The sequence below is a fragment of the Papio anubis genome, chromosome 10 (assembly GCF_008728515.1).
Source record: "Papio anubis isolate 15944 chromosome 10, Panubis1.0, whole genome shotgun sequence".
Taxonomy (NCBI): Eukaryota; Metazoa; Chordata; class Mammalia; order Primates; family Cercopithecidae; genus Papio; species Papio anubis.
The window spans coordinates 90,838,998-90,911,086 of NC_044985.1; the positions used below are offsets into that span (position 1 = coordinate 90,838,998).

The window sequence follows — 72,089 nt, forward strand, 5'->3', positions numbered from 1 at the left end:
TTTCAGCAATCTTTGGTAATTTTCAATATGAAGGTCTTGTGTGTCTTCCTTTAGTGTAATTTCCAGTTATTTAGTTTTTAAATGCTATTGTAAATAGTACTTTAAAATAATTTCATTTTACAATTGCTTAGTGATAGTATATAGAAATACAGTAGATTTGCACATTGAACATGTATCATCCTACCTTGCAAATTCACTTGTCAGTTCTAGTAATTTTTGGTAAATTATAATGAATGTTTTAAATGCACAACCATGCATGCAATCCTGTAGTTTGCATATAGTGACGGTTTTACATTTTCCTCTCCAAACTTTTTGTTTCTTTCTCTTTTCTTATTTCACTAGACTAGATTGCAGTACAATATTTAATAGAAGTCATAAGAGTGTACATTTTTCCAGATCATAGAGGAAATGTATCCATCATTTTGTGATATATAATATTAGCTATTGGTTTTCCATGTATGACCTTTATCACATTGAAAAAGTGTCCTTCTATTTCTCATTTACTGAGAATTTTTATCATGAATAGACATGGAATTTTGTCAAGTACTTTTTGTGCATTTATTCAGATATTCATATTTTTAAATTATTCTGTTATGGCCAATTGCCAGTTGATTTTTAAAATAATAAACTAACTATATTCTGGGAATAAAATGAACTTGGTCATACTTTTTATGTATTTCTGTATTCAACTTGCTAATTTTTAAAAAGTTTGTTTAGTATAACCATTATGGAGTACAGTTTGGATGTTCCTCAAGAAACTAAAAATAGAACTACCATGTGATCCAGCAATCCCCCTGTGGGACATATGCCCAAAAGAAAAGAACTCAGTATATCCAAGAGATATTTGTGCTCCCGTGTTTGTTGCAGCACTGTTCATAATAGCTAAGATTTGGAAACAACCTAAATGTCCATTAGCAGATACGTGAATAAAGAAAATGTGGTATGTATACACAATGGAGTACTATTCAGCCATAAAAAAGAATGAGATTCTGCCCTTTGCTACAACATGGATGGAACTGGAGATCATTATGTTAAGCAAAATAAGCCAGGCACAGAAAGATAAACATTGCATGTTCTCACTTATTTGAACTCATGGACATAGCAAGTAGAAGGATGGTTACCAGAGGCTGGGAAGGATAGCTGGGGGTGAGGAGGAGGTGGGGATGGTTCATGAGTACAAAAAATAGTTAGAAAGAATGAATAGAATAAGACCTACTGTGTGATAGCACAACAGGGTGACTATAGTCAATAATACCTTATTTGTACATTTAAAAATAACTAAGAGAGTATAATTCAATTGTTTGTAACACACAGGATAAATGCTTGAGGGAATGGAGACCCCATTCTCCATGATGTGATTTTTATGCACTGCACGCCTGTACCAAAACATCTCATGTACCCTACAAATGTATACACTTACTATGTACCCTCAAAAATTAAAAATAAAAAAATTGTTTATTTGAATCTACGTTCATATGGGATATTGGTCTGTGCCAAGATCACGCCATTGCACTCCAGCCTGGGCAACAAGATTGAAACTCCATCTCAGAAAAAAAAAAAGAAAGAAAAGAAAAATCTTTTTGTTAAGTATTGTTATTGGGGTTATGCTAGCATCATAAAAAATGGACAATTTTTACTCCTATTTTCTGAAAGAATTTTCTTCTGTTTTTGATTAAATAAACCCCCAAAACTTGAAATTTCTTTGTAGGAATGTTTTGATTGCAAATTCAATTTACTAGATATTGAGTTATTTAATCTTATGTCTTTTGTGTCAGTTTTCATAAATTGTTTTTCTTCAAGGAGCCTGTTGAATTCACCAATTGGTATTGGTAGACAATTCTCCATGGGTCTGTTGTATTTCTGCGTGTCTTGAGCAGAAACACCAACAACTTTTGTTTCAAACTATCTTTTCAGGATGTTTCTATGGAGAGTACTCTAGAAAGACACAAATAGTTTCTCTCTCTAGAGTAGAAGGCAGGTTTGTTTGCTGTCCAGTAAAACAAAGATAATGTCTCCTTCTGGGGCAAAGTTCAGGCAGGTTTGCTCACAGCTTCTTATCTAAGCCTTGAGATTGCTCAGCTCTGACACAAACCAGCTGTGTGCACAACACTCATCTGAACTGCTTGTGTCACCCTATGGAATGGAGGATTAAAGAGGAACTGACTCAAGCATGAAGCTCATGTGGCTTGCTGTGCCATAAGTAATAAAGGCCTTAGTCTGTGACCCAGGAGTCTCATATCTTCTGCCAACATACATAAGCCTGGCAGGCTAACTTGTAAGCTTGCAAATAGAGTGAAATCATCATAGTTCTTGACAATTTAAGATCCTTCACAGTCCCTGACAATTGGCATAGGTTGATTATCATATGCTTTATTCTCTTTTGAATGTCTACAGCTCTGTAGTGAAGTTGCTGCTTTCATTTACATTATCGTTGATTAGGTGTTTTTTCTCTCTCTTTCTCTCTGTGTGCATGTGAGACCTTTGATCACTCTTGCTAGAGGTTTATCAATTTTATTAGCTTTTAATTTTTTAATTATTATTATTTTTGAGACAAGAGTCTCACTCCGTTGCCCAGGCTGGAGTACAGCGGTACGATCTTGGCTCATTGCAACCTCCGCCTCCTGGGTTCAAGTGATTTTCCTGCCTCAGTCTCCCCAGTAGCTGGGATTATAGGCGTGTGCCACCATACCTGGCTAATTTTTGTATTTTCAGTGGAAATGGTATTTCACCATGTTGGCCAGGCTGGTCTTGAACTCCTGACCTCAAATGATCCTCCCGTCTTGGCCTCCCAAAGTGCTGAGATTACAGACATGAGTCACCATGCCCGGTCATCAATTTTACTTTTTTTTAATGACACCTTTGACTTAACTTTCTCTATTTTTGTCTGTTTTTTATTTCATTAATTTCTGCTCTAATATTTCCTTTCTTGTATTTATCTTGGGTTTGATTTTCTCTTCTTGTTCTAGCTTAATTGGCAAACTTAGATTATTAATTTGATTATGCATTCTTATTTTCTAATATAGGCATTTAAAGTAATAAATTGCCCTCTAAAATTGCTTTAATGCATCTCCAAATTTTGATATGTTGGATTTTCAATATCATTTGGTTGAGAATACTTTCTAATTGCCTTTTGACTTCTTCTTTTACCAGGGGTTATTTAGACATAGCTAACTTTCCAAATATTTGAAGATTTTTGAGATGTCTTATGATGAACAATTGCTAATTTAATATTATTTTGTACAGAGGACATATGCTGTACATCTACCCTAGTGAATGCTCCTTGTGCATTTGAAAAGAATGTATCTTTTTGGATATAAGTGTTGGGTATTTTTCTAAAATATCACACAGTAATGGGGCTAGTAGCAGTTTTCACACCTTCTATATTCTGATTGATTTGGTCTGTTTGTTTTATCTATTACCGAAAGATGGGTGTTAAAATTTACAACTTTGTGGATTTTTCTATTTCTTCCTTTTATTCTCTTAGCTTTTGCTCCATGTATTTGAAACTCTGTTATCAGGCCCATGCACATTCAGAGAATTGTGAGGTCTGCTTGAAGATTTAAACGTTTTATCATTAAGTAAGGTCCCTGTTTATTTCTGGTAACATTATCGATCTTGAAATCTACTTTATCTGATATTATTGTAGCCACACAGCCCTTCTTATGCTTAGTATTTGCATGTTTTATCTTATAGTAATTTTAACTTTTCACCTGTCTTTTTATTTAAAGTAGATTTCTTGCAAACAGCATAGAGTTGGATCTTAAATTTTTAATCGCACCTAGTAATTTTGACTTTTAAGGGAGTATTTAGTTAATTTAAAATTAATATAATTAATGGTATGGTGGTATCTAAGTCTTCCATGTTGCTGTTTTTCTGATTCTCCCATTTACTCTTTGGATGTTTTTTGCTCCTTCTTTGATGACTTTTGTTGGGTGATTGAGTATGATTTTTTACTTAAATTTTTCTCCTCCTCTCCTAAATTGACTTTTTGGTTGTACTTTTTTGAATGTTTGCTTTAGATATTACAATATGGATCTTTAACATAGTCTACTTTCAATAATATTTAATTACATTACATACAGTATACAGAACCCTACAATGATATAAAGAGGCTTTTCAGCCCCCAACTTACCCTTTGTCTTCTGGTGGTTATAAATTTTACTTCTACGTTTGCTATAAGGCCCAAAACACATTGCTACCTTTTGCTTTAGACAATCTCTCTCTCTCTCTCTCTCTCTCTATATATATATATATACACACACCATTTCAGCTGCTCCTCATTCTTCCCTGCAAACCTTCAGAGGTGAATTTTTCTCACTTATCCTGCTGTGTCCTCAGTCTTCTAGGTGTTAACCGAATGAACTTAGTGAAGGACTGTGGGAAAGAGTTCCTAAATTGGTGTAAACTTGCTCTGTGATTGGAGACCCTTGGATTTCAAATTTACTATGTCAGTCTACATGTGACCATTAAAGTTTGATTTTTCATGGTTTTCCCATACCCCTGTCTACATTGAATTTTCCTTCTCTCACCACTCTGCCAAGAATGAATACAACCATGCATCTCTTTTCTCCTTGAAAGGGCTTATCACTTAATTCATTTAGGTTTCTTTGTATCCTCAGCTCTCTGACAGATTTAAAAAAACAAAAAAATCCACAGTTATGATTTCATAACTTCTTTGGAGTGTCCTTGTTGCTAAGATGAAAGCAACAGTAACTTGTGACTTTCCACACCTTTTAAAAAAGTGGCAGTACCCCATTGTCTCGCTCAATTTATTTGTGGAACTCAGTCCCTCAATGAAAGTTAATATAAGCCCCATGGCTTTTCTAATCATTTTCGGTTTAATAAAAAGGTCTTATTGTCAGCTGTTCAAATGTTCGCTTCAATACCATCAAAAATACTTTAAGTTTCATTTAACTTTCTCTCTTTTCTCAGGTCCGGCCTATTGCAGGTTGAACACCAGCAGTGAGGGAAGAGGGCAACACTGGCTCCCCTCTCGCCCCTCCGGTGCTTTTCTCTGTCCTCCTGTCTTTCTAATCTGCTTCCAGATCCCTCTAGGGAGGAACGCTGGGAAAGAGAAGAAGCAAGGAAACAGGAAATACCTAACTGACCAACACCTATTCTGACTGTGGTAGATTTTATTTTTTTAACCCACCTTCTCTTTGAGATCCTTCATGGGTTCTTAAAGACCTAGATCTCTCTCCCTCGACTGCTAGGGAATCTCTCACCTGACATTCCCTTCATGAAGATACATCCATCTCTCTGACAACTAGCCTTTTATGCTTCTTCAGCCCTTATGCATCTGCTGGTGACTTAAGCTTCAGTTCTGCTGAGACTTTTTTCTCCCAAGTATTTCTCTTAAACAAAACCGAAGACATTTCACACTGCCCTTGCTTGGGGTCGTTATCTGGTCCCAAGGAAATACTTAGACATCCTTTGTCCCAATCAACTCTGAGAGCACAGGCTCCCCTGCAGCTGTCTCTTTACCCTCTAAGCAACTAGCCAGATATCCCTTACCCTTTAGCTTTTCTAGGTATATTTAATACATTATCCCTTACTTCCAGGGACCACATATGAAACTCCCTGGGCAATCATCTTGAAGCCTTTTCCTTTGTCATGAAATGCGGGTTAAGAATGTCCAGTGCTCCATCATAGGGAGATAGGATTCACAACCTATAGAATCTACTCTCCATAATGCTTCCTAACCTCCAACTCCCACACCATCTCTAGACTCTATAAGTGAGAAACTTGAGTCACAAAATTGGTTTTTCATCTTTAGAAATTATATGATGTTCCACCTTACTTTGAAATGTAACATCTTGGTGTCTTGATGGAAATTGCATTAAAAAAAAAATCCATGAACCATGTAGGTCCATCTCAAAAAAAGAATTCAGCTCTATTTGCAACCACAAAAAATTAAAACAACCTAAAGTTCAGCAATATGGGACTAGTTAAATAACTTATGGTACAACTATGCAAGAGAATGTTCTGCAGCTTCCCCCACCCCAAAAGGACGAGGATGCTCTTCATCTGTTGATATAAAATGATCCCTATAGTGTTAAGGGAAAAAAGGAAGAGTGTGGTGTGTACATACAGGATGGTATTACTATTTTTAAAAAAGGCTTTTGCTTGTGTTTAATAAGACATCTCTGATAGGATACACAGGAAACTGGTTGCGTCTGAGGAGGGACATTTGGTAGCCAGGAATAGCTTTTTGTACTTTGTGAATTTTAAACCAAGTGAATATACAACTATATTTTAAAAGAAGATAATATTAAATTTAAAAATGAGTGTACAGCAAGGAAATAAAGATTATAGCTGACTTTCAAGCAAGGGGCTTGGCTGTGAAGGGCAAATGTGAGGAGACGAGCTAGTATGAGTAGCACGACTGAGAAATGATGTTTCATTTTTTGTAGTAGGGTCATGGCTATTGCATGATTTGCGTAAGACTATTATACTGATTTGTGACATCCATCTTCCTTCCAGGTAATCAGTTGACACCCATTCCAAGGCCTGTTCTTTTTTTTTTTGAGATGGTGTCTTGCTCTGTCACCCAAGCTGGAGTGTAGTGGTGTGATCTTGGCTCACTGCAACCTCCATCTCTCGGGTTCAAGTGATTCTCCTGCTTCAGCCTCCCAAGTAGCTTGGATTACCGGTGCAAACCACCACATGCCTGGCTAATTTTTGTATTTTTATTAGAGATGGGGTTTCACCATGTTGGCCAGGCTGGTCTCGAACTCCTGACCTCAAATGATCTGTCTGCCTCGGCCTCCTAAAGTGCTGGGATTCATAGGATGCTGAGGATCTTCCTGGGAAACCTTGAGCTGTATCCGTGATGGTGGTTCGGACACAGATAGACGTGTCTAGCAGGTGGGGTTTAGTTTGAGGCGGGTAAGCAGAGACTAGATTATTAGACAGGACTGCCCCTGGGAGAGAGGAACACGGAGTTGTGTTTGGGGTGTATAGAAAATAACTGCACAGAACCCCCTGTGGCAAGGTATCAGGCCTGTTGAGGGCATGCTTGTTATTTGTCTTCCTAATGAAAATTAAGGCAAAGTGATAGGAATCATTCCCTTCCCGTCTCTCTGCAAATCCCAGTTGTCCAGGCACCACGGGGGTGCAGATCAGTGGATGCTAGCACCATTACATTGAGAACATTGGTGGCCACAGCCATCAGCAGACTCTGAATGCTCCTTGAAACCCTACCTCAGCTGAGGATGAGGCCAGCACTTAGGCATATTGCTGACTTAGCTGGAATCTTCAGAGGCTGCTGAGCTGGAGACAGCAGTGCCAGTAGCTCTCCAGTGGTGTGTAATGGAACCTTAACATGGTCAAGCTAAGGGTGGGCTGGGAGAGACAGGTCACTAGCAAAGCAACACAGCAACAAATGAACACAGCTTTTTTACGAACACGTGTTAGACCTCCCTTCCTTTGGGAATCCTAGGCATACCTGGAGGCAGGAGTGGGTGGAGGTTAGAATTATCTGCAAGATGCTAGAGAACATTTATAAACTGGTCATTTTTTTTTTTTTACCCAGTTACAATTTAGATTTAATCTGGAAGCTGATGAAATCTGAAAATATTTGGGTAGTTCTATTTATTTATAGTTTACCTTTTGTATAAGAGAGGTTTATATATGTTTATTAGCTGGGGGTTGAGTAGTTAGGAGGAAGAACTTGAATATAAGGAAATATAAGCAAGGAAGAAAATAAACCAATTTGTCAGGGTCCTGATCTCAAGATGAATTGGGGGTGATGGTAGAGAGATAGGGTCAAAAGCAGGGCACCTTCTCTTCTAAGTCAGGAGGGGAGGAGTTGAAGTAAAGGTAGATTTTTAAATATGCGCTGGACTTCCTCAGTACAGTCAGAGGCTGTGTCATCTCCTGAGAGATGAGTAAGTTAAGAATGGATGGGGCTTTTGAGAGCAGTGAAGGCTTGACCATCCACTGGGGGAATTGAGGTGGAGCTGACTAGACAACAGTGAAAGGATTGCTGAATGGTGCCAAGGATCCCAGTGAAGTTGAAGGTGATGAATTAGAAGTGGCAAAGATTTCTCTGTCCCGCAAAATCTCTAATTTAGAAGCCCTCCTTTGGGCTTCCAGGGCACTCTGCTCTTCCATCCTGATAATGCTCATCATACTATGCGGGAATTGTTGAACTCCACCCCACCACCCCAGCCCATCAGACTTTACGCTCTGAGAAGGAAGAGAACCTCCCTCTTTTTTTCTGTGTATTGCTCTGAGTCTAGCAATTTCTTCTACTGTTTCCAGTGCATGGTGGATGCTCAATAAATACTGGCTGAAAAAGCATTAGCATTGTGGTCATTGTGAGATTCTTTCATTGCTCTCAGAAGCCTGGGTAGAGAAGCAAAGGAGGCAGATGGTGTAAATGATCCAAGGTGGTTAGAAGGTTTGCAGGGTGGATGTGGCACAGGGTGAAGGTGTCAAGGGTGCTGGCGAGAGTCTTGCTGACACAGTGCACCATGAGGGCCGGGCTGGGTAGGGTTTGAGAGGTGGCACACATCCAGATGAAGGAAAGGTTTGGGGTGAGGCCATGGGAGTGGAGTGCTTATGAGAAAAATTAGGGTTGAAGCAGGGCTGGGATATGACCTTGGCAGTCCAAATGTCTCCTGGTCTCTAAGCTCTACTTCTCAGTGAATTCCTCAAGATCCAGTGGGAACCTCCCATCATCAAGGGTAAGGAGGGGAAAAGCATTTAAACAACAAACAGATTCTAGTTGAAAATAGATTTGTGGCCGGGTGCGGTGGCTCATGCCTGTAATCCCAGCACTTTGGGAGGCCGAGGAGGGCGGATCACAAGGTCAGGAGATCGAGACTACGGTGAAACCCGTCTCTACTAAAAATACAAAAATTAGCTGGGTGGGTGGCTGAGCCTGTAGTCCCAGCTCAGGGAAGGCTGAGGCAGGAGAATGCCAGAACCGAGCCGGACCTGCAGTGAGCGAAGATGTCAGCGCCCTGCACTCCAGCCTGGGCGACAGCGTGAGACTCCGTCTCAAAAAAAAAAAAAAAAAAAAGAAAATAGATTTGTGAGTGAGAGAAGAAAACAGATATTAGAACTTTACTTCTAAACCACAATATTGACATTACATTTGTACAGATAATTTTTCTTCAACATAGTTAAAATGATATTTGCATAATCATGTGGTTAAACTTTGCAACTGTCATAGCTTTTGGTCACTATTATTATCCTGGTTTTCAAAGCAGAGACCATACCCAAGTCATCTTTGTGGGCCCTGAACTGAGCACATGGGGGTACTGCCCAGCTGGCTGGCACAAACCTGGAAACAGTCTCCAAGTCTTGAATTCTTTATTTTACTGGTAACTAAAACCTATTTCTACTGCCATGTCAGTCAGTTAAATTTACATGTCTCTTTTACAGTCTTTTTTTGAGCTACCAAAGACTTCTGCTTTCCATTTTGCAGATATTCTATTTAGATAATACCAGGCAGGGAAACAAGAGAAGATTTGCACAGATTTGAAAACTCCCTAAGTTTTCAAATAAGTGGGGAACACTCACAGGTTCAGGAAGACTGCATTAAGAACTATATTTTTTTCTGGGATAATTGAACTTCACATCACTCTAACAAATAGGTACTGAACATGTACTCTGTGAAAGACACTGAACAAATGGAAAATATATACTGTTCCTGCTGTCAAGAACTTTGCAGTCAGGTAGAGAAGGAATAGAATGACATAAGTGACTACAAAAGAAAGCAGAACTGTAGGGGAGACAGAAGGACAACTGCCTTGGGTAAGAAGAAAATCTTCAGGAGGTCAAGCATCGAGTCTTTTGTGAAAGTTCATAACCACAATCACCTCATGCCCACAAGATGCTCTGTGGATATTCTCTTGGACAAAAACTGTCATCACCAAGGATACCTTTAGAGACCCCGCTCTTAAATGCAAGGCCAGTAGGAGCCAAGGGCAAGTCCAAAGAGAGGTACCAGATGGGCAAGAACTAGTCTTTCTCTTAGAAACTGTGGTTTTAGATGTTTTTGTTGTTTTCAGTTTTTACAAATAAAAATAATAATAATAATATACACATGAAATCAGTACTCAAAATGTCATGGTTTAAACAATAAGCATTTATTTGGCACATAAATCCATGGGTTGGACTCCGTGATCCTTCTGATCTGTGCTGGCTTCTTCAGGCCTCTGGGATCAGTTAGGTGTTTCTGCCTCCAAAAGGTGGCCAGTTATTGGCTAGTGCAATAGGGACACTTGCTCTCATCATCTGAAACTCTAGTTCATGCTTGTTCCTATGTGGCATAAGCACAGCCCGAGGGCAAACCCTAATGCACATGTGCTTTTTCACGTCTCTGCTTGTGTCGCATTGGATACTATTCCATGAGCCAAACAAGTCACAGCGCCAATCTCAGACTCGGTGCAAGAGAGCACTGCTACAGTATGTGGAATCAGGGAAGGGGCAGACTTGTACCCATTTTTGTAATCTGACACTCCTTGCTGATTGATAAAGGAGACAGATAGTAGTTACACAACAAATAGAAGGTCATCACAGTGGGTCATCACACATTCATAGTAGGTCATAGTAGGAAACTTCTTATTATTACTAGTGATTAAAGAAATATACATTATCGCTTCTCGGCCTTTTGGTTAAGATCAAGTGAAGAAATATACATTAATATGGGCTTCTAGTCCTCATTTTGTAGAAGAGAAAACTGGAGGCTCAAAGCCTGGCTAAAATGATGGGTAGATGACTATGACTACCCAGCCTGCAGACTAAGCAAGATCCCCAGCTCCAAGTTCAGCAGTCAAAGGCAAGTCTTGGTTCATCCTCTGGCTTTGCCATGTCTTAGTAGTATAACTTTGTATAACATTTCTATGACTCAATTTCACTTCTGTAAAATGAGAGCAATAGACTGGGCACAGTGGCTCACACCTGTAATCCCAGCACTTTGGGAGGCCGAGGCAGCGGATCACAAGGTCAGGAGATCAAGACCATCCTGTCTAACACGGTGGAACCTCGTCTCTACTAAAAAAAAAAAAAAAAAAATTAACTGGGCATGGTGGCCGGCGCCTGTAGTCCCTGAGGTGGAGCTTACAGTGAGCTGAGATTGCGCCACTGCACTCCAGCCTAGGTGACAGAGAGAGACTCCGTCTCAAAAAAAAAAAAAAAAAAAAAAGAAGAAGAAGAGAGCAATAATACCTGCCTCACAGATTATGAGGACTAAGTGAGATCATATGAAAACATTCTTTGAAGGTACTGGTACCTGTTCAGTTCATATCTCCTCTTTTTCTTTCTGATGCAATGTTGTGAAACCAGCTACAAAATAAAGCAAAATCAGAAAAGCCCAGACGAAACAAACTAGCAAATAAATAGATAAAACTATAGGGACCAAGAAGAAACTGCAGTTTTTGTGTTTAACTGGTGACTGTTCATTCTGTTGTTAATTTACCCAGCAATTACTGAGTGCCTCTTCTGGGCTTGACACTGTGCTAGGCATTGGGAATGCAGTGGTAAACAGAAAGAGGCAGATTCCTACCCTCATGAAGCTTAGAATCTAATGTCAAAAACAGACAATAACCAAATGATCACATTAATTAGTGTTGTACAATGCCTTTGGTTAGTTTTAGTAGAAGAGCATATAATTGGAATATGTGATCCAATTAAGGGTAGGAGGGGGCCAGGAAGGGTCTCCTTGATAAATGGATAAGTGAGTTGAAGTATGAAGGGGACAGTGATTATTTCGTCTAGACCACGGTGGTGTTTTAAGAATGGGCCAAGCCATGTCGTCTCTGTGGGGAATGACAAGATTATATTAACCCTTAAGGCAATGGGAAGTCATAGAAGGATATGAGCAAAGTTGAGATTTGGAAAGCTTTCCCTGGGATCAGGGTTAAAAACAGATTACAGCAGGGAAGAAGTGGATGCGGCTAAATTACCAGACTATTGGAAGATTATTGGAATTACAATTCACTGATTATTTACATTTAAAAAAAAAATAAAGTAATGGTAGACCTGTCAATTCTACTTTGCGAAGCATACATCCTAAGGAAATATACCCCAAATACTTGTACATTGATCAGAAGTGGTCAGTGACTAACATTAGACCACTAATAGTACATCTTAGAATGAAATTACTGACTAAATGGGTTTTAGACAGCTAAGTTATTGCTAAAATCCATGTGTGTTGGTCGTTAGGAACCAACAGGGTCATATTTATTTTATCATTACCAATTTTAAAACCCCATGTACCTAGCCAAGTTGTCCCCACCCTAGTGTCACATTGCAGGGAGAAATATTAAGTGGGCTGTGATGTTTCGATATGAAGAGATCCTGCACAGCTACAAAGTACAGCAGGAAAATGTAGATGATGTGAAGATGTTAAATGTTAAACAAGCTGAATACAAATTATTAGCAGCATACTGATTATTAGGAAAAACTCATGAGTAAAGTTCAAAAGAGAAACTGAAATGTTTCCTCCGGCTTGCTTACTTTAAAAAGACTTAAGAGTAACACTTGAGTTTAACAGCAGTGTTGGGAGTGGTGTCTACTTATTCATCACTGAAGGGGCTCAATCGCATTGCTTCCCAAAGAAAGTTGAGAGACTTTGCTGCCCACACTGTGTAAGTGTAGCTTGATCCACTAGTCACAGATTCTTAGAAATAAGTAAACACACAGATCTTCAATTGAGACTCTCAACTTCTGCGTCTTCATAATAATAACTGTACATTCCAAGTTTTTGGTACTTTATAGCACCTTTTTTTCTACAATTGTAAAGTGCCTGTGGGAAGTGATTATATTTTAAATATCTCAGCTTAATAAAAAATGCAAGAAGTTAAAGGTAGATCTGAGAAACATTCAGATATCTGCAAAGCACATTTTTAAATATTAGTGAAATTGGTGACTAAAAATGAAATTTCAAGTTGCTGCTGAATCTCCAAGAATAAACCTAGACTGCATTGACATGTAATTGTTTTTCTATTTCAGAGTGACAACTATAGCTTCCATAAGAAAGTTTTGGAGCCTCCTAAAAATGACAGATAAATGAACTAACCTAATCTGCAAAATTAAACTATAGGAAAGAGTATGAACCTTGAAAAGATGGGTATGGTTCAAATTCCTTCCCTCAGTTGGGAAAATCCCATTACCCTTTGAAATTGCAGCTTCCTTGTAGGAAAAACAGGGATAAAAGTAACTATCTTTCAGTGTTGATAGGAAATATAAATGAGGTATTATATATGCAAGAAGCTGAAGAACGCTCAATTAGAATATTAGAGCCCCTTCCTTATCTTTCAGACTTGGATGAGTTTCTTGGTGCATTTTCTTCCTCTTTCCCAGTTTGACGATTAAAGCAACACCTTTCCAAGTAACATTGGAAATTTGACCTCCTCATCAGAAAAATGTGTATAGACACCTCTGGAGTCGAGCTATCCCATTTAAAGCTTGGATTTTGGCTTCACTGTGGCTGCAGGTATTTGAGGATGCAATTAGCTGAACTAATCTCACTCAAACTCCTAAGTGGGACTTCTTACTTGGTTTTCATCTAGCCGTTCTATCTATCCCAACAAGAATCTGTTGCTAGACCTCAAAAACACTGAGTGCTGTCAGGAAAAAATGTGCAAGGCACCACAAAGATTATGGGGCATCTACTACAGAAAACCTAGATATTGTCTAGAGCATTGTTTGTGGTTATCTCTGTCTTTCATTGTCTTTGACTTATTTTTCAACTCTCCACATTGTAGAAAATGACTGATAATTCAAATGATTCTTTTCCCTAAAAATGCAAGTGAACAATGTTTGGTGGAATGCAATAGACTAATTTTGTAGGTATTTGTAAATTTATTTTAACATTTTGTATTACCTATGTATATATGTGATTCTCTGAATTCTCTTTTGAACTGATTGTAACATCTTACTGGATCTCATTAATTAATGCATTAAATAAAGTCTTTGACCCATGTTCATTTTATGTGAGAGTCTTTATTTTATATTAAAAATGATCCTTTGAGAGTGGCTAATCCTGACAAGGGGGATTCTCCCAGCACAGTGCACCAGCTCTTCAGCTGATCCTGACAAAAGGGATTCTCCCAGGACAGTGCACCAGCTCTGCTAAGGGACAGACTGCCTCCTCAAGCAAGTCCCTGATGCTGTGCCTCCTGACTGGGTGAGACCTCCCAACAAGGGTCAACAGACACCTCATACAGGAGAGCTCCAGCTGGTATCAGGCCAGTGCCCCTCTGGGGCAAAGCTTCCAGAGGAAGGAGCAGGCTGCAATCTTTGCTGTTCTGCAGCCTCCAATGGTCATACCCAGGTGAACAGGGTCTGGAGTGGACCTCCAGCAAACTGCAGCAGACCTTCAGAAGAGGGGCCTGACTCTTAGAAGAAAAGCTGACAAACAGAAAGCAACAACATCAACAGAAAAGACCACCCCCCACAAAAATCCCATCCAAATGTCATCAGCCTCAAAGATCAAAGGTAGATAAATCCATGAAGATGAGCAAAACTAACGCAAAAACACTGAAAATTCCAAAAGCCAGAAAGCCTCTTCTCCTACAGATGATCACAACACTTCTCCAGCAAGGACACAGAATAGGGCTGAAGCTGAGATGGCTGAGCTGATAGAAGTAGGCTTCAGAAAGTGGGTAATAAAGAATTTCGCTGAGCTAAAGGATTATGTTCTAACCCAATGCAAAGAACTAAGAACCATGATAAAAGATTACAGGAGCTGTTAACTGGAATAACCAGTTTAGAGAATGACATGACATGAGGGAGCTGAAAAACACAGAATGAGAACTTTGTGATGCAAAGACAACTATCAATAGCTGAATTGGCCAAGCAGAAGAGAGAATATCAGAGCTTGAAGACTATCTTCCTAAAATAAGGCAAGCAGACAAGATTAGAGAAAAAAAAAGAAATGGAATGAACAAAACCTCTGGGAACTATGGGACTATGTGAAAAGACCAAACCTACAATTAATTGGAGTAGTTGAAAGAGATGGGGAGAATGGAATCAAGTTGGAAAACACACTGCAGGATATCATCCAGGAGAACCTCCCCAATCTAGCAAGACAGGCCAATACTCAAATTCAGGAAATCCAGAGAACCCCAATAAGATACTCCATGAAAAGATCTACCCCAAGACACATAATCATCAGATTCTCCAAGGTCAAAATGAAGGAAAAAATGTTAAGGGCAGCCAGAGAGAAAGGCCAGGTCACCTACAAAGGGAAGCCCATCAGACTAACAGCTGACCTCTCAGCAGAAACCCTTCAAGCCAGAAGACATTGGGGGCCAATATTCAATATTCTTTTTTTTTTTTTTTTTGGAACTGAGTCTTGCTCTGTTGCCCAGGCTGGAGTGCAGTGGCACGATCTCAGCTCACTGCAAGCTCCGCCTCCCGGGTTCACACCATTCTGCTGCCTCAGCCTCCTGAGTAGCTGGGAGTACAGGTGCCCGCCACCATGCCTGGCTAATTTTTTTTTGTATTTTTAGTAGAGACGGGGTTTCACCGTGTTAGCCAGGATGGTCTCGATCTCCTGTCCTTGTGATCCGCCCGCCTTAGCCTCCCAAAGCGCTGGGATGACAGGAGTGAGCCACTGTGCCTGGCCTCAATATTCTTGAAAAAAAGAAATTCCAATCCAGAATTTCATATCTGGCCAAACTAAGTTTCATAAGCAAAGCAGAAATAAAATCTTTTCCAGACAAGCAAATGCTGAGGGATTTTGTCACCACCAGGCCTGCCTTGCAAGAGCTCCTGAAGGAAGCACTAAACATGGATAAGAAACCCACTACAAAAACACATTGAACTACACAGACCAATGACACTATGAAGCAACTATATTAACAAGTCTGCAAAATTAACCAGTCAGCATCATGATGACAGGATCAAATTCACACACAACAATATTAACCTTAAATGTAAATGGCCTAAATGCCCCAATTAAAAGACACAGAATGGCAAGCTGGATATAAAGACAAGACTCATCATGGTGCTGTATTCAAGAGGCACATCTCATGTGCAAAGACGCACATGGACTCAAAATAAAGGGATGGAGGAAAATTTGCCAAGCAAATGGAAAGCAGAAAAAAGCTGGGGTTGCAATCCTAGTTTCTGACACAATACACTTTAAACCAACAAAAGTCAGAAATCTAAGACAAAGAAGGGCATTACATAATGCTAAAGGGTTCAATTCATCAAGAAGAGCTAACTATCCTAAATATATATGTACCCAATACAGGAGTACCCAGATTCATAAAACAAGTTCTTAGAGACTGACAAGAGGCTTAGACCCCCACAAAATAATAGTGGAAGACTTTAATACCCCACTGTCAGTATTACACAGATCATCAAGACAGAAAATTAACAAAGATATTCAGGATTTGAACTCAGTTCTAGACCAAGTGGACCTGACAGATATCTACAGAACTCTTCACCCCAAAACATAATGTACATTTTTTTTCAGCACCACATGGCACTTATTCTAAAATTGATCACATAGTTGGAAGTAAAGTACTCCTCAGCAAATGCAAAAGAACTGAAATAATAACAGTCTCTCAGACCACAGTGCAATCAAATTAGAACTCAAGATTAAAAAGCCCACCCAAAACCACACAACTACATGGAAATTGAACAGCCTGCTCCTGAATGACTCCTGGGTAAATAATAAAATTAAGGCAGAAATTAAGAAGTTCTTTGAAACCAATAAGAACAAAGAGACAATGTATCAGAATCTCTGGGATGCAGCTAAAGCAGTGTTAAAAGGGAAATTTATAGCACTAAATGCCCACATCAAAAATATAGAAAGATCTTAAATCAACACACTAAGATCACAGCTAAAAGAACTAGAGAACGAAGAAGAAACAAACCCCAGAGCTAGCAGAAGACAAGAAATAACTAAGCTTAGAGCAGAACTGAAGGAGATAGAGACACACACAAAAAAAACCTTCAAAAAAATCAACGAGTCCAGGAGTTGGTTTTTGAAAAAAATCAGTAAAATGGACAGACCACTAGTAAGACTAATAATGAAGAAAAGAGAGAAGACTCAAATAAACACAATCAAAAATGATAAGGGGGATACCACCACTGATCCCACATAAATACAAACAACCATCAGATAATACTATAAACACATCTATGTGAACAAACTAGAAAATCTAGAAGAAATGGATGAATTCCTGGACACATACACCCTCCCAGGACTGAATCCCTATATAAACCAACAACAAATTCTGAAATTTAGGCAGTAATAAATAGCCTACCAACCAAAAAAAAAAAAGAGTCCAGGTCCAAATAGATTTACAGTTGAATTCTACCAGAGGTACAAAAAGGAACTAGTACCATTTCTTCTGAAACTATTCCAAACAATTGAAAAGGAAGGACTCCTCCCTAACTCTTTTTACGAGGCCAGAATCATCCTGATACCAAAACCTGCCAGAGATACAACAACAACAACAAAAAACTTCAGGCCAATATCTCTGATGAATATCAATGCAAAAATCCTCAATAAAATACTGGCAAAGCAAATCTAGCAGCACATCAAAACACTTACCAACCACGATCAAGTTGGCTTCATCCCTGGGATGCAAGGCTGGTTCAACATACACAAATCAATAAACATAATTCATCACATAAACAGAACTAAAGACAAAAACCACATGATTATCTCAATACACGGAGAAAAGGTCTTTGATAAAATTTAACATCCCTTCATGTTAAAAACTCTCAGTAAACTAGATATTGAAGGAACGTATCTCAAAATAATAAGAGCCATTTATGACAAACCCACAGACAATATCATACTGAATTGACAAAACCTGAAAGCATTCCCCTTAAAAACTGCCATAAGACAAGGATTCCCTCTCTCACCACTCTTATTCAACATTGTGTTGGAAGTTCTGACCAGAGCAACTAGGCAAGAGAAAGAAATAAAGGGTATTCAAATAGGAAGAAAGGAAGTCAAAGTGTCTCTTTTGCAGATGGTGTGATCCTGTATCTAGAAAACCCCATCATTTCAGCCCAAAAGCTTCTTAAGCTGGTAATCAACTTTAGCAAAGTCTCAGGATACAAAATTAATGTGCAGAAATCACAAGTATTCCTATACACCAACAACAGACAAGCAGAAACCCAAATCATGAATGAACTCCTATTCACAATTGCCACAAAAAGAATAAAATATCTAGGAATACAGCTAACAAGGGAAGTGAAGGACCTCTTCAAGAAGAACTATAAAGTACTGCTCAAGGAAATCAAAGAGGGCACAAGCAGATGGAAAAACATTCCATGCTCCTGGATAGGAAGAATTAATATCATGAAAATGGCCATAGTGCCCAAAGTAATTTATAGTTTCAGTGCTATTGTCATTAAACTATCACTGACATTCTTCACAGGATCAGAAAAAAGCTGGCTGGGCGCGGTGGTTCACGTCTGTAATCCCAGCACTTTGGGAGGTCAAGATGGGTAGATCACGAGGTCAGGAGATGAAGACCATCCTGGCTAACATGGTGAAAACTTGTCTCTACTAAAAGTACAAAAAGTTAGCCGGGTGTGGTGGTGGGCGCCTGTAGTCCCAGCTACTCGGGAGGCTGAGGCAGGAGAATGGTGTGAACCCGGGAGGCAGAGCTTGCAGTGAGCTGAGATTGCGCCACTGCACTCCAGCCTGGGTGACAGAGCAAGACTCCATCTCAAAAAAGAAAAAAAAAGAAAAACACTATTTTAAAATTTATATGGAACCAAAACAGAGCTCACATAACCAAGGCAATCCTAAGCAAAAAAAAAAAAAAAAAAAAAAAAAAAAAAAAAAAACAAAACAAAACAAAAAAAAAAACAAAGCTGGAGGCATCACACTACCCAACTTCAAATTATACTACAAGGCCACAGTAACCAAAAGAGCATGATACTTGTACAAAAACCGGCACATAGACAAATGGAACAGATAGAGAACTCAGAAACAAAACTGCACATATACAACCATCTGATGTTTAACAAAAACAAGCAATGGGAATAGGATTCTCTACTTAATAAATGGTGCTGGGAGAGTTGGCTAGCCATATGCAGAAAACTGAAACTGGATCCCTTCCTTACACCTTATACAAAAATTAACTCAAGATGGATTAAAGACTTAAATGTAAAACCCAAAACTATAAAAACCCTAGAAGAAAATCTAGGCAATACCATTCAGAACATAGGCATGGGCAAAGATTTTATGATGAAATTGCCGAAAGCAATTGCAACGAAAACAAAAATTGACAAATGGGATCCAATTAAACTAAGGAGCTTCTGCATAGCAAATGAAACTATCCTCAGAGTGAACAGACAACCTACAGAGTAGGAGAATTTTTTTGCAATCTATTCATCTGACAAAGGGCTAATATCTGGAATCTACAAGGATCTTAAGCAAATTTACAAGAAAAAAACAACCCCATTAAAATGTAGGCAAAGGATATGAACAGACACTTCTCAAAAAAAGACTTACATGCAGCCAACAAACATATGAAAAATAGTTCAACATCACTGATCATTAGAGAAATGAAAATTAAAACCACAATGAGATACCATCTCACGCCAGTCAGAATGGCAATTATTAAAAGGTCAAGAAACACAAATGTTGGCAAGATTGCAGAGAAATAGAAGTGCTTTTACACTATTGATGGGAATGTAAATTAGTTCAACCATTGTGAAGGAGAGTGGGGCAATTCCTCAAAGATTTAGAATTAGAAATACCATTTGATCCAGCAATCCCATTACTGGATATATACCCAAAGGAATATTAAATCATTCTATTTTAAAGATACATGCATACATAGGTTCATTGCAACACTATTCGCAATAGCAAAGACATGGAATCAACCTAAAGGCCCATCAGTGATGGACTGGATAAAGAAAATGTGGTACATATACACCATGGAATACTATGCAGCCATAAAAAGGAACATGTCCTTTGCAGGGCCATGGATAAAACTGGAAACCGTCATTCTAGGAAACAGGACCTATAATAAACAAATGAGTACAAAGATTTTAAAATGTGAATCACCTGGGGATCTTGTTAAAATGGAGGCTGAGATTCTACCTTTCTAACAGTGCCTGGGGTCATACTGATGTGGCTGGTCTTGAGCCCACGTTTTAATTTCATTTTAGATTTTAGGTTTTAGATAGTGTCTTAGTCAGTTTGGACTATGATAAAAAAAAAAAAATACCTTAGTCTATTCAGGCTACTATAACAAAGTTATAAACAACAGAAACGTATGGCTCACACTTCCAGAGGCTGGGAAGTCCAAGAAAGGTGCAAGCAGATTCAGTGTTTGGTGAGGGCTCTGCTTTACAGCTGGTGCCTTTTTGCAGCATCCTCACATGGACATTCTCACATGGAGGAAGTGCAAACAAGTTCTCTTGGGCTTCTTTGAAAAAAGCAGGAATCTCCACCCATGAGGGCTCCACCCTCATAACCTAATCACCTCCCAGATACCCCACCCCTCCACACAACTGCACTGGGGATTAAGTTTTCACAAATGAATTGGGGGAGGACACAGACATTTAGACCACAGCAAATAGCATGGTCAATGAAGATCTCTCTGTGGCTCAGTCTCCTTTTCTGTAATTGGGGTCAATAATTGATCCTACTACATAGGTGTTTGTACATTAAAGTACAAAGGGTGTTTGTACATTAAAGTACAGTATCTTGGACATAGTAATAATTCTATACTGTTTTTTATAACTCTATCACTTAATTTCATTTTTAAAAGACTTCCCTGCAGAATAGCCTGACATCCTTCTAAGGAGTTAATAAGATGATAATAGAAGCAAGAAGGAGATAGGAAAGTTAAGGTGAAGGACATCCACCCTCCATTGACAATATTATTTCCAGGAATGGTAATAACAAGTAGAAATCTTGTGAAATCTGGGAAGTCTCAGTGTATAAATGTGGAATTGGACCTCTGAATATACAGTATTTGGGTTTATTAAACCCCATAATAATTTTAGTAGCAATTACTTCTCTGAGTGTAAAATTAATCTCAATTTATAAAATAAAGTAGAAATTTCATGTCTATCCTTTTATAGAAATTATTTTAGAGATATAGGGTAAACCCACAGGAACAGGAATATACAAATTGCATTAAATTATGTATATTTTATTTAAAAAGCCAATTATGCTGGAAAATGTTATTATTTTATAAACAGAGAGCTAGGATTATGTAGATTATATACAGTTGGTTTTAGAAGCTAAGATATAGCTTATTTTAAACAGATGCTGTATTTCAGAAATGCATTTCAGAAATCTGTTTTTTCAATATATATAAAGCTGAGAAACTTCACCCACCCCCCCTTTTTTAGGAAAATCCTCTGATGAACTTTACATTAAGATATTTCACAGTAAAAGAAAAAAAAAACAGCTTCATATTATGCTCTTTGGGGAGTTTGGTTTTTCTCTTTTGTATTGTGTGGTCTTATGTTAGAGTAATCCTGCACAGCACTGTAATCTAGACACAGATCATGGTTATTAATGTCAATGATAATTATATCATACATTTTGATGGCATCACAGTCTTCAGAGGGCTTTTCCATACATTACTTCAGTTAATGTGCTCTACAACCCGAGAGGAAGGCAGAACAGGTATAATTTTCTTTTCTTTTTTTTTTTTTTTTTACAAAGGAAGACAAGTGAGATTTGCTGAAAATCGCACGGTTGAGAAATGGAGGAACACGAATCAGAACCCAAGGCTTCGGAATTCTGACTCATTACTCTGCACCCAGACCATCTAACGTTGCACTGAGACTCTGACAAGGAAGGCGATGATCTGTGATGACCTTGCTGAATATATTAAGCAGAAATGAGAAGATATAGGACAACAACCTGGGGCAAAATGTAGATAAGGAAAGGAAACCTGTCGTAATTGGGTTGTCTTTCCTTTAAGTACCTGAGCAATGGATGGAAGCAGAGACTCAGAATGGTAACCCTCTTGATCAAGTTTTTCAGGGTGATGATTCAGGATGATGGTTTGGAAGCATTCTTTTTGAAAACTAGTTGGTAGTTGATGCAGAATGAAATACTGTTCAACTGAGAAAGAGATGAACAAGTATCCAGTGGCTAATGCCCAAGCTGATGGCCCTACCCCACCCCAGTTCTATCACCACCTCATGTCCTGCAGATTGCTGGGGTTTCTGGTGGAAATCCAGCTCCTCTTTAAAACTTCCTCCATTTCCTCACCTTCCACGTCTACTCTTAGCACTTGAGAGCATACATTTCATCTTTGCTCCTCTTCCTTCCCCAGATGATCCAAATAGAAAATACATCAGCACATGGGAAAGAGCAACGTTGATCATCTTCACGGAAAGGCTGAGGACCCTGCACCTGCCACACATTAGCCAGGGTGAGCAAGCAGTGAGAGAGAAAATACTTTTTTCAAAAAGCCAACTGGTAAGGAATGTTACTAAGCTACCATGTAATTTTCTGTAGCTTTCTGGCTGTGTGTCGCAAGGCTGTTAAGGCCTGGCCATGTAGGATTATCCCTGTTACTTCCAAATTTCAGTTTTGTTTCTGAATTTAATTATCCACAAAGTTTCAGAAAGATCCACATAACTCAAGATCAATTACATTCACTTATTTTCATGTTTTCTGGGATCTGGCTGGTGTATTGGCTGGATCATCTGAAAAGCAGATACCAAGATGGAGTTGAAAATAGAAGAGATTTTAGGGGCATAATTCTTGTGAAAGATAAAGGGGAGAAAAAGCAAGAGAAAGCAAGGAAGGAGAGTCTTACACCCAGATCTGACACCTGTAAAAAGATAGAGGGAGGAAAGAAAGATTGGCCAGAAAGGGCCTCAGACTGTGGGACAACCACAAGAAGATTGCTCCTAGAGTCACCTTGCATTGGTTCAATGGTGAGCACTTACGCCAGTTCTGTGCTCAGTCATTGGTTAGGGGATGTCCAGGTAGCACATAGTCCCAGCTTGAATACAGAGTCAGATTCTGAAGCTACTCATAGCCAGAAATTGACAGCAGTTTCTCTCTTGAAGGTAGAGCTGACTTGCACACTTCCACAGCTGGGCAAAGGAAAGAAGATGGTCACAGCAAGCTAAGTCCCTACCTGTGTATGTGAAAGGCTTCATCTAGTCAGTGGATTTATGCCATATGACAAGAGCATAGATACAGATTTATCCATGCATCCATGCATCTGTGGACCCATGTATGCATGCATGCATGCATCCATCCATCCATACTTCCATCCGTCCATCTGCTCATTTCTTGCTTTAGATGATGGCAGCAATCTGTGGAAGCTTCTATCAGAAGAACCTCTCCTTGGTGCTGCCTCAGAAATCAAATCTAGATTTTGCCTCTTCTGCTAGTAAGGCTGTAAGTTCTGAATGTCAACCAGCTTATATCTCCACCCAACCTGCCTCCAGCTCTCCTTGTAACCATAAGTCAATGTATTATCCGTCTGAGACCAAGCCCTTAACCACACCTTAATTGCTGCCAGTCTGATATACCAATTATTTGAATCCCGCTGGTACTTTGCTCCACTGGATGGATCGTAATTCATGTTATAGTCACTTTGATTCAGTGTTCTAGGCACAAACAATGCACACCAAGCAAGTGATGAAGTTTACTGCAATGTCCTTGGGTTCAGGGTCAACGAGAGCAACTGACAAGCAGCAGAGGTGGCGAGCTGACTTGGCTGTGTGCCTTCCAGTTCTTAAGTCATTGAAGCTGTTCACCTTCAACATGACCCTGGCTTTTGGTAATAATATTTCATAGCAGCCTCTATCCAACTAATGTGGCAACAAGCCATGCAATTTTGAGCCCAGAGAAATCATGGGCCTTTTGAGAGCACATTATTTTGGAGGATGAAGTCGGTGGAAATGTGTAGGGCTTGGCAGGTAATAAAAAGAGGCTGATTTTTTAAACAAATAATTCTACCAATTAGAATATAATTCTCTTTGAAATCAGCTATCTCTAAGGTCCTTTCATTTCTTTCATCCCATTACTTACTCTATCAAAGAACACAAGTTTCACCATAATAGAAACCAGTTCCCCCCCTTTTTCCCCCTAGAACAATGTTTACGTTTTGGCAGGCTTTCTCTCATGTGGCTTAAAGTACCACATGTGTTCGCAGGCATTCTATCAAGTAGTTTAAAGAGCATAAAACTTGCAGTAATATTTTTGGGAGTAAATTTTATTGTTATGGCTTTAAAACACGATCAAATAAAAATAAGAATTCCATTAGTAGTCGAATATTGTAATAATAGAGTTGAGAATAAATTTTACTGTTATAGGAACTATAAAACAGCAATAATAAAACACTATTATTGTGAATAAATTGTGTTGAGATGACTAACTAGAAAGCTATAAAACACAATGATAAGAAATAATCTAATCACCAGGAAAGATGTGATAATAATTCACCCTTGTTAGTGAGGAGCCCATGGTTCCACTTCATTGGCCCTGAGTTCCCTGGGTTACTGCTTGCATTTCATAAGGTCACAGAAAGCTAATCTTTGGCCAGTGGGGTTGGCAGGAGACCACATATTACAGTGAAATTGGACGTGGGGATTGAGGAAAATCCAATTATCAGTGACAGTTAAGAAAATCCTGTGTAGTAATACCAAATGTCCTCACAACACATTTTTAAAATTATTTGCAGGTTTTTACTAACAATTTGTATGTATTATTTGACTGCATTTTTATGTGTTTTTAAACTTTTATTTCTATTCTTTTGTTTCAGAATAACTGTATGGAACTACATATTGGTTGGTGGGGGGAAGCCTACAAAAGTCCTTACAAAAAGTCCCTACAAAAGAGACTACCCATACGTCCCTCTGCCATGAATCCATCTCAGTCCATTCCAATTAGCAAGAGTATGGAAGGAAGACACCCTTAACTTCCAGGTCCCCCTCTCTTTCTGTGGAACTGACAGTGCCATTAGAATCCTTGCCCCAAAATTAGTACTACCAAGGTACCTGCCAGTCCCCTCACTTGGGCGAGGAAGAGAGTGACATGGGTGTTGCATTTTACCCCTCATTCTGAACAGCAAAATTCAAATTCAGGATTTTTGAATTAACTATATACCAAGGGAAGGATGCAAAATGCTAACAATGCAGTTTTCTTTAAGGTGCCATTATCGTAGGCAAGCTATGCTGAGTTTTCTGTACTCACCGCCTCCACTTTCTCACTTCCCTTTCCTTCTTTAACCAGCTCCAGGCAGGCGTTTGTCCCCACCACATATCTCACCACATATCTACTGAAATTGCTCTTTTCAAGGTCTCTGGGAGCCTCTATCCTGCTGGTTGATTGGTTAGTTCTTCGTCCTCGTTTGACCAGTGGGTAACTCCCAGTTTTTTGTTTTTAATGCTCTCCTCACTTGGCTTCTGGGACAAAATAGTCAGCCATTTCTTAACTACCTCACTGGATGTTCTTCACAATTCCCTCGCTGGATTCTTCTCTTCTACCAAGTCCTCTAAATGTTAGGTTAGCCCAGGGCTCAGTCTTTGTCTTTCTCTGTCTATACCCACGCCCCAGATGAACTCCTCTGCCCCACTGTCTTTAAACACCATCATGATATTGTTATAATAGGAAATACATATTTTGTCTTTGTCCCTGGTTCCTGATACAGAGCTCCTAAAACCCTTGGAATTTCCTCAGTGATAAGATCAATAAAGGTGAAACGGCCATTTTTGTTATTCATGATGTCCCTTTTGACTATGTCTAAGTTTAAGTGAATAGGTAACTTTTGGAAAGTTTCTAAGTTTCTGGTTGCCAGGAGAATCAGCCATGTGATTAGAAAGTTGGAACTTTCAGTAATCCCTTCCCATCTCTGGGGAGGAAAGAGGGACTGGAGTTTTATTTAATCACCAATGACCAATGATATGATCAACTATGTCCATGTAATGAAGTCTTCATAAAAATACAAGGGAACAGAGTTTGGAGAGCCTCTGGGTTGCTAAACACATGGAGGGACTGGGTGCATGGCATGCCTGGAGAGAGCATGGAAGCGCTTATCTCCTCTATTTTTTAAACTGCATTCTCTTTACTTGAAATTGTAACATTTGTTTGTGTACTTGTTTATTTTTCTCTCAACTCTACTGTGAGTTCCATAAAAGAAGGGACTCTGCCTTGTTCACCTTTGTATCCTAAGTATCTAGCGTAGTGTCTTGTATACAGTGGTGCTCATGAGATTTTTGTAGAATGAATGCATGAATACAGGGCAAAAGATTTAAACTGGGTCCCTAAATGCCAGGGACTCCATTTAAATACTCTACCTGCCCTGCACTAAAGTTTGCCTTGCTCAATTAGACTATTAGCAGAGGTCTTAACATGAGTCTTTACTTTTACTGGTCAATGAGACTCAAGCATAAGTTGGCTATGTCTGAAAATATGGTGGAGTATCTGACAGAGTCCTTCATGTAAGAGGGGCGTGGGGGTAAAATCCACTTGGGAAAGGATTGCCATTGTTTTCACTGCTCAGATTTGGAGAGATCTGGGTTTGTTTAAGAGCTGGTGATGTGGTTCATCAGAAAAAGAGAAGGCATTTGACCCCAATCAAAGCCTTAGATTGAAAGAGGAAGAGGAAATTTTGAATAATGACCATGTCCATTATGACCAGAGCAGAGTATTCTTTCTGGTCTCATGAATAGGCTCGTGATTCAGAAAGACTAGCCTACTATTCCCATCCAACCTGTGTGAGGGGAAGAGCAGGAATGACTGCTCTTGAGTATGAGTAATGGAGATTCCTAGAAATACTCCGAGGTGATTTTACATAGGGAGGAAATTTATTTCAGGATCTGGTGAAGTTGAGAGGTCACATAAATTTGGTTTTAGAGAAGAAATGAAATATCAAATGGTACAGCATTTCCCCCATTGGAAAAGGTGGTTTGAGGACATGATAGAGTTAATAAAGCAATTGCCCGAGTCTCTTTCTGCTGAGACATCCACTAAATGACTTATCTCATCTTGATTGTGGGAGCCACAGTCTTGATGCATTCATTCTCAAGGACACTTGATCCACTGCCAGAGAGGCCCAGAATTTTCTAACTTACTCTGTGGCAGAATGAAGCCTCTGCTTGAAACCCTTTATCTTTTGGGGATGCTGGTTCCTGGAGGGCTGGGATACGATAGGTGAGTGTAAAGTGGGAAGAGGGACTGATTATTATGATTTAGATTGTCTAAATTGAATGCTTTTTTTTTAAGACCAAGGCAGCTGGCTTCTCCTTCCTTACTACTCATATATACTGCCACGAGACGAGAATAATAAAGACCACTGAAATTTATCACTGAATAATAATAGTCCTCTAATAATCCTTGAATAAATGAATAAATATCTAACAAACATTTCCTAACACAATGCATGACATATACCAATAGACATGTCATGTTTTGTGATTGGAAAAAGAAAATTGTAATGCAAATTCTATATCCCTCATTTTCATAGTATCTCAACTGGTAAATCACATTATCCTAATTATTAAGAAAAATGTTAAAATGACCAAATAATTTCATCTAGAGATAAGTACTATTAATGTTTTCAGATAGCTAGCTAATTATGTATGCAGCACTATTTCTGAAATATTTCAGTTAAATTGTATTACAGAAATTTTCCTATGGCATTAGCAATTTATTTAAAACATAGTTGAAATTGCTAATAATATTCTGTCATTTAGTCAATTCTTGCTCTTTCATTTTTACAAATAATGCTGTGATGAGCAACCAGCTACACAATTTTTTGTGCTTTTTCAAATCTTTGATTATTTCTCTAAGAAGTGGAATTATTGGGTCAGTAGCTGAGGAAAATCTAAGAATCTTGCTATACATCGCCCAATTATCCTCTAGAAAGATTACATCAATCTACACTTCCAATAACAGTGTATGAAAGCACTTTTTAAGTGTTTGGCAAATTGACAAGTAAAAAATACACATTGTTGACTTCCTTTGAATTTTTTTATTTATAATAAGAGTAAATATTTTGTCTTGCTTATTACTAATTTTATCATTTTATAAATTGCCCATTAATGTCATTTGCCCATTTTTGTGGTCTCTCCCTATTCTTAATGAATCATAAGTTCTCTAAATACATTCTATTGAAATCTGTGTCTGTGTGTGTGTATAGTTTCCACAGAAAGTGTGTTTTTCCCTTGTTCATACACAAATAATTATTTTGTTGATTTAGCATATCTCATGAAGATATGTGGTTATAATTGGTATTTCCTCTTTTGCTTCACAGTTAAAGAAATCTTGCAATGAACTTGCTCTCACATAACATAGAAACTCATTCCAATTTTTGTCGAACAATATTTGTGTGACCTCAGCTTGTTCCTTATCTTTATAGACAGTTCAATTTCAGATATGTACAGAGTCCAGGATCTCTGTAATATCAAAAACCTGTTTGAATATTTCTTTCTCATTTTTCCATTAGTTTACTTCGTTTCATATACATAGTGCATTTACTTTCCTTTCTGAAATTCCTCATCCATAAATTGGAAACGAAGACTCTTACATTTTACAGGAAAATATGAAAAAAAAAATTAGGCTGCTTAAAAATATCAAGAGCCTTAAAACATAAATCTTTTGGCCTAGTGTTCCTGCCTCTGGACATCTATAGTGAGGAAATAAACTAAAGTCTGAAAGAGTTTTATGCAGCTCTGAGATGCAGCTTTATTTATAATATATATATTCTAATATTTGGAAACAATTGAAATGTCTATGTTAGGTTACATAAATGCTGATATGTAATATAGGACAATGGGATATTATTAATACAATAGAAAAATAAGTATAAAACTTTTTAATGGCATAGGAAAATATGTGTTTTATGCTAAAGAAAAGAGGCTGCATATAAATCTAATGGAGTACTTTAAAAAATAAAATAAAAACATGTACTAAAATGGTAATTGTTATCTTTGGTTGGTGATATTTTTCCCTTCCCTCAACTATTATTCATTTTGCAAACATTGTTCAATGAATGTGACATAAAACTTTTATTTAAAAAATTAGATTCCAAGCCCAGGTTAAATTATGGAAGTGATTAGGCTCAGGCAGTGGGACTCAGATAAGACAGCTTCCATTGGGCAGTTCCTCATGACTGCACTTGACCATGCTTGTCTTTATTGGCTGTTTTTATTTAAATTATTAGTTATTGATATAAAATAATGGTCCCTTTTATGTAACTCTTGCCAACTCAAAACATATGTTAGCTGCAATTTTTGATGGTCTTTATTCACCATGCGCGGTAGTAGTCTAGAAAATTTAAAATTAATAAAAATTACAAGCTTTGTAATATTTCTCTTGAACATTTCGGAAGGTAGTCTCCCATATATTATACATTGCATACATCCTGAAAAAGTGCAACTCTGTATAATCATGCGGGATTTAGCAATATCAATCAAATGGCTTGAAAATGTTCATCCTCTTTGATCTACTAATTCTTCTTTCTGGAATGTAGCTTAAGGAAACAATAGAAAATTAGAACAAAGATTTACACAAAAACCTATTATCTCTAGAATTATTTACAATAGCATAAAAACAAAAAGGGACATAGCTTTAATATCCAGAATAGAAGAAAATATTTAAATAAATGATACTATGTAACATATGCTTACTGTCAAATAGTGTGCAACCATTAAAGAGGTTTCATTGGTTTGAGGAAATGTCTTTGGTAGAATACAGAATACAAAGAAATGAATACAAAATTATATATAGATAGAGATATAATCTGTACGGCATTTAAGAAAAATAAATGCACAGATTAAAGTCTGGAAGGAAATATGCCAAAATATCAGTAGTTGTTACTCAACAAGATGTAATTATTGATAATTCTTCCTTCTCTTTTCTATTTTTCTCTTCTTTTTTCACCTCTCCATACTTTCTACATTTTCCATGTTAGGCATATGTTAATTTTGTAAGCAGAAAAATAAAGTCTGAAAATACAGAACTATCATGAAATATTTATGTAACTATTTCTTCACCAAGTATTTAAAATACAAAATTTGCCTCAGTATTCATTAAGATTTTTTTGCCTCTTTATACATTCCAGTCAAAATGCTATCAGACCATCATCTTTGATCTGCAGACTTTATTAATAATGTACCCCAAAGGATCATTTTCTCTATTAAACATTTTATGAATTCCCGTTCAAAAAGAATACACAAAGTACAATAATCTTTTCATTTGATCAGTGAGATGAGACCGGTGATAATTTGGGAGATAGCCAACTTTTTCCCTCCTTTCTACATGTATTATGCATCACCCAAGAAATTGCCTAGAAACAGAGAATAGCCTTTTCTAAGTATACGGTTTAAGTATTCATTTGAACAAAGTATTCAAGTTTCTGAGGCTTAAGTATTGTGTTTTAGTTCCATATACAAGTGATAAGCATTTTTAATATCAGGGGCTTTTACTTAAATCCCAGACCATTCACTTTTTTTGCATATGAAATGGACCCAGTTGTTTAGTGCTGGGCTTAGAGAGTAACAGACTCACACAATTTGTAGACATTAGCCAAGAGTAAGGCAAATGCCTGAGGATGTTAGGTTATCTTTATTTAATTTATTTTTAATAAATTAATATAATAAAATAATAATTTATTTAATCAGTGCTATGGCATTGCCAGGGAATCCCAGCCCAACTGAAACAGGAATTCACCAGGTGCAAACCCCACTTTTTAGTGTACTCACTTTCCTAGACCACTGAGTAGATAACTATGATAAGGGAAAACCCAAACATTTGCTAAACTATGTGAAGGAAGGAAGAGCAGCCATCATCCTTGTTCTCAACACCATTGCAGAACCATCGTCAATGATCTCATTTCCTGGCAGGACAGGATGGGCCAAACAGTCAGTGTGAGGAATGAGAGACAGGGAGTGGGGGGTTGGGGGAAGTTAAAAGAATATCCTCTTCATTTGCTTCATTCCCTCTCCTCTTCCCATTCTGAGAAGGGATTAAAATGATTTTCTAGTGACTTTATAATACTTATTTTTACTATCTTTATAGTCCCAATCAGAGATAGACAATTTGGATGATTTTTTAGCCCCTAAAAGTGGACTAATTAATACTTCACCCTTATTTTCTAGGATGTAATAAAAGAATAGTTAAGCATATGTCACAAAGTCTTCAGGAAAAAAAAAAACCTGGGATAGTAGTATATACCTTAAGAATTATTGTTACTATCAAATGAAGATAGATAGATAGATAGATAGATAGATAGATAGATAGATAGATAGATAGATTATAAACAGATAGATGGACAGACATGATACAGATATCAAGTTTTTAGAACAGTTTCTAGCATACACAATTGCTAGTAAAATATTGGTTGTTATTACTGGCTATGCTTGAGTTTGGAATTCTGCCTCTCCTGACCTCAATATACTTTGTGCACCATTTAATGGGTAGTTAATCAGACACTAGCTTATACCTTATGCCTTGTTATTTAATGGCTAAGTTATTTTGCTTTTGATGTGTTTATGTCATATTGTCTTAAGCAGATTTTTAATTCTGCAAGAAAGAAATCTTCTTTTCAATTACTACTACCTATTACTACTTTTGCATAGAGTAGTAAGAGTATATAGCCACTGGGTTGTTGAGTGAGTTAAATAAGATAATAATATAAAGTGCTTTGACCAGTGCCTAGCATATAGTGCTCAGTAAGGGTTAACTATTGTTAGTATAAAATATACATATTTGCTGGTTAGTTTATAAAGACATGAAATGTGCTCCTGAAAATGTATGTTAAGAATGAATTTTTATGAATTTTAAATACAATAGAAAATACACGTATTTTCTTTACAAAATGATACCCTTTTGTAAAGCAATCAGCCTCAACATATTACTTCCACTAGTATATATTTTTGTATTAAAATTTCTCACTCCAAAGCACCTTTGTTTATTAAAAAATCAAATGAATGGTAAATATTAGAAATACATTTGTGAATAACATGAAGAAAATAAGTGTTTCTCAACTATTACAATATAAATAACATTTATTTCTTTTAATCTTCTTTTAAAATTCATTTTTATTGTTTTAACCAATTATTTAGACAATCCTATCTCATGAAGACATTGAGATTGTCTTTTCATTTGGACAAGCTAATAGGACAAACTTCATTCAACAATGTAATAAAACATTTTTAATTTTGAGGACAAAGAGCTTCTGTTAAGTTCAAATTATTATTATTATTATTTTTTTTTTTTTTTTTTTTTTTTTTTTTTGAGACGGAGTCTTGCTCTGCCGCTCAGGCTGGAGTACAGTGGCCGGATCTCAGCTCACTGCAAGCTCCGCCTCCCGGGTTCACGCCATTCTCCTGCCTCAGCCTCCCGAGTAGCTGGGACTACAGGCGCCTGCCACCTCGCCCGGCTAGTTTTTTGTATTTTTAGTAGAGACGGGGTTTCACCGTGTTAGCCAGGATGGTCTCGATCTCCTGACCTCGTGATCCGCCCATCTCGGCCTCCCAAAGTGCTGGGATTACAGGCTTGAGCCACCGCGCCCGGCCCAAATTATTATTAATATTACTAACAATTAATAATAAATCTAACTCTAAGTTTAAAGTAGTGGAATTGTGTGGAGAAATTGATTTCCATTCAAGTAGCTTAATGTGGTACATGATACTAAGTGAACCAGAAAAAAAATAAAATTAGGACTTACATAGATATAACTGGAACTTGTGTTTTAATTAATTCTATCAAAATATTTTGTAGTTTGGCATTATTTGAGGATAATACTAGTTGGATGGCTAAATTATTCTTTGCACAATTTTTATTTTTAATATCATGAAGCAAAATAGGGCTGCTGCTTTGTTTTGAATTGTATTTTAACACTTACTAGGAATTGACTATGTGTCAGAAATTGTGCTCATTGTTAAACACAGATTATCTTATTTAATCCTCATAAAAATCCCTTGGGAAAGTACTATTATTATTCCCATTTTACAAATAAAGAAATGAAGACTTAGAGAAAGAAAAGATACAATACTATTTTGAGCATTTTTTGAATGCTCAAGAAAATGTAGAAGAATAGGTAAAAGTCATAGAAACGTTAGCTAATTAGACCTCTAACACACTTCATTGCAACTCAGTATCACTATACAAAAGTTTGTACACCAGCAGCTCCACAAGTTCATACTCCAATGCCATTAACATAGTAGTCATTCTGTACATATTTGCTGGGTAAATGAATTACCACTTAATATGCCCTGACAATAAAAATATAACCCCATTTCTTGCTTACATAAAGCATTTAAACTAGGAAACTAAGTAATTCAACAAATGTTTGTGTGGCTTAGAGATAGAATATTAGCTGTATAACTTACTAGCTCTGTGACTCTTTGCAAATTACCTAATTTCTCTTGGTCTCAGTTTCCTCATTTGTAACATATGGAGAATAACAATTTACAGAGTTGTAGTGAGAATAAAATTATATACTGTGCATGAATGTTTCTCTTAGGTGTGAGCACAGTATCTGGTAAAGAGGTGGCACTGAGTAGCTCTATTAAGTTGTTTGTTCAAAATTAAAGCATAAATAGACATTAGGAATAAGCCCATATCTATTAAAAAATTGAATAGATAGTTAATTAGCCAGGCATGGTGGCACATGCCTGTAATCCCAGCTACTCGGGAGTCTGAGGCAGGAAGATCACTTGAACCAGGGAGGTGGAGGTTGCAGTGAGCCGAGATCACACCATTGCACCCCAGCCTGGGCAACAAGAGCAAAACTCCAACTCAAAATAAATAAATATTTTAAAAAAATTTTTTTTTAATTTTTAAAAGATAGTTAATAATCTTGTAAAACAGAAAGCACGAGGCCAAGATAGGTTCACTGGTGAATTCTGCCAAACGTTTAAGGAAGAAATTATACCAATTCTCTGCAATCTCTTCTAGAAATAGAAGCAGAGAGAATATTTCCTAACTCATTTTATGAGATCAGTATTATCTTAACACCAAAATCAAAGAATTAAAGGAAAAGAAAATTACAGGTCAATATCTCTCATGAACACAGATAGAAAAATCCTCAATGAAATATTGGCAAATCAAATTCGGCAATGTATAAAAAGAATTAGACACCATAACCAAGTGGAATTTGTCCCAGGTGTGCAAGGCTGGTTTGACATTCAAAAAATCAATTAATACTATCTGTTCTACCCACAGGCTGAAGAAGAAACATAACATGGTTATATAAATAGATGTAGAAAAAGCATTTGACAAAATCTAACACACATTTGTGATTAAAAAGGTGGTAGGGAACTTCCTCAACTTGATAAACAACATCTCCAAAAAATCTACAGTTAACATTATACTTAATGATGAGAAACTAGAAGCTTTCCTACTAAGGTCAGGGCAAGGATGTTCCCTCTCAGCACTCTTTTTCAACATTGTACTGAAAGTCCTAGCTAATGTAATAAGACAAGAGAAGAAAATTAAAAGTATACAGATTGGGAAGAAAGAAATAATACTGTCTTTGTTTGAAGATGACATGATTGTCAATGCAGAAATCAGAAAGAATCAACAATAAGTCTCCTGGAATAAGCAATTATAGCAAAGTTGTAGGATACAAAGTTGATATTAGAAAGTCAATTGATTTCCTATGTAACATCAATGGACAAGTAAAATATCAAATTAAAAACAAGTTACCATTTACATTAGCATGCCTCAAAATAAAATACTTAGGTATAAATCTAACAAAATTTGTACAAGATCTGTATGAGGAAAACTAAAAAACTCTAATGAAAGAGATCAAAGAAGAATTAAACAAATGGAAAGTCCATGTTCATAGACAGGAAGACTGAATACTGTTAAGATGTCAGTTCTTCCAAACTTGATAGCAAGTTATTTAGTAGTTATTGACAAACTGATTATAAAGTTTTTATGGAAAAGTGAAAGACCCAAAATATTCAACTCAATATTGAAAGAGAAGAACAAAGTCAAAGGACTGACAGTACCCAACCTCAAGACTTAATATAAAGCCACAGTAATCAAGACAGATGTTATTGGCAACAAAATTAACAAACGAATCAAAGGGAGAAAACAGAGATCCCATAAATAAACCTACATAAATATAGTCAAAAGATCTTTGACAAAGGAACAAAATAGTCTTTTCAGCAGATAGTGCTGGAACAACTAGACATCCAAATGCAAAATAAGTGAATCTAGACATAGACATTGTACCTTCACAAATATTAACTCAAAATGTATAATAGACCTAAATAGAAAATGCAAAACTATAAAACTCTAGAAGATAACATAAGAGAAAACCTAGATGACTTTGGTTATGGTGATGAGTTTTTAGATATAATACACATGGCACAACCCATGAAAGTAAGAATTGATAAGCTAGACTTCATTAAAATTGGAAACTTCTACTTTGCGAAAGACAATGTTAAGAAACAAGAAGACAAGCCACAAACTGACAGAGTATATTTGCAAAACACACATCCAATAAAGGACTGTTATCCAAAATATATAAAGAACTCTTAAAACTCAGCAACAAGAAAAGGAATAACTTGATTAAAAAATTGGCAAAAGACTTGAACAGACATCTCACCAAAGAAAATATAGAGATAGCAAGTAAACATAAAAAAAGATATTCCACATCATATGTCACTAGGGAATCACAAATTAAAACAAGATAATAATATTTGTTAATAAAACAAGAAGATAATACTTTGCACCTATTAGAATGACCAAAATCCAAAACACTATAAAACAAATGACAACACTAAATGCTGACAAAGATGTGGAGCAACAGGAACTCTCATTCATTGCTGGTGAGAATTCAAAATGGTACAGCCACTTTGCAAGACAGTTTGGCAATTTCTTACAAGACTAAACAAACTCTTACCATATGATCCAACTATTGCACTCTTCAGTATTTATCCAAATGAACTGAAAACATGTCAACACCAAAACCTGTACAGGGATGACTATAGCAGCTTTATTCATAATTGCCATATCTTGGAAGCAGCCAAGGTGTTCTTCAGTAGATGAGTAAGGATAAATAAACTGTGGTATATCCAAACAATGGAATATCACACAGTGCTAATAAAGAAATTAGCTTATTAAGCCATGACAAGACATGGAGGAAACTTAAATGCATATTATTTAGTGAAAGAAGTCAACCTGAAAAAGCTGCATACTGTATGAGTCCAACTATGTTACATTCTGAAAAGACAAAACTATGGAGAAGTAAACAGAGCAGTAGTTGCCAGGGGTTAGGGAAAGGGAGGGATAAAGTGGAAGAATACAGAGGATTTCTAAGGCATTAAAACTATTTTGTGCCTGGCTCAGTGGCTCACACTTATAATTCCAGCACTTTGAGAGGCTGCAGCAGGAGGATTGCTTGAGGTCAGGAGTTTGAGACCAGCCTGAGAAACACAGTGAGACCTTGTCTCTACAAAAATTAAAAATTAGCAGAGTGTAGTGGCTTGCACCTGTGGTGCCAATTAATTGAGAGGCTGAGGTAGGAGGATATTCTGAGTCCAGAGCCCAAGGCTGCAGTGAGCTATAATCATGCCATTGCAGTCCAGCTTGGGTGACAAAGTGAGACCTTGTTTCAAAAACAAAACAAAACAATTTAGTATTATATTATAATGGTAAATATGTGTCACCAAACATTTGTCAGAATCCATTCAATGTACAAAGAACGAGCCTTAAGATAAGCAATGGATGATGTTGGGTGATAATGATGTGTCAAAGTAAGTTCATTGATTCTGACCAATGTATCACTGTGGTGTGGGATGTCTATAGTGGGGAAGATTCTGCATGTGTGAGAATAGCGGGTAAATGGGAACTATCTGTATTTTCTGCTTAATTTTTATGTGAACCTGAAAGTGTGCTAAATAATAAAGTTTATTTTTAAAAACATATACCATTGCAAAAAAATATTAGTTCTCACTATTATATGCAGTAGAGTAGTTAATATTGCAGGGTCTTCAGTCAGACTGTCAGGGTTTAAATCCCTAATAACACTTTCCCTGTGATTCAGTTTCTTCATCTCTGAAACGGAGATAACAAGAGTACCTATCTCAGAGTTTTAGAGAGAAGTAAATGAGATTTAAATTGCTTAGAACAGTGCATGTCTTGTAAGTTTCACTTCAATAAATCTGAGTTATTATTTCATATACAAATTTTATTTGTATCTACAACATTTTGTCGAATCAAACCGCAAGGTTGGAATAATTGTCCTCACTCTACAGATGAAGAAACTTCAGCTCAGAGTGGCTCAATGGCTGCCTAAGGTCTCACAATTAGTAAGTCACAGACCCAAGGACTCCAACGCAGGCCTTTGTCCTCCAAATCCTGTGCACACTGATTCTACTACCTTTTTCATCAACCCACCAACCCTCAGGATATCCCAGTTTCATCACTGCTTTTCCTCTTACTTTCTTCCCTTTGCAGATCCTTAGCACAACACAGACAAGAGATTGTGGACAAGCCAGTCAGTCCACGGAGCCTGGAGACGTATTCCTATAACATATACCACCCCATGGGAGAGGTAAGGAAGGACACATGGCGGGAGGTTGGTGGTGGTCACAACCCACTTTCGAACAGGCAAAGAATGGTTCACTATTAATATCCATGCATTAGAGAGGCTGAAAATGTGGTGTTAAGATCTGTCAATACATTGAGTTTAAGGGATTCCTGAACATCTCCTTACCCACCACCACCACTGAAGCTATAAAAGCTGGTGAGATGAAATTTTTAAAAATTAATAACAAAAAGAAAATGGTCAAGAACATCCCAATGAGCCAGTTTTGCTGCTGTGAACATGAACCAGAATTAAATTTTATTTTTGTTTGTCAAGTTCTTAGCAAGTTTAAGCTGGCCAGCATTGCTGTTTACATGAGTGTGAGGTGGAGAAGCCTTCTGATTGAATCATATTTAGCTGAAATGTATTTTTTGTAGGATTTACAGGACACATGCAGTAGTTCTTAAGAGGGGAAAACTTTAAAAATTTTTTTTATAATCTATGCATCTGACAAAGGGCTAATATCCAGAATCTACAAGGAACTTAAACAAATTTATAAGAAAAAAACATCCCCATCAAAAAGTGGGCAAAGGATATGAACAAACACTCCTCAAAAGAAGACATTTATGCAGCCAACAGACATATGAAAAAATGCTCATCATCACTGGTCATTAGAGAAATGCAAATTAAAACCATGATGAGATACCATCTCACGCCAGTTAGAATGGCAATCATTAAAAAGTCAGGAAACAACAAATGCTGGAGAGGTTGTGGAAAAATACGAATGATTTTACACTGTTGGTGGGAGTGTAAATTAGTCCAACCATTGTGGAAGAGAGTGTGGCGATTCCTCAAGGATCTAGAACTAGAAATACCATTTGACCTGCAATCCTATTACTGGGCATATACCCAAAGGATTATAAATCATTCTGTGATAAAGACACAGGCACACATATGTTTATTGCGGCACTATTCACAATAGCAAAGACTTGGAACCAACCCAAATGTCCATCAATAATAGACCGGATTAAGAAAATGTGGCACCTATACACCATGGAATGCTACGCAGCCATAAAAAAGGATGAATTCATGTCCTTTGCAGGGACATGGATAAAGCTGGAAACCATCATTCTAAGCATACTATCACAAGGACAGAAAACTAAACACCACATGTTCTCACTCATAAGTGGGATTTGAATAGTGAGAACACATGGACACAGAGAGGGGAACATCACACACCAGGGCCAATAGGGGGGTAAGAGTCTGGGGGAGGGATAGCATTAGGAGATATACCTAATGTAAATGACGAGTTGATGGGTGAAGCAAATCAACATGGCACATGTATACCTATGTAACAAACCTGCATGTTGTGAACATGTATCCTAGAGCTTAAAGTATAATTTTTTAAAAAAGGGGATGGAACCAAAAAAAATTATGTTGAATGTACCTTTTAAGTATAAATAGACAAGACCATGTAAATTATACCTTACAACCACACCCTCTGTAATCTCCATACAGTAAAACTGGAAAGGTCAAAATATTATTTAATGTTTTACAATTTATATGAAAATAAACTGAATCATAGCTTCTCTCCCCAAAAAAGAAATATTTGTATTGCTATTAAGTTTGGTGGTTTCCAAAATTGGATACAGTGAAAAATTAGCTTCTACTTATGTACATGTGTGTATGTATGTGACATTATGCAAATCTTTTTTGAGGTATAAATTTCTAAATAGAGTTACTGGGTCACATTGCATGTCTACATTTTTATATAAATGCACAATTTGCCCTTCAAATGACCTTTACCAATTTATTCTCTCAGCATTTGGGAATATATTCATATTTTCCAAAATTTTTTTCAACAAGTACAAGAAAAGATTTACACTTTCTTATATAGTAGTCACCCCAAAGTACTGAAAGTTCTACAGTTTTGAAAAGGTCCAGTATGGCCCATGGACGCTTTATGACCTGGTATCAGAGATGTGTTCACACCTGGCTTGAGCACTTGCTGGCAGTGTGACTTTCACAAAGACACTTAAACTTTTTAATCCTCAGCTTCCTCATCTGTGAAACAGAAATAGTAGTATCTATCTTGTAGCATTGTTGTGAGAGTAAATGAAATAAACAATACTACTATGTACTGAACAAGCAATAAATAAAAAATATTTGTTGCTGCTACTGGCTGCTATTTGTAGCTCTCTCAAGACTTAAGGCATCTGCATCTGACCTAGTCCCATCACAGATATAAACGCAACTACACTTGTGGTAAGCTGTTATTCTTTTCAGTGAATAGACTGAAATGAAAATACCCTCACTCGAGTAAGTATTATTACTGTTATAATAAATTTTATCTCTACCTGTCCCATGCTAAAATGAATGTCAATTGAGATATAACAATTTTCAAATAGGATATTTGTTATCCCTCAATTAACTTTTTTTTTTTTTTTGAGATGGAGTCTTGCTCTGTCGCCCAGGCTGGGGTGCAGTGGGCAATCTCAGCTCACTGCAACCTCCACCTCCTGGGTTCAAGCAGTTCTCTGCCTCAGCCTCCTGAGTAGCTGAGATTACAGGCACCAGTCACCATGCCCAGCTAATTTTTTTTGTATTTTTAGTAGAGATAGGGTTTCACCATCTTTGCCAGGTTGGTCTTGAACTCCTGACCTCTTGATCCACCCACCTTGGCCTCCCAAAGTGCTGGGATTACAGGTGTGAGCCACCACACCTGGCCAATTAACTATATATAATAACTGTATATTATTTACTATATTTAGTAAATAATAATAAATATATTATTTACTATATTTACTATAACTCTTGGTTGTTGTCTGTCAGAGACATCAACTATATAGAAATTGATTGTAAGAGGTGTGAAATGCTGATGATTGTCTGAATATGTCTTATGTTTGTGAATTTTCTTATTGCATTCACTGTTACGGAACCCCAAGTTATGGACTTCCAGACCAAGGTGTAAGAACTCTTTCTAAGCACAACATAAGACTTGTAAGTAAATCAGCCACTATTCAGGTCTACTCAATTGAATCAAAACAACTAGCTTAGGACTTGATACAGAAACTTCTGTTGGCATGTGAGAACATGTGAGAAGGCCATACTCAGGTCTTCTCTAATCTTGGAACCATGGTGTATTAGTCCGTTCTCATGCTGCTATAAGGACACACCCGAGACTGGGTAATTTATAAAGGAAAGAGGTTTAATGGACTCACAGTTCCACATGGCTGGGGAGGCCTCACAATCATGGTGGAATGTGAAGGAGGAGCAAAGGTATGTCTTACGTGGGGGCAGCAGGCAAGAGAGTGTGTGCAAGGGAACTGCCCTTTATAAAACCATCAGGTCTCCTGAGACTTATTCACTATCATGAGAACAGCTCAGGAAAGCTTGTCTCCCACCCCATGATCCAATCACCTCCCACCAGGTTCCTCCCATGACATATGGAGATTATGGAAACTACAATTCAAGATGAGTTTTGAGAGGGGACACAACCAAACCAATGTATTCCACTGCTGGCCCTTCCCAAATCTCATGTTGTCACATTTCAAAACCAATCATGCCTTCTCAACAGTCCCGCAAAGTCTTAACTCATTTCAGCATTAACTCAAAAGTCCACAGTCCAAAGTCTCATCTGAGATGAGGCAAGCCCCTTCCACCTATGAGCCTTTAAAATCAAAAGCAAGTCAGTTACTTCCTAGAAACAATGGGGGTACAGGCATTGGGTAAATACAACCATTCCAAATGGAAAAAAAATTGGCCAACACAAAGGGGCCACAGGCCCCAAGCAAGTCTGAAATTCAATAGAGCAGTAATTAAATCTTAAAGCTCCAAAATAATCTCCCTTGACTCCATGTCTCACATGCAGGTCATGCTGATGCAAGAGGTGGGCTCCTACAACCTTGGACTGTTCTGTCCCTGTGCCTTTACAAGGTACAGCCCCACTCCTGGCTGCTTTCATGGGCTGCCATTGAGTGTCTGCAGTTTTTCCAGGTGCAGGGTGCAAGCTGTCAGTGGATCTACCATTCTGGGGTCCAGAGGATGGTGACCCTCTTCTCACAGCTCTACTAGGCAGTGCCCCAGTGGGGACTCTGTGTGGGGTTCCAACCCCCCATTTCCCTTCTGAACTGCCCTAGCAGTTCTTCATGAGGTTCTTCATGAGGGCTCTGCCCTTGCAGCACACTTCTGCCTGGACATCCAGGCATTTACATGCATCCTCTGAAATCTAGGTGGAGGTTCCCAAACCTCAGTTCTTGACTTCTGCGCACCTGCAGGCTCAATACCATGTGGCAGCTGCCAAGGCTTTGGGCTTTCACCCTCTGAAGTCATGGCCTGAGCTGTACCTTGGCCCCTTTTAGCCATGGCTGAAGCAGCTAGGACACAGAGCACCAAGTTCCTATGCTGCACAGAACAGGGGGGCCCTGAATCTGGCCCATGATACCAATTTTTCCTCCTAGGCCTCCAGGCCTGTGATGGGAGGGGATGCTGTGAAGGTCTCTCACATGCCCTGGAGACATTTTCCCATTCTCTTGGTGATTAACAATTGGCTCCTGATTACTTATGCAAATTTCTGCAGCAGGCTTGAATTTCTCCCCGGAAAATTAGTTTTTCTTTTCTATTGCATTGTCAGGCTGCAAATTTTCCAAACCTTTATGCTGTGTCACCTCTTGAACACTTTACTCCCTAGAAATTTCTTCCTCCAGATACCCTAAATCATCTCTCTCAAGTTCAAAGTTCCACAGATCTCTAGGGCAGGGGCAAAATGCCTCCTGTCTCTTTGCTAAAGCATAACAAGAGTCACCTTTGCTTAAATTCTCAGCAAGTTCCTTATCTCCATCTGAGACCACCTCAGCCTGGACCTTATTGTCCATATCACTATCAGTATTTTGGTCAAAGCCATTCAATAAGTCTCTAGGAAGTTCCAAACTTTTCCACATTTTTCTTTCTTCTACTGGGCCCTCCAAACTGTTCCCAACCTCTGCCTTTCACCCAGTTCCAAAGTCATGTCCACATTTTCAGGTATCCTTATAGAAGGACCCTACTCTACTAGTACTAATATACTGTATTAGTCCATTTTCACAATGCTGTGAAGACATACAAGAGACTGGGTAATTCATAAAGGAAAGAGATTTAATTGACTTACAGTTCAGCAGGGCTGGGGAGGCCTCAGGAAACTACAATCATGGTGGAAGGGGAAACAAACAAGTCCTTCTTCACATGGCAGCAGCAAGGAGAAGTGCAGAGCGAAGGGGGTTGGGGGTAGCACCTTCTAAATCCATCAGATCTTGTGAGACTTATTCACTATCGTGAGAACAGCATGGGAAAAGCCCACACCCATGATTCAATTACCTCCCACAGGGTCCCTCCCATGACATGTGGGGATTACAGAATTCAAGATGAGATTTGGGTAGAGACACAGTCAAACCATATCGCATGGATATCAGCAAAAGATATCACTGGGATCCATAAAGATGGAAGAAAATCTCACAAAATAAGCCTGACCTGAAATTTCTGGCATGATTGTGTGCCACATGAAAGCTAAGGCTGGTGGTCAATTGAAGGATGTACGGTTACACAATGTTTCTGAAGTGTTACTGGTGGGTTATTCAAGCTGTTAATTCTTAATAACTTATTTGAAAGTGCAATGTTAGATCCTAAGACTTGGTGAGAGAACAGATTGTAAAAGAAAGGGAAAGATTGGAGGTTTACTTTTCTGTTTCTTTTACCACACGGCTGTTGCAGTCTAGAGCAAAGATAACAGAGTTCAATGTGTCAGTGAAAGAAGCAGTTATCTTAATCAGAGGCATGCAAACAATCTTCCTGCTGATAGCCACAGTCCTCCCTTGCTGTTTCAGATCTATCAGTGGATGAGAGAGATCAGTGAGAAGTACAAGGAAGTGGTGACACAGCATTTCCTAGGAGTGACCTACGAGACCCACCCCATGTATTATTTGAAGGTGAGTGAGAAGGCTGAGAATTACCTTACCGGGAGAATTATCCAATCTGAGGATATGTGTTTACTATTCAGAGACTCTAATCAGAAGTGTGGAAAAGAGGCTATGCAGAATCACTTTGCTTTTTCCACCCCAAACTGGGCTCTTAAAGTTCAAAACTCGTAGATGTTCTTGCCTTAATCATCTGGGTGAAATCAAGTTCAGGAGTGAAGAGAATTTGGAAGAATTGAGTGGGACCATGGGGGTAGGGCTGAAAAACAGCAGGGCCCAGAAGTGGACAATGTCCACTCGTGCTTCAACCAGAGCCTGTTCACTTTTCATCTGTATTTTAAGTTGTTATTTTGTTTATATTTTTAAATTTTAAAACGTTCTTTTAAAAAAAGAAACATGTTTGAAAACCACAGATAACCTTCATTTTTAGCTTCTTCCTTTTATGGTTAAGGGAACAAAGATCCAGAGAAGTGAGGTGACTTGTGAAAGGCCACATAGCCAGATGTCAGTATAGCCAGGGGTATAACCAGGTCTCCAGCATCTCCTACCCCTTTTGCATGCAACATGACCAAAAGTATTTGGGACCAAAAAGCCATTTTTCCACAGGGCCAGGACCCTTGGGCTCCTGGTTCTAGACCAGTGATTTTTCAATTCGGGCTGCAAATTAAAATCACCTGGGAGCTGCCAATAATCCTTATGCCTAGACTCCACCTAAGTTGGTTAGAGATTTTGACCCAGTTGTTTCAGGATGGGACCGGGTGTACTTCGAACACTCTCTAGGTGATTCTAATGTGTAGCTAGAGTTGACAATCTCTGCACCAAACCAGTGGTTTTCAAAGGGCAGCACTTAAATCATCATCATCAGCAGCAGCAGCAGCAGCAGCAGCAGCATCACCACCACCACCACCACCTGAGGGCTTGTTACAAATGCACACTCTCAGGTCCCTGCAAAGGTTTACTAAATCAGAAACTCAGAGGTTGGAGCCCAACAATCTGTTTTAACAAGCCTTCCTCCAGGTGATTCTGATACACACTCAAGTTTCAGAACCACAGTGCATTTTTACACTTGATCATAGCCAAAAGGCTGAGAAGCGATACCACTGTGCATTTCTAACAAGTTCCTAGGTGATGCTGATACCACTGGTCCTGGACCACTGTTTAAGAACCACTACTAAAGTAGTAGGACATTAAGAACCAGCATTACTTAGTTCACTGCTCTCTTACTACTTAGTGTAGGTGTGTTAATTTACAAAGCACAGCCCTAAATTTGAGAGTTAACTACAACTCTTAAAAAATTATTGGCTCTGAAATAGAATTTACCCAGGGATTATGTGAGCAACTGGTTGACATATTAAGCATGGAGCACCTGCCTACCTGATTTTCCATAGGCCATCCAAGTCTATGCTAAAGCAGTCAAAAAGACATCTAAATATCCTCTGCCTGGGGCATATTATAAAGAAGAGAACATGCACATAATAAAGAGTTGATAAAGATAAACATGTAGTTAGCATACATGTACTCATAAAAAGGCTAATTATAAGAGAATTATAAGAGGGTGCGGTGGCTCACGCCTGTAATCCCAGCACTTTGGGAGGCCGAGGCGGGTGGATCACGAGGTCAGGAGATCAAGACCATCCTAGCTAACATGGTAAAACCTCATCTCTACTAAAAATACAAAAATTAGCTGGGCGTGGTAGCACATGCCTGTAGTCCCAGCTACTTGGGAGGCTGAGGCAGGAGAATCGCTTGAACCCGGGAGGTGGAGGTCACAGTGAGCCGAGATCACTCCACAGCACAATAGCCTGGGTGACAGAGCGAGACTCTGTCTCAAAAAAAAAAAAAAAAAATTAAGGTAAGAGGTGGATTAGGAATTGTCCTGACAATTTGGAAAACAGATGAGGCTAAAAGGAGAAAATTCCTTGAATATGATAGATCCAGTCATGTATTTATTTAATTTTGTAAGTTTCTCATAGAGAGGAAGGGAGCCTTCATCACCCCAGCTCCCAGTGGTTTTCAACAAATAGCCATGGTCTAGGCTATTTACAAATCCAAAACAGACGTGACTGTTCTAAGCATGGGAGTGTTAACAGCCTCTTCACCAAAGAGAATCCACAGTTAGCAGATTAATTCCCACCCACCCACCCCTCTGAAAGAGGGGAATCTTCCTTAGAGTGAGGCTGCACTGATGTACGAGAATAGCAAATGGGGAGAAGGAAAGAAGATTGGGCTGGCAGGGAGTCAGGGAGTCTCTCAGGGGAAGGGGAATTTGTGTAATTGAATCCATTTGAAATTTCAAGAATTTTGAGTGGAGATTGGGATTCATTTTAAAGACCTATGATTCTTGAATATAACCTCTTGTGCACTTCACCACTCAAAGTGAACTCTAAGTGCAAAGGTTTTATAAAGTTTATCCATATTTAGCCTCTTAGCTTGTGGATTAGAGGTTATGCTTTTATCTATAGTTAGGGAATAATTTAAGGTATAGGCAAGATCATTTTTGGGGTGGGTACCATGGGGAGTCAGTGTATGGTCCTGAGAACAACTATCAGGGTAACTGGCAGGAGAACAAGAGTAGCAGAGGAAAGAATCATATTGATGGCTGTCTCATTAGCATCCTTGCCTCCCTCTTGAAACAGCAGAGTGGATTTAAAACAGGGACCTCTAGGGGAATTAAAAATCTCATCACTTTGCACAGTGGCTTACAATAATCAGCAATTGTTTCATAATGGGGCATGGATGTCTTCTCCAGATCAGCCAACCATCTGGTAATCCCAAAAAGATCATTTGGATGGACTGTGGAATTCACGCCAGAGAATGGATTGCTCCTGCTTTTTGCCAATGGTTTGTCAAAGAAGTAAGTATCTTTAGCTTCCTCATACTGGTAAATCACTCCCATAAAATACCTGTCACTTCTTGGCTACTTACAAACCATGCTTCTTTCACATGTTAGTGATGCAACTCTTTACTGTGCTAATCCTTCACCTCAAGTGAAATAAAATTAATGAGTAACTTCACTGAAAACTGAATATTCTGATCTCTTTCCAGTGCATCCAAAATAATTTTTATTGGAGAGTAAACATATCTAAATGTAGAAGAACAAATGTCTATGGAGTCAGAGATGAGTTTGAATCCTGTCTGTGCCTCTTTCTAATAGTATTTGGCAAATTTTCTAGGTTTTGTTTTTGTTTTTGTATTTTTGAGACGGAGTTTTGCTCTTATTGCCCAGGATGGAGTTTAATGGGCTATCTCAGCTCAATGCAACCTCTGCCTCTTGGGTTCAAGCGATTCTCCTGCCTTAGCCTCTTGAGTAGCTGGTATTACAGGCATGCACCACTATGCCCAGCTAATTTTATATTTTTAGTAGAGATGGGGTTTCTCCATGTTGGTCAGGCTGGTCTGGAACCCCTGATCTCAGGCGATCTACCCGCCCTGGCCTCCCAAAGTGCTGGGATTACAGGTGTGAGCCACCATGCCCGGCCAATTTTCTAGTTTTTCATCTGTAAAAAGAGTATGAAATAACTACTTCATGGGTCTGTAGTGTGGATTAAGAGATTTAGCATACAGAAAATACCCAGCATAGTGAATTTTTGTGTATTACTTATAATCCTCCCTTGAGGGAATAAGAAACCTTTAAAAGTAATACAGAATACTCTCTTGGTCAGTTTTCTCAGAAACCCAAACACAGAGAAACCCCTAAAGAGTAGTTCTCAGAGTGTTGTCCCCAGGTCAACAGTATAAATACAACTGTAAACTTACTAGAAATGCAAAGCCTTGGGCTCCATTTCAAACCTAGTGAATTAGAAACATGCGGAGACAGGGATGGCAGGAGGTGAATGGGGTAAGGGAGAGCAGAGGTCAGCAATCTGTGTCTTAACAGGTCCCTCAGTGATTCTGATGTGTGATAAAATTTGGGAACAACTACCGTAATAAGACAACGGAGGAGGGCTTGGGGGCTGGAGGGTGGAGGTTTGATGTGCAGTCACCTCTTATAATCAAGTTGAAATTGGTAGGAAATTAAGAGAGAAAAGATCTCTTCTCAAAATAATTCTGAACATTTCTTTCTTAAATTTCCAGATTCTACAAAACTATAAAGACAACTCAAGGATACGCAAGCTCCTTAGGAACCTGGACTTCTATGTCCTTCCAGTTCTTAACATAGATGGTTATATCTACACTTGGACAACTGTGAGTACACCATGTTTGGTCTTGGGATGCATTCATGAACTAAAGCTCAATTCAGGTTAATTTTTCAGCGTTAGCCATTCCAGCTCTAAAAATATTTTATACCTATGTAAAGAAAGGAACCCCATTTGGGATAAAAATCAGCTTAACATCTTTAATCAAACCATCTACACTAAGTTTAGGCCTGAGGAAGCCTAAGGCCTTTTTAGAGTTGAAGTCCATTACAGGTTTTTTCTTTGTTTCTTCCTCTTCTCTTCCATCTTCTTAATGTTTGTGGATTGCCTGCCACCCCATTAGGATTATATTGATAAAAATTCATGTACCAACTTGCATCCATGTCAAATCAGTTCTAGAAGCATAAAGGGAATGAATAATGTATCAACACAAAACCAGCCTACATTTCTCAATGCACTCATTCACACAGGGGGCAAACATCACATAAAGGCTTTTTATGCAGCAGACAACTGTCTCTTTAAAATGTCCCTGAAGTCTATCACTCCTCAAATAAGAGCCCCTATTTCTAGAGAGTATTCATTGCCTCCTCTTTTCCATTGCTCCCCTAAGGACTTCAGGGGCCCCTTTCTCTGGAATAGCCTTTCTGGCCGGGTGTGTGAATCCAGTCCTCCCTCTGTGCTTGTCTGATGACACTTGTCTTTATTCCCATCTCCATTCATCAGTCTTCAGCTTCCAGAAATGTGCAGAGACCATCTCTGACACACCTGGAACGGCCTTTTTCCATCTGTCAAGCTATTTCCCTTTCATCCCGTATCACTTGGACGTAAAAAATGACTCCAAAGCAAACGTTCCCTGAGTAAGCAGATCACGTCCACAGGCACTGCTAATCTGCTCATGAGGAAAAGGCCAAACTACTTCCTCCAATTTAATTGTTTACATGTATGTATACTTTTGGTTGTACAGATGTTCCTATTATTGGGGGCTGCTAGCCCATCTGTAAGACTAAAAATTACACACACAAGCTGCCTAATGTTAAAGGGAAGTTCTTCCAGATAATCCCAGGAAACATTTTTCATGTTCAAGGACCACCTATCATCACCAACACTGTGATTTATGAAACCTTAGAACAGCAACATCCCTATGTTCCTCTGCTACAGGATCGTCTTTGGAGGAAATCCCGTTCACCCCATAATAATGGCACATGTTTTGGGACGGATCTCAATCGAAATTTCAATGCATCTTGGTGCAGTAAGTACCTGCTTAGTAGATGAATTATGAACAAATATAAAGCTGAGAAGTAAGAAAAGAGATGAATTACTAAATGTATAATTTTTGAAAATAAACATCTAATATGGTACAGCTTTCTGGGCTTCCTAATGAGTTTTATTCCCTCTAACAGGATAATATCATCTAGATAGTAAGAGCTATCAGCATTCCAGTACAGGACTCTCTTCAAGTGAGGCTGGCTAAACAAGAACAAAGCAGACCTAGACCAGTGTGGATATATTTCAAATCCATCCCTTTGTTTTTAAATATATGAATTATCATAAAGAAAAGAAAAATCAGAGACTTATCCTTGCAGATTATTTCATAGCAGGGGGTGGGCAGTAAACAAACCAAACATTTTTCTCTCCTTATGGCATTTTCATGTTTCCAAATCTCAATATGCCCAGTGAATTGGAAGCAAATAAAGAAGGAGGAATGGCTGAGAACATTGCCATTAACCAGATGGGAAGGGTTAAAATTGAGACTTGGCAGCTGTGTGGTCTTGAAAAAACTGCTTCATCTCTCTGCTTTAGTTTTCTTTTATGTAAAAATGTGGGTCACAGTAACCCTACCTTATCAGTAGGTTGTTGTGGGGATTAAATGGGATGCTACTTAGGAAGTGTTGGGTACAGTACCTGGCAGATAAGAGGTGCTCAGCTGATCATTCTTATTATTATTAATGAGGATTACAGACCACTTATGTCCTTGCTAAATAGCTCTAATGAGACTCAAGCTAGTAAGACATGAAGGAGAGACTTAAATCAAAAAGACAACGTCAGAACCTTACCCAGGAACCCAAGAACTGCTTTCCAGGCATTTGTTTCAGGGCCCACTACAGGTTTAAGTAAAAGTATACTAAAATGCCATTTCATTTTGTAGCCCCTTTCCTGGGCCATGGAAGCATGGAGTGTGTTTCTAAATCCTAACGTTATCCCTTTCTGCCACTCTGAGTTCCTTCTAGAATGGTTATCCTTCAGTGACTATACAAGTTGACTAATCTAGCCAGGACTAACTCAACCAAGGGCAGGCACTGATTCTACTCACAGATGCCCTGAGTATGGATGACTCCTTGCCATTGGTCATTTCCAAACTGAGATCATGCAGCCTTCTTTGTGGTTTCTTCCATATTCTAGGCATTGGCGCATCTAGAAACTGCCAAGATCAAACATTCTGTGGGACAGGGCCAGTGTCTGAACCAGAGACTAAAGCCGTTGCCAGCTTTGTAGAGAGCAAGAAGGACGATATTTTGTGCTTCCTGACCATGCACTCTTATGGGCAGTTAATTCTCACACCTTATGGCTACACCAAAAATAAATCAAGTAACCACCCAGAAATGGTGAGTCCACAGCACCAAGGCCTCCAGAAAAACCTCAGCAAGACCTCTGCCTTCCTTTTTCTGATTTCCATTTCCAAGATTTTGGCTCCAGTTGCCCTTTTGTTCTCTCTGCTTATCCCTATATTCTTTTTCCTGCTTTTGCACCTTGCCAGACGCCTGCTGGGAAGGCTTTGGGTTAAATGCTGCTTTACCTACGTTAATTAACTACCTGTTTCATAAAGTGTCAAGTTGGGAGACATCTTAGGTATTCATCTATAATATAAATGAGATGATTATGTTAATAATCTGCAGGAATGCACTTTCATTTCTGTAAATTCTCTTGAAGCTCCGTTCAGCAATTACAGCTTTTGAACCATGCTTTCAAGAACTTGCCAGCTGTTAGTGGAATATGGCATATCTAAAATAACATGGCTAAATAATATCTGCTCTCTTCTCTGCTAAACACAATGCTCTATTTTCTTCTAAACTCTTCCTTCAGTATTTGCTTAGGATTATTTGTAAGGGGAAGTGCCAGCAAAATGCAAGCTGGAGCTTGCATTTGGGAAACTGTTTTTGGTCTTATCCGGGTCCTTCTCTGAAGCTGTGTTTACCCAAGCACTCTTGGGCAGAATTACTGAGAAGGACTGGGCTCTTTGCCCTTTTGTGAACCAGAGGACAACAGACACAAATCAAAGAGAGGGTAAATTTAGAATTGCAAATTGCAATATTTGTTTTCCTTTTATTTCTTATTTTTTTTCCATTTTTAATTGTAGTAAAATAAACATAAAATTTACTATCTTAACCATTTTTAAAGTATACAGTTTGGTAGTGTTAAGTATATTCACATTGTTATGCAGCCAATCACCAGAACTTCTTCATCTTGCATAATTGAAACTATGCCCATTAAACAACTTTCCATTTCTTCCTATACGAGTCCCTGGCAACCATCACTCTACTGTCTGTTTCTATGAATCTGACTACTCTAGATACCTCATATAATAGAATCATGCAGTATTTGTCTTTTTATGACTGGCTTTCACTAAGCATATTATCCCAAGTTTCCCCATGTTGTAGGGTGTATCGTAATTTTCTTCCTTCGTAAAGCCAAATAACATTCCACTGTGTGTATACACTACATTTTGTTCATCCCATCCACTTATCTGCCAATGGATGCACTTGGGTTGCTTCCACCTTTTGGCTATTGTGAACAATGCTGCTCTGAATATGCATGTGTGAATCTCTCTTAAGACTCTGCTTTCAATTTTTGTGGATTCATATCCAAAATGTAATTGCTGGATCACTAATAGCAACGCTATTTTTAATTTTGGGGGGAACCACCATACTGTTTTTTATAGAGGCTGCTCCATTTGATATTCCCACCAACAGTACCTAAGGGTTTCTCCACATTCTTGCCAACACTTGTTATTTTCTGTTTATCTTTTTATTTTTTTAAAAAACATGCTCCTCTTTATATGCAAATGCTGAGAAGGAGTGGGGCTAAGCTTGCTCTGTTCTTAATATCACAGAGGCCTGATGACCTCTTGGTTAGGTTACACCTCTTGCACATCTCCCTCTGGAGCACAGCCCAGAAGACACAAGGCCTGAACACTAAAAGAAAAACTACTATAGACCTATGTTGGAGGGAGCCCTTCTCCCAACACTCAAAAACATCCAACAATACTCAAGTACCTTTCTTGCAATTATTCTTTCTTTTCTTGGTCCAGGAACACTTGTACTGCATGATCATTTTGTAACACGTGGAAATAACTAACATCTGCCTAGATCTTTACAATTTACAGAGAGATTTATAGCTATTATCTCCTTTGACCCTCATGATAATATATTACATTCACTTTGGAGTATAGAAATTGAAACTCTGAGTTAACTTTATCTTCTGAACTCTATAAATAGAAAGTGGTGGGGCCCAGGCTGGAACTCATGTCTTTAGACTCCAGAGGACACATTCATCATCCCACTACCTCACACTGCCTCTCTCTGCTCAGAAAGGGTGTGCAACTTCTAGGAGTCTATCAGCTAGATTCCCAGTCAACTATGCGCTATTTCCTTCTCATTTGTGAGAACTGGAAGTTCTATTTCTTCAATAAAGAAATATACAGAAGCAGATATTTCAGTCAAGAAGCCCAGAATGCTCCCTTTTTCCCAGTTTTGGGGATATTTGTTGTAGATTCCTACCTTCTGCTTAAAGGGGTCTGTGACAAACACAAATGAATCTCCAAAGACAGGTAATTAGAGATGTTTGATGGAAAGGGGTCTTCCACCAACAGAAAAAGGAGGCTAGTATATTCCAGTATGTTTCTTGGGTACTTCATTCTCTAATTGGTTCAGGAAAACAGATACTATGTGACCATTTTGCAAGTTTGTATTCAAAGGTTGGAGGGTCTCCTACTGCTGATTGACTGTCTGGTTAGAGCCCTGTGCTGTGGCCAGAGGCTAGAAGGAGCAAGACAGCAGGAGGGACCTGAGGCAATGGCACCACCACTGCTGGACAGTAACTCTAAGAAGGGAATAACTAGCAACTTCATAGCACTATATACAGAAAACAGTAAATCAAATTGAGAAAGATGGCTTCAATTCTGTGTCTCTTACAGTCTCAGGTGCTGAAGAGTTCACATAAACAGTCATCTCCAAGCCTTTTCAATAAAAAGACTGTGAATATTTTACTACCACATGTCTACCTTATTGAAGCTACTTAGCAGTGTTTTTAGGTTCTCAGGGGCAAGCTTTGATAGAGTGCACAAAGACACAGAATCAAGCCAACTGCTCCAAGGAGATTTCCATTTCTAGTACTATTTACAAGCAACAGAGACTAGTAATTAATCTTTATTATTTACAAAACCAAAAGTTTATAGAAATCATGGTAAATATTATACTACGTGATAGACAGCTTGGCAATCACTATGTAGGAGAAACATAACTATATATAGACTCTTTCTAAACTGCTCTGGAAATTAGAAGAGCTATAAGAATTCTAATGTTTTACATGCTTACATTCTTTCCATTTGAATTCTCTTCGGATCAGCCTCTGTACTCCATCCCAAGCTCTGTTGCCGCCACCCCTACCAGGCCAGGGCTTTATTCAACCATTCTGTGGGCCTGCCTCTGAATATATGCTTACAGGAAATTCTCTGGGCCCAGAGAAGGAGTTGTTAAGCAGGCCAGAGGTTTTTAGAAATGTATATTATGTACTATTGGCAAATGAGTTTTTATTATTTTGATTAGGAAGTACCTGTAAGCTGAGAAAAAAAGGGCAGCAAAGAAATTGGCTCTATCATAGCCTTGCAATGTAGTGTCAGAAGGAGAGAGAAGTACAATCAGGAGTTCCACCTCCAGAGACAGAAGTTGGATTCAGAAGTCTAGGGGATTTCCATTTTATCTTCTCAGAAGGGCCCAAATAGCTAAGCTGAGGATCACAACTGAATGCCTCTCATATCTATCTCTTACTCCTCTCCGCTTCTCCATAGTAATTCCTCATGGAATTATTAAAATAGAACTCAAAAGTTCTTTTATCAACAAAGAAGGGTAAACTGGAAAGACTATTTCCTACCCCACAGCCAGGACTTGAGGAAAGGGAATGATGTCAGATAAAATAAATGATGGCTGGCAATGAGAAAAAAAATTTTGTTGTCAAGGGTGAGCTGCAGGAAAGAGAAAAAAAAAGCAAGGAACCATTTGGTTGGCAAGTATAGTCTGGGTCTGATGCATATATCTCAAATGAAAGGTAAAGCCTCACATGGACCAGTTAGCATGGTGTTCCATTAAAACACACACACACACACACACACACACACACACACCACATGGGAATTAAAAATAATTAAAAGCAACTCGTATCTCTGCTAGAGACTCTTAAAGAACTTCAGAAGGGAATGTGGTTGGTAAATCACAATGCTTTTCCCAGGCCCCTTCTCTCAACTTCATTACATACAGCAGCTACCCTGAATCCTGCCCACCCCTCACTCTCATTTCCTTACCAGAATTTCTCTCTCCAGCAGACCGTTCTTGGACCTCCTCCCAGTGTAAATGATTAAACCAGCTTTTTTAGCCTCTCCTACCCATTATCTCAATTCTGGATAACACAAGCCCAGGAACTGAGGCAGACTCAGAATCCCTTTTTAGGAAGTGAGGGAGAAGGTGAATGGCCAAAATGGCATTCTTAGTGAGTGGAGAGCGAGCAAGTGACTTGCAAGTATGTCTGACAGAGTGTTTTTTCTCTGATCTTAGTCAGACACAGAAAGCCTCAAGTGCCTAAGAACACTGCCCACAACCGTCCAGTATGATCCCCCCAACATCCTTATTGCCTTTTTGCCAACAGAAATATTGTTCCTTTTGAATTTCGCTGGGCCAGTTTCCTCTCTAGACAAGCACTACTCTGCAACATCTCAGGATTCAGCTGGACAATACAGAGCTGGGAGAAAGAGAACCTAAAATGAGACCTGTCCCTAGTCAGGTATCCAGGGAGCTGGTGCACCTGGAGTGCAGTCAGTCAGCCCTGAGGGGTAAAGCTATGGTGGATCACAGTACAGGCAGGGAGGGAGACTGTCACGGGAAGCAGTGGGATATTCCATCTGACGGGTAGAACACACATGTCTAGGCTGGGGAATACCTAGAGGGTCTGTCAGCAAACCTAGAAGAGATGCATCAGAAGGTCAATGAGCCCAGCCAGTAGACTTGGGCCTCACTAACGTGACTCTGATCTCAGGAAAGGGGCTGCAGAGGTGAAGTGGTGGTAGGTGTGGGGACGGGCATGACTTCCAGCTCTGAAATGCTATAAGAGATAAACACCATAAGGAAAATGAAGAGGGGAGTCAGAGAGAGATATGAAGAAAGGGCTATGGGGATTCAAAGTGGGAAGAGATAGAATCCAGTTGTAGGGATCAGGTAAGGCCTCTTGGAGAAGTTGGCATTTGAAAAAGTCCTTTGCGGCTGGGCAGAATTTCAATAGCAGAGATAAGAGGTAGGGATTCCATGTGGAGGAAACATCCTGAGGAAAGATGGAGGCTGAGGAAAATGGGGCAAGGCTGAGGAATGGTAGGAAAACGAGTTTTTGACTATCATCTGGGGGGATGACAAGATATGGTGTTGGGAAGGTGGGGTAGAGTCATATTGGAGAGGATCTCAAAAACTAGGCTGAGAAGTTTGTACTTAATTCAGTGAGCAACCAGGAGCTCTTGAAGACTTTTCCACAGGATCCTGATCATAGCTGTATGCTACAAAATTTCATCTGGAAGCCAGGTGGGAGAACTTGAAAGAAGGATTGGTGAGAGGAATGGAAATCTATTAGAAGATGCCACAGACAGCCAGGCGCGGTGGCTCTGTAATCCCAGCACTTTGGGAGGCCGAGGCTGGTGGATCATGAGGTCAGGAGTTCAAGACTAGCCTGGACAAGATGGTGAAATCCTGTCTCTACTAAAAAACCACAAAAATTAGCTGGGTGCGGTGACAGGCACTTGTAATCCCGGCTACTTGGGAGGCTGAGGCAGGAGAATCGCTTGAACCCGGGTGGCGGAGGTTGCAGTGAGCCAAGATAGTGCCACTGTACTCCAGCCTGAGCGACAGAATGAGACTCCGTCTCAAAAAAAAAAAAAAAAAAAAAAGATGAAAGACCATTTCAGAGGTAGAGTCTGACATAGAATGATGACACTGGAAATGCAACTTGGCAACTGCTTTAGAGATGGAATATCAGAGATGCCTGCAGAATTCTACATGTGTGTTTGGTAGAGCATGCAAGCCCAGAAATATGAAAGTCAGAGCAGCCTTATTAGCGGGATAGATGGTGAAAATGGATTTGAGCGTGTTGAATCTGAGGTACCAGCAGGCTACCTAGATGTAGACGTCCAATGGGAAGTTGGAAAGGTGGCCTAAAACTCTGGAGATGAATCTGGACAAAACACCAAACGCTTGGATTGTTGGATTTATTTTAAACACCAGATATCTGTCTCTGCATTTCCCACCTACAGATTCAAGTTGGACAGAAGGCAGCAAATGCATTGAAAGCAAAGTATGGAACCAATTATAGAGTTGGATCGAGTGCAGATATTTTATGTAAGTATCTTTTTTTGCCTCTTCAATAGTATCTAAGGCACAAAAGAAGTCAGTGGACTTTGGGTGGCGAGATAGGCGGGAGAGGAACAGAAGAGTTCCTGGGATCAACAGGGAGTTGTACAAATCAAAATGACCAAGGATAAAAGGGAGTCTGTACAAATCCAGAATTATACTCTCTAGGGATAAGGTATGAACTAAAAGAAAAAGAATTAATACGCTGGCTCAGACCAGAACTTCCCCTGGCTTCAGTTAAAAAGAGCTGGCAAGCTAGAAGGCACAGGAGTTAACAGGAAGGACATTGTCCACTGACCTTTGGTCAGTCAATTCAGTTCCCAGAGGACCCATCAAGCTAAGAAAGCCCTGGAGAAAAATATCTAAAGACAAGAATTTAGTTGAAAGGAGAGCGCGCTGTTTCTCCCAACCCCAACCTCCACCTTCTCCACCCTCCATAAGCCCCCCTCTAAATACTTGTATAATATTTTTCTTGTGGGTCATTTTGTTTCTGTTCCTTTCTTTATATGACTCAGTTCACTCTTGCCAGGCAATATTAGGTTGCCAAGTCAGTGACTCAGCTGAGAAACTTTAGCCAAACCTCCCCATGTGCTAGACACAGTGTCAGGTATGATGGGGGACAGAGACACTAAATAAGATGTGGTTCCCGCCCTGCAGAGGCTTACAACCAAGGAGAAAGAGAAGACAGCTATTCCTGAGACCCTGATCTAAAACAGCTTCTTTATTTTACTAAGTGAACCTTTAGTTCCTGAAAAGGCTATAGGAATCTGTTCTTTCAAAGTGCGACTTCTACCTCTGCCTTCATGTTTTCACCTGTAGATGCCTCATCAGGGTCTTCAAGAGACTGGGCCCGAGACATTGGGATTCCCTTCTCATATACGTTTGAGCTGAGGGACAGTGGAACATATGGGTTTGTTCTGCCAGAAGCTCAGATCCAGCCCACTTGTGAGGAGACCATGGAGGCTGTGCTGTCGGTCCTGGATGATGTGTATGCAAAACATTGGGACTCGGACAGTGCTGGAAGGGTGACATCTGCCACTGTGCTGCTGGGTCTGCTGGTGTCCTGCATGTCTCTTCTCTAAGTGCATCCCGCCCAGGCCTGCTCAACCCCAGTGGCTTGGGTATGGCTGGAGGAACAGTGTGCTGTGGTTGTAGAGAAACCAAATCATTTAACTAAAAATACTTCCTATTTCAATAAGGAAAAATCATGTCTGCGTTTTAATATTTGTTTTTCTGTGAGTTGAGCTTTATTCCTTTATACGAGGAATTAGTTAGGTATTAGTTAGTACAATAATGCTACAAACCAAACCTCTCTAAAACCAAGTGGTGCAAATCTACAGGTCATGATGCAGTGATCTTGGTTGTGCTCGCTTAGGCATCCGTGGTCAGTTTCAGGGCAGCTGGTAGATCTCGGATGAACTCACTCTGGGGGTTGGCTACTGTAGGCTAGTATAGGATAGCCTCAGCTGCAATGAGGAATGGGGTCTCTGCTCCCTGTATCTTCTCCTCCAGCACATTGGTACCATGCACTCATGGCCATGGTGAAGGAGCAAAAGCAGCAGGAGAGCAAGTCTCAATGTGCAGGCACTTTTCAAACCTCTGCTTGCATCCTATTTGCTAACATCCCATTTGCCAGAGGAAGTCACATGGCTGAGCTCTGCATCAAGGGGTGGAACAGAGCAGAAGGTGGTGAGTGAAGAATTGGGGCCATCAGTGAAATGACTCTATCTGGTGTTTATATCGCACCCTTAACCTTCACTGGCTTAGCTTCAGAGTCGGTAGCTCAGCTACAATTCGAGGCAACTCAACTAGATGGCTATTATCCTATTCAGCTTTAAATGCAGAGAAACCTGTGAGTTCCAGTGGAACCCCACTGCTCTTGAAATCTAATTAAAAGTCACATGATGAGATTCTGATAGGGCCATTTGTGTTCTACTAATTTTTGTGATTTATGATCTTAACATTCACTAAGGAAAATGAAGTAGGAATAGGTCTTCTACCCTGGTGTCTGGGAATTTTTTCTTATCTGTATTCTTCAAAAATTTTGCTTCTGCTTTTGAACCAGGTTCTTGCTTTCTTAATTTTGTGTTAATGAGTTAGTAGCAGCATTCAGAGGATAAGTTATACAATCTCTCTTGATGACTGTTGTTGGTTTTATTTACTTATTTATTCATTAAAAAAATTTAAGGATCTACTAGGTGCATTTTGATAGGTTCTGGGATTACAATGGTGAATAAGATAGACGTGGTCCCTGTCTATTTGAAATTTATATTCCAATGGGTGAGATCAGGAGTAGCAGCCATAAATAATTGGAATGGACATGCTATTTCATACCAGGTGAATCCCAGCTCTAGGGGAATACAATAAGCAAGAACACAAATAAATAAACTAAATATTGCAGTTTGTGACACATACTATGAAAGAAATGAAAAGTCAGTAGAGAGGAGAGGAAGGCCCACATTGTTCGTGTACAGATATCTAGGCATTTAATTGTGCTATCTCATCTATTAAATTGTAAGTGCTGTTAAAGTAGCAGCCATGACTGTCATTTCCTATGTATCTCTATGTGACACCTTGAAATGGTGCTAAGCAGTTGTCAGGCTTCGAATAAATGTAGTTGTGACCAGCTGACAGGGCATCCTTGGGTGTTCAGTCACCCATTGCCAAATATCCTTGTTGGTCACAGTCACAATACACTTCTTGGTTGTAACCCTTTTATTGCCTTTCTTTGTAGTCTTTATTTCTTCATGTTTTGCTAGTGTGTGGCTGATAAGGGTCAGAAAGGAAAATGTCAGAGGCAATAGGGTTTAATGAATCAGAGAACAGCTATTTACATAAAAATGCCAACTCCACAATTGTGGCATTGTCAGGAGGAAATGGTTTGGTTTCATCAACGGTCAGCCTAGAAAGGAAGAAAACTAGTGTGACCACCCAATGCTATATTCAAGAAGAAAGCAGGGGATCTGTGCTTACAGACACTGGTTATCAGTGTTCATCTAGCCTGGGTTTTAGTCTCCAAGGCTATTTTAAAAATAACTCGAACCTCTGAGTACTACGGGAGCTCTGATCTACAAAGTTTAATTTATGTCTAGAGATGGAGCTCATGGGCAAATAAAGTCAGAAGAGAATAGAGAGAAACTCAGTTAATCGATCAGCTTGCCTGAAACTTCCCACATGGATTTTTCCAGATTCCAGGATGCGATCATAGTTTCCTTGAGGGGACTTCACCTGTCTCTGGGGGAATAAGGTACTGGGAAACATGACACATTTTTTACTGCTTCTGGAAGTTTTTTATTTCCTGTGAAAGGATCCTAAGAACAGGGATAGAAAGATGGTGAATGACCACACTGATCTTTCTAAGAATGTTTTCAACTTCGTGGTGGAAAATGATATTTGTTTGGGAAAACTTCACAGCTGATGCTACTAATGCAATCTTGAGAGTATCCTGGTTGTAGTTTGGTTGGGTCTGGGATTTGATTTTATCATACTTTAAAGCTAAGAAGTTAGCTTATTAATACTTCATGTATGTTAGTAGAAGGCTTGAAACTCCCAGTCAGAGTCAAAGGACACTATTTCCCAAAGCACATGAAGCAGCATGAGCATCAGCATATTTACAGGGATTCCTCCTTCTCCCAAGCTCCAAGAGGATGATGCAAAGAGCCCAGATGCCACGTGCACATGCAGCGAGTTGTGCAACCGAGAGAAACACTAAGCTTTGGAATTCACTGCTTTTACAACAAGCAGTAAGAAGCCTGATCTTATCCCAGAGGAAGACATGTCCCCATCACTCAAGGTTGCTTGCTTACTGCAAATAAAACTGAGAAATGGCCCAGGTGAAAGTGGTCAGGGCCTTGCATCCTTGGCCCAGCCAGGAAGATGTGCAGGAGAAAAAGAGGCTCTAAAGGACTGTCTCCCACTAAGTTTTATGTGTCAGGTTGAATCCTATGAAATTGCTGCTTTTGTGGGTCAACAAAGTTCAAGTATTGGTGATTTTTACATGGTTCAATTTAAGTTTATCTCAGTACTAATCAAAGTACTTTTATAATGCCTCCTCTTTTATTTTTAGGAAGTTTGACTATTCTGCCTTTTCCATTACTATTTCTGTCTTTCCACCAAATTCTATCAGTGCTTTTTCCATAACTATTCCTACAAAGGATCTAGATCTTCTTGACTTACAGGTGAATTTAGAGTTTAAAATGATGCAAAATAATAAATGCAGATGATATACAAGCTTCTAGCTCTAGGGTTTTTTTTTTACAGCACTATCAAAGTGAGTTATATTTTTATTTTCACTATGTATGACAAAGCTCCTATTTCTCTTCCTTATGCAGTTTATCAGTCTCCTGATGTTATTAAAAATATATTCTTTATATCACCCCAGTATTATTCATATCTTATGTATGTAATTTGAATCTGGTATAAATTTATTATGGCACTAAGAGAAGCCCACTGCTCAAGAACATAAAATTGCAGTACTAAATACAGAGTTTTTTAAAAATCTAAAATTAATAATTATTTATTTTATGATGTGCAACAATTGAAATATTTTATGTGTATTATCTTGTGTGAAGATGTTACCAGAAACGGGTCCCAATCCAGAATCCAAGAGAGGGTTCCTGGATCTCATGCAAGAAAGAATTTAGGGCAAGTCCACTGAGTAAAGTGAAAGCCAGTTTATCGAGAAGGTGAAGGAACAAAAGAATGGCTACTCCATAGACAGAGCAGCCCCAAAGGCTGCTGGTTGCCCATTTTTGTGGTTATTTCTTGATGACATGCTAAACACGGGGTGGATTATTCGTGCCTCCCCTTTTTAGACCATATAGGGTAACTTCCTGATGTTGCTATGGCATTTGTAAACTGTCATGGCGCTGGTGGGAGGATAGCAGTGAGGACGACCAGCGGTCACTCTCATCGCCATCTTAGTTTTGGTGGATTTTGGCCGGCTTCCTTACTGCAACATGTTTTATCAGCAAGGTCTTTATGACCTGTATCTTGTGCCAACCTCCTATCTCATCCTGTGACTTAGAACGCCTTAACGGTGTGGGAATGCAGCCCAGTAGGTCTCAGCCTTATTTGACTCAGACCCTATTCAAGATGGAGTTGCTCTGGTTCACATGTCTCTAACAATACTCATAAGAATCTTGAGTTAGATATTTTTATTTATTTGATGAAGAAACTGAGACAAGTTAAGAAATACGCCCAGTCATGGGCACACTGTTTGTTTGTTTGTTTGTTTGTTTGTTTGTTTGTTTTTAGAGACAGAATCTCACTCTATTGCCCCAGGCCAGAGTGCAGTGGCACAATCATAGCCCGTTGCAGCCTCAAACTCTTGGGCTCAAGGGATCCTCCATCCTCAGCCTCCTGAGTAGCTGTGACTATAGGTGCACACCACCACATGTGGCTAATTTTTTATTTTTTTGTAGAGACAGCTATGTTGCCCAGGCTGGTCTTGAACTCCTGGCCTGAAGCAATCCTACCTCAGCCTCCCAAAGTGCTGGGATTATAAGTATGAGCCACTGTACCTGGCTAGCAACACTGTTCTTAATGATTGATTAGTTGTATTGGAATAGGAATTTTCCAGTTTTAGGATGTCTGAAGTGCTCTCTAAGGGATACTGCCCGTGCTTTGCCAAAACTCCTTCAGGTAACTTCTCCTGAATCCCTCTCCATCTTTGACATGTTTTTACCTCCAATGGCTCATACTTGCATGACTTTTTCCAGTGGCTACCCTTGAGCTACTGCATGTACTTTGCCTACAGCTACAGAGAGTTAGAAGTGTGTGACAGTGACACCTGTTAAAAGAAAACCCTTAGTCAAATTAAAGTCAACAGATTTTAAGTGAGCAAGGAATGATTCACAAATCAGGCAGACTCCTGAGCTAGAGCAGGCTCAGAGAGACTCTGGCACAGTCACATAGTGGAAGAAGATTTATAGACAGAAAAAGGAAAGTGACATATAGAAAACCCAAAGTGAGGTACAGAAACAGTCAGATTGGTTACAGCGTGGCATTTGCCTTATTTGAACACAGTTTGAACAGTTGGCCCCCTTTGATTGGCCAAAACTCTGTGATTGGCACAAGAATAGGTTACAGTCTGTTCATACCTCCATTTAGGTTCTAGTTCACTATGTACAGAGAAACCTTTAGGATGAACTTAAAATATGTAAGAAGGCAGCTTTAGGCTAAACTTGATTGAATACATCTACCACCAGAAACCCCCAGCCTCTGCCTGGAGGGTAACGGATGAGTCCAGGGGTATGAAAGCCCAGTTCTCCTGCAGTGGGAAGTGTAACTTGTTCCAGAGATACTGTGGGATAAGGTTAAAGTTGCCCTCCAAAGAACTTGCCTTGAGGTTGCAACCTTGCTTGGCTTCCTCCCTTTCTTTGTCTTGCTTCCTCACTCCCTTACTAGTTTCTCTTGGGAGTACCTCCTTAATAAATCACTTATGCATGACTCCTCACATCTGGACCTGCCTGTAGGGAACCCAATGTAATTGTCAGTGTTTTGGAATTATTACCAAAACATCATAAGTTTTTAATTTCCTAAAATAACCTTTAATACAAGTATTACTATTACTCAATATTCAGAATATGCCTGGAGATTACAAATGTTGTATGAAGAGAAATATTTCTATTTTGAATATTTTCTCATTCTAGAACATGAAGACTCTTATTCCAGATAAGACTTTTATTTCAGGATAACATGCATTTTTAGTTGAACCTCTTATTGAAGGCACAGTAAAAAAAAAAAAAAAAAAAAAGATTAGTCTTTATGGACTTGTAAATTTTAAAGTATTTGGTATTACGATAAGACTTTATGAGAAAATAATAGACACTTATTATAGTTTTCCACTCTACTGTAATCAAGACTGCATAGTCTTTTCTCAGCTACTCTGAAAAAGGACTTTTATTTCTGTCTCAGGATTTATTCATTTAAAATAATTAAAAAATAAAGCTCCAAAGAACTTTAATGGTGAGTGTATTAACTCTTATCCTGCCAACATGTTCCTTTCCTACAGAGCTCTTATTATGTTTTTGCTGAGGATTTAAAAAAAAGAAAAACATTTTTGAAAGTCAGCTCCAAAATGATGCTTCCAATAAAAGATGAACAGTGTCCTTTTTATTTACATAGATGGTGCAAAAGCAACCACAGAGACACAAAGGAGGCAAAGAGTAACGTGTCTTCACACTATGAGTCTGAACCCACAAAAACCCAGTTGACTAGATAGAGGATCTTGAGAAGGTGAAGTGTAAAGTCAGGTTAGGATCAGGTGGTTGAAGAGCCTGAATGCCAGACCAGCGTCTAAACATTCTCCCTATAGGCTGTGGGGAGTACTAGCAGAGGTAGTAAAGGAGTAAAGAAGTAGAGGGAGTAAAAAGTAAAGATCACTCTGGAAGGATGATCTAAGGTGAAATTATTAGAGAGAAGAAGTCAGGAAAAACAGTTCAGAAAATATTATACTGGGCATGTAACCACCCAGTGGGTTCATTTTGCCCCCTGCCTAGATAGAGCTCATTTACCAAGACAGGGAAATTGCAATAGAGAAAGAGCTTAACATACATAGAGCTGGCTAAACGGGAAATGGGAGTTTTATTATTACTCAAATCAGCCTCCCTGAAAATTTGGAGGCTAGAGTTTTTCAAGGACAGTTTGGGAGGAGGCTAGGACAGGGGGAATGCTGATTGGTTGGGCATGCAATCAAAGGGGTATGGAAAATGGCCCTCATTGTGCTGAGTCTGCTTCTGGGTGGGGGCCACAGAAGAGTCACTAGTCCAGGTGAGGCATCATCAGAAATGCAAAAGCTGGAAAAGACATCTCAAAGGGCCAATCTTAAGTTTTACAGTAGAGATGATATTTACAGAAGTAATTGGGGAAGTTGAAAACCTTACGATCTTCAAAATAAAGGCTGGTCTTAGCATAAATCAGGCCCCTCATCCTCCTAACATAGTGGCTGTCCATTAGTTTTACAAAAGTGGTTTAGTTTGGGGAAGGGCTATTATCATTTAAACTATAAACTAAATTTTTCCCAAAGTTAGCTTGACCTATGCCCAGGAATGACCAAGGACATTTTGGAAGTTAAAGGCAAGATGGAGTTGGTTAGATGAGATCCCTTTCACTGTCATAATTTTCTCACTATTATGATTTTTGCAAAGGTGGTTTCATACACATATGAATTGAATACAACTACATTGAGTTGGTGGACACAGAATTTTCCATTATTTCCCCACAAAGGGACAGAAATCAGAGAGGTTATTCAGAAGGATTCAAGTATTATAAGATCATGAGAACTTGTCGTCAATCATCTTTGTTTCATCCCTGCCTGAGAAAGTATAATAATGCTGAAAATTGACTGATAGACCTACGGAATCCAGAAGGGAAGCAGAATGGAAAAATGAGGAGCCATGTGGTGTCAGATAGGAAATAGGGAATGCAGAATTGTCATGCTGAGGTGTCAGTTGAAATTCAGGATTAGTTTTCAATCTTATAGTCAGGTGTTGAGTCACATGCAACCTTCATTTCAATCTCATATTTCAAACTTCATTCAATATGGAAACTTGAAAAAGTTTTTAAAAAATTAAAAACTGTAATCTCCATCAGTTTCCTCTTACACATACGCTAATTCACCCTATGACATTTACTTTATAATTAGGTTTGCAAGTCTATCACATCAAAGGTTGACTATTTTCTCAAAGGCTGTTGCTTCAAAGATTTGTTTTGCAGGAGAATTCTTATTTCAAATAAAAATTTACCTTGAAGCATAAAATATAAGTCAGATAAAAACAGAACTGCTCTGTCTGATTTGGGAAGGCTGGGTAATGGGTCTAAAGGTACTCCCCGTCCCCCAATTTCCCTGCAGACCTGAAGCACTTACTACTCAAATTGTGGTCCGTGGACCAATAACATTAGTTTTAGATGAAAGCTTGTTCGAAATTCAAATTTTTTGACATCAGAGCTTGCGTTTAACAAAATCCCTAGGTAATTTGATGCTCTTGAAAATTTAGTTAGCACAACTTTAGAGTACAGACATCACTTGGACAGCTTGTTAAAACAGATTCTTGTCCACATCAATAGATCACTGGTAGAGCATGAGAGTCTGCATGTTTAACAAGCTCCCAGGTGATGCTGATATTGCTGGTCCTCAGACTACTGCACATCAAGTGGCAAGAAGCTACAGTAGTGATTCTCCAATGTTAGTGGGCATCAAAATCATCTGGAAGGCTTGTTAAAACCTGAGCTGATGGGTCCCATCTCCCCATGAGAGTTTCTTATTCAGTAGTGGGACGGAAGGAGGGAATGTGGAGAATCTGCATATCTAACAAGTTCCTAGGTACTGTTGATGCTGTTTCTCTGGGGAATGCACTAGAGCATTTGGCTCATAATTAGGAAAAGTTGCCACTAGGTAAGCAGAGGTATTTTGATTTAGTTTTTGAGTAAAAAGAAGTAAATACAAAATAAAGACAAACATCTCTGCCCTTAAGGATCTTTCAGTCTAGTTCAAAATACAGAAAAGTAAACAAACACCTCACAAAATAAGTACTCAAATGAAGACCGCGTGCAGGCAACTAACTGAGAAGAGCCATTAACTCAGCCTCGGCCGGATGGGCGTGGGAGGGGGCTAGGGAAGGGTTCATTCGTTTTCTTAGAATGTGAGAGTAACTTGGAAGTAGTCTGATGGCTTAAATGATCCGCACTCTGTGCAAGACACAGTCTTTAATTTCAGATCCTGATAATAGCCATGGATATACCAGTTAATTATGCATTTGTAATTAAAAATAATCTCAACATCTTTTATGAGGCAGGATGGGGTAGTTGGGGAGCAGTTTTGAGAATCAGGGGTTTGCAGCGGAAGCAATGGAGAAGGGGTTAAACCTGAACACGCCCTCCCTCAGAGTGAGGAAGAAGAGGCTGCAATTAAATCATAGTCAAGAAGTAACCTGGTTGTCTCTGGCTCTTTACTTCTCAGAAAGTCAACCATCTGATGTTAGCTTCTGTTCCCAAATTTATTGGTTCATCTAACTAAAAGATCTGAAGGGAGTGAAAGAATAAAAGGATCCAGGGATTCCAAAGATGTTATCAGAATTTCATGAGTTTCCATATTTTAATTTTGCATTAGACCTTTTTCTGTTGGTTTTATTAAAGCAGGCTCTTTCCATGTGGGAGCAAAATGCAACCCCTGCCCTTGTTGTCCTCCCACCCATTCCCTGCAGCTCTAGTCCTGGATCCTATCCTCTCCACAACCCTGGAAAAAAAGTGTTTCTCTTAATAGTGGTTCCAATACAATTCCCAAAGAGGGACTGAATGGGCCTCCATGAGTCAAGGAGTTGGAACATGCTGTTGTCCCAGCCAAGGTCACATGGTCACTCATAGACCAGCTTCCCAAACTACATAGATTGAGATAGGAAATAAAATCAGGCCGCTTATGTTGGAAGAAGAGTGAGCAGACACTGGTCAGTTAAAAAGCAACAACTGGCTGGGTGTGGGTGGCTCGCGCCTGTAATCCCAACACTTTGGGAGGCCGAGGCCGGTGGATCACCTGAGGTCAAGAGTTCGAGATCAGACTGGCTAACATGGTGAAATCCCGTTTCTACTAAAAATACAAAAAATTAGCCAGGCGTGGTGGCATGCACCTGTAATCCCAGCTACTCAGGAGGCTGAGGCAGGAGAATCGCTTGAACCGGGGAGACGGAGGTTGCAGTGAGCCGAGATTGCACCATTGCACTCCAGCTTGGGCAATGAGAGCAAAAATCCATCTCAAGAAAAAAAAAAAAAGCGACAGCTGCCCCCATCCCAGAAAAAGCACAGGGCCTTTCTACAAGTCTCAGAGTTCACCCTAGCAGATTCTAAGTGTCATATTCTCAAAAAGAAGGTAAAACCATTTATTTCTCAGCTATGTGATGGACATACATTCAAAATTAGGTTCAGGATCCCCCAGAGCAAAGTCACAGTGCATTCTACTCACAGTGTCTACTTAATTGTAGCAGCCATGTCTCTGCACTTACACAAAATCTTCAGGAATCTATTTTCATGAACCATTCCCAGGATTCAGGTAAGTGAGAGACACTGCAGGGAAGTGTTAACAGCAAAAACTCTGAAGCCATATTGCCCAGGTAAAGCTCTACCCACTCACTTCATGGCTGTGTACCTGGGGCAAGTCGCAGAACATGTTTGTGTCTCAACTGCCTCACTGATAAAATGCAGATAATAAGAGGACCTACCTTACACCGCTGTTGGGGAGATTAAGTGGGTTAATGTTTGTAAAGTGCTTTGAATGATTTTCCACGACAGAGTGACTTGTCCACCCTAGATCACCTACTCTAACCACAATGTTAGTGCTCCATAAATATTAGGAGTGAAGACTATTAATACTAATGATACTGTCAGAAAATGTGGTGTCTGATGCTCCTGCCACAAGGAAGGCTATGTTCCCAAATCACTTTCATTAGGGTTTCTCTCTAGGGGTAAGGACAGAGAACGTGTCCAAACAGGTGCTGTGGCAGAACCCTGATTCAGCTTTGTTTTCCTGGAGCCTGGGCTGAAGCAAGGTGTTATCTGAGCTTTTCAGATGTGTGTCTCTGAAGGTCCAGGATTTTCAAACGATGAACATTTAAATCTAGTTTCAATGTGAGACCAGGGAACAGAAGAGAAGCGGAAATATCCTTGGCCATTTCTTGTAGGTGCCCAACCCAGGGATCTGCTTATTGCAAATATTCCTGTGGCCCCTCCTTTCTCCCCATATTAACCAGGATGCCCAAAACTTGAACCCAGGCTTGTAGAGAAAGCTAGCTACAAGAGGCATTTTTAATTAAGAGCTGTTAAGATCACTTTGGCAGTGGTGATGGGGTTTCACAGACATCATTAAATGATAGAAAAAAATGTGTATACATTTCTCTGGAAGAAGCGTACAGACATTTTCACGTTTTAAAAATATTTTTCAACGAGTCTCTAAACCCCCTTTCAAAAGATAAGAACTGCTGACTCAGAGGGATACTAGTTGAATTTAAGCAATTCAGGTAATTAATTGAAATCAATCAATTCAGTTAATGAGAATATGTTCTTATTTGCCTGATAATCATATTTTTGTTATTTTAAAGGAAAGCTATTGATAGAGAAATCTGTTATCCCATTCTTTTTCATGATGATGAGGCTGACATCTCCCCAAATGTATTTTTGCTTTTCTGGTCAAAACCTGACAGCTAGCCTCCTCTAGTCAGCAGGGTGTGCCTCGAAGACACAACACAGTTGTGTGTGCTGGCCTTCATTTGCTGTGAGTCTAAATGGAAACCTATAGGTGCTTTTCTGTGTCTTTGGTGTTTTCTCAAAATATCTCATTAGATGTCTCTACATGCTGGTAAGGTGGAATCTCAAACAATCACCACATAGCAATAGGGCCGAACAACTCAGGGTTTCCTCCACTCCAACACTCTGCCTGTGCATGTGACTTCTGCTCCAAGTCCTTGGTCCAGTCCTTAACCCATTTATGCCTGAGGTTGCAATTTTTTGAATTTTTGCGATCAGACCTTGGCAATGACCTTGAGCAGTGGGATATAAATAACTTCCACATGCTTAGCGTTCCAATAATGGAACACTAGGCATAATGGTGTAAATAATGCTGGCACTTCTTCCAGAGATCCCGAGGGCAGGATCCTACTGGTGCCAGGCACTCATTTACAGTAAGCAGCATCTGTTACCAGCCTCGGGAGCAGAAGGTGAGAGTAATGATCACAGATCTCTGCACCAGTGGCTTCCCCGACCTTGTTTTTAATTAAGATTACAATGCAGCCGGGCGCGGTGGCTCACGCCTGTAATCCCAGCTCTTTGGGAGGCTGAGGCGGGCAGATCACTTGAGGTCAGGAATTGGAGACCAGCCTGGCCAACATGGTGAAACCCCGTCTCTACCAAAAATATAAAAAATTAGCCAGGTGTGGTGGTGTGCTCCTGTAATCTCAGCTACTCGGGAGGCTGAAGCAGTAGAATCACTTGAACCCCAGAGGTGGAGGTTGCAATGAGCTGAGATCATGCCACTGGACTCCACTCTGGGCGACAGAGTGAGACTCTGTCTCAAAAAAAAAAAAAAGACAATGCAACACCTTTTCATTTCCTTCAGGAATTAGTACATTCCAATTTGAAGGGGCAGGATAAGATGGCTAGGTGTGCCCACATCTTGGGTTCTAAAGACAGAAGGCCATGAACAAGTGCTTGTTTTCTGGTCGGTGGCATTGGAGGAAGGATATAGCAGGCGCCGCACACAGAGGGTTTCCAGGAGGTGGCAGTGCGCCCTAAGGCTGAATCTTGGCTGTGCCTGCCTTGTGTATCAACCAAAGAATATTGTAATTGAGACATAAGATTATAATGCATTCCAGACCACACAGCTACTCGAGTGTCACCTCAAAATGCTTCTTACTAGTTTCAAAGTCACTGTAACCAGGGTAGGGAGCTGGAAGTGAGGTAGAGGGTGGGGAGAAATGGGAGGGAGCTCTTGGAGACAAATCCAGCAGCGACACTTAGCATTGCTGTGAGTGGAGTTTCAATACCATCAGACCAGGAGATACCCTGATGCATATTTACAACTGCTCCCAGGTTCACCTCTGAAGACCAATAAAAGAAACTGAAGGACTCGTATTGTCTGCATTTTAATTCCCAGGTTTACAAGAAATATTTCATTATTCTAATTCACAGGGAAATAAAGCATCTTCCCTTTGGAAATGAAAGGTCTCCTTGTTCAGGGTGAAGAGCAAAGCAAATCAGTCTCTCCCCTGAGAGGTAAGGCTGGCCTCAGATACCAGGCAGTGAGGGGAATGGCCACGTGTGGATGATGGTGGTGGGAGGAGGGAGGACAAAAAAGAACACTGGCTGTTGACCAGATCGTGCGTGTGAAACACACATAAGAGATGTATTCACACGGAGTCCATCACAGGCGGGGCAGATTGACTCTAATTCCCAATACCTGACAGCGACATCTCGGGACGGACTAAGTGATGGAGGAACAAGAGGGAGGCTAGGCAGGTGTCTTTCCCCTGCAACAGGCTGTTGGCTGGGGTGCTGGTTTACGCAGGCACATTGACAGAAATGAAAGAGCTCGATAAGATCAGAGCAAGGAGTGCTACAATGACTCCTTAGTATTGTCACATCATTTACTAGACACGTTTCTCGCTTGGGAGCCTGCCTTTCTGTTTACACAGTTCTTATTTGTAGTTTTTTGTTTATGGCTCCTTGGACTTAGCCAGAGACCTCCATATGGATGAGAGAAGAGTAAAGTCAGCCAGGTGGATTGCTTGGGAAATCTGTGCAAACAAAAATGATGCTTAAAGAAAAAAAAGCCCAGCCTTCAAATGCCTTTGAACTCATCCAGAGTCTGTATGTGGTTTCCCTTTAATTTAGAAAACTAGTTGCTTTCTGCTTTCCTCAACACTCTTCCACTGGAACTTTGTTCTATAGTCTCCGCAAATCCTTTCTTCTGCAAAACTCTCTTTATTCAACTCTCTTACCTAATTATAAGAGTGATCCATGTTGAGAATGTACAGAAGTAGTGTTTCTATGCCTTGCTGATAGCAATCAAAATATGCCTGCCTTTCCCACGGCCAAGTGATGTTTTTAAAGCTAGAAAACAAAGCTGACAAACAAACAAAACATTTACACACCAAAAAATTGGTTTTCAGTGCTGGGGTGATGTTCTTCCTATGGCCCTCTGCCAAGAGGCCAGGCCTTCCTAGCAGCGACCAGACTGCTTTCTGGACAAGAAGGGAGAAGTGCCTATTTTGCAGAGAATGGGAAAACATTCACCAAGTGCAGAACTGGGTTACTCAATGGGGTGGTGGCAGCTCAAGAAAGCTCATCAATAATCATCAAGTGAGGGGGGCAGAGAAGGGGGAGGCTGGAGAACTACTGAAGCAGGTGGGCTTTCAGCATGGGGACTCAGCAGAAGGCAGGAGTGGAATGTAGACTCCTCTGGGCAGTGCAAGACACAGAACGTTCAGATTCCCACAGAAGAGTAATGTGCAAGAGGTGAGATGCAGTACATTCCCTAGAGGCAATGAAATCATCAAGAAAACCTATAAACATTATGGTGAGGCAGCAAGGTCCTATAAACAAAATAAGTAGACACTGGATAGATCACAGAGAAAATGCATGTTAACTCTTTGCAACCTGTACAGTAACAGGAATCCCAAACAGAACACACAGCTAGAACTCTAAGGCATGCAACAGTCCTAATGAGATACCAACTACCCACTCTAGTGAGAGGAATGCATGGTCTACCCTCAGCTCACTATGATGTTTATGATTCCTGTATTCAATTGTTTTCCAAAGATAGCTTTTTGTTTGAGTCCCAATCTAAGAAATCAAGCGTTTGCCTGATGCCCAAATATCTAAATCCAGTATTTCCTACATTCTGGCAGGAATGTTATATCATTAGCCATATTTAAACTCAGAAATATCAGCCAGGAAGATTGTAGAGGTGGTACTAGGATGATACAAATTATTCATGGAAAATGGTGTCATTGTTGTGCAGAAAGGGCGTGGCTAAAAAGCACCTCATTCAAAGTCAGTAAGTGCAGGAGTGCAGGAGTGCAGGAGATAATGTTCCTATTCTTCATCACAGAGAGAAGTATACAGCGAGGTTTACAAGAGAAACCCGTATCACACAGCTCCAGAACGTGCAGCAAGCCTGCAGCTTTTAAATATTTAGAAACATTTAAGAAAAACGTCATTTAAGAAATATTAAGAAAGAGTTAAATTTCACAGGCCAGTGCAGGAAGATTGGTGGGAAAGAGATTGAGACATCTTTTACATGATCATATTACTGACCTAGGTTTCTTTGTGGTTCCTGTTGGTGGTAACATTTGCATTGAGTCAGCTGCCAGATCTGCAAAACGCATTTTCTTCAGTTGTTTTTTAAGCTTAAAAGCATAAGACTAGGAGAAATATCTAAAATCA

General features: G+C 39.3%; 1 protein-coding gene across 1 annotated transcript; it reads left to right on the plus strand.

Annotated features, from left to right (window-relative positions):
* The first annotated feature begins 25,847 nt into the window (after positions 1-25,847).
* Positions 25,848-57,364, plus strand: CPO (carboxypeptidase O). The gene is made up of 9 exons (XM_003907864.4): positions 25,848-27,085; positions 37,349-37,445; positions 43,277-43,378; positions 46,116-46,220; positions 47,441-47,551; positions 48,661-48,751; positions 49,903-50,105; positions 56,063-56,147; positions 56,979-57,364. The coding sequence occupies exons 1-9, from the start codon at positions 27,018-27,020 to the stop codon at positions 57,239-57,241; spliced, it is 1,125 nt and encodes a 374-aa protein (XP_003907913.2). The 5' UTR covers positions 25,848-27,017; the 3' UTR covers positions 57,242-57,364.
* Positions 57,365-72,089: the final 14,725 nt, after the last annotated feature.

Coding starts and splice junctions, on each gene's coding strand:
- CPO (XM_003907864.4), top strand. CDS start 27,018: ATGAAGCCTCTGCTTGAAACCCTTTATCTTTTGGGGATGCTGGTTCCT. Junction 48,752..49,902: donor TTTCAATGCATCTTGGTGCA/GTAAGTACCTGC, acceptor TCCATATTCTAG/GCATTGGCGCATCTAGAAAC. Junction 56,148..56,978: donor ATCGAGTGCAGATATTTTAT/GTAAGTATCTTT, acceptor TTTCACCTGTAG/ATGCCTCATCAGGGTCTTCA.